This window comes from Aegilops tauschii, chromosome 7 (assembly GCF_002575655.3).
Source record: "Aegilops tauschii subsp. strangulata cultivar AL8/78 chromosome 7, Aet v6.0, whole genome shotgun sequence".
NCBI lineage: Eukaryota > Viridiplantae > Streptophyta > Magnoliopsida > Poales > Poaceae > Aegilops > Aegilops tauschii.
The window spans coordinates 640,317,510-640,389,598 of record NC_053041.3 but is presented as its reverse complement, the minus strand read 5'-3'; the positions used below and the strand labels follow the sequence as shown (position 1 = coordinate 640,389,598).

At 46.5% G+C, this 72,089-nt stretch overlaps 1 protein-coding gene across 1 annotated transcript; it reads right to left on the bottom strand.

Annotated features, from left to right (window-relative positions):
• Nucleotides 1-43,588: 43,588 nt before the first annotated feature.
• Nucleotides 43,589-47,886, bottom strand: LOC109745049 (glycosyltransferase family 92 protein Os08g0121900). Its single transcript, XM_020304188.3, has one exon. It carries the CDS (start codon nt 45,492-45,494, stop codon nt 43,758-43,760), a length of 1,737 nt encoding a protein of 578 aa, XP_020159777.1. The 5' UTR covers nt 45,495-47,886; the 3' UTR covers nt 43,589-43,757.
• Between the last annotated feature and the right edge of the window lie 24,203 nt (nt 47,887-72,089).

Here is a 72,089-nt window from a genome sequence, read left to right as displayed (position 1 = left end):
GGTTAATTTAGGTGTTTCATATATTGTGTTAGCTAGCTAATTAATAGAGAAGTGTCCTCTCTTATCTCCGTGCTTGGTCGACGCTACGTACTATACGTATAGAGAGGACTAGACACGCTAGCTAGTAAGCAAATGAAGGAAACAGAAGATCGTCATGAACATATGCATACAGAGAGAAGTGATATCGAGCACCTCTCCTTCTCTAAGGGATTGGTCGAACAACAAGTTCTCGTATATCTATCCGACGCTACTGGCTACATATATACAATATAATTATCTCTTACAATATAATCTCCTAATTATATATGAACTCAGCGTCCACATGGTATTCTCCGTCTTTATCGATCACGTGGTCAAGAAAGAATGCCGCCAATTCCTCTTCAATTGCTCGCATATGATCTGGTGGTAGGAGTTCATCCCGCATCCGAAACATCTAATTTGAAGAAGGGGGTCAATACATATATATATGAATAAATGAAACTCAAAACAAATGATGGTAATAAAATAAGAATGTGAATTTTATTATTTACGCACTTCATATTGTTTGTCAGAGTAGCCCCGGGCCCGCTCACAGGTCGTGTGGCGGATGGACTCGCAAACGTAGTATCCACAGTAATCATTCCCTTGTTCCTGCCACAACCACTTTACAAGAAATAGAGGTCAATCAAACTGATAAGCAAGCATGCTAAATGGTATTGATGAAACTAGCGCTTGAATCACTAGGAGATGCGTGAAACATGCTACTATAGTACTTACTTTCGGGTGTTTAAATTGCAGCTTCTTCGGCAGTCACGGAGTTTTTGAGGTGAATTTATTCCAAACCCTGCCAGACAAAGAAAACAATTACTTGATATCAGGAAATGAACAAAGTTGCCGATATGGTGCGATAATGATCGATTTAACTTACTTCTCTAGAATTTCAGTCATGTCCGCATACTCCTTGGGATCTTTTCGTCTCGAGTCTAAGACGGTTACTAGTCCCTGCTCAAGCTTAATCTCTAGGAGAATATAGTGGAAGCTGCGCACGCATGCATAACTCATCAATTACATTATTATAACCACGACTAATAAGGGAAACCGAATATGCACAAGACAGTAACACTCACTTGAAGTTGTAAGGAAAGAGTATTATAGCTTTGTTTTGAGTTAATAAAAACGATTGTAGCAACTTGGCCTCGGTATCTTTGGCCTGAAATTCAACCATATATGCATCTATGAGATTTGTGTTAATGAACCCAATATCACCGATTTGTCTTTTCTTCAATTCGGCGATCTTCAATCTGCATAATATAGTGAGGATAATTAAAAATACATTCAATGAAAGATCTGACCTATATATAGAGACTTAATGACAGAAACAGTACTACTTACAGACAGTAGCAAGTGACCGTTAATTTATCGAGGGCCTTTTGATTGAAAAACTGGAAGAACTCCTCAAATGGAACATGCAACAGATCAATTCCAACGAGGTCATGCTCCTCTTTAACTCTCAGCGTCAAACTATTCGTCCCCCTAGACTTTCTGTAGGTTTTCATGTACCAATCATGGAATCTTCGCATCATCGTTGTTAGAGATCTTTCATCTTTGAAGAGAGGCTTCCCGTACTCGTATTTGTGTTCGTCCACCTCCAAGAAATCATAATGTTCATTGTCGGGGAGGTAATCTCCAAGATTGTTATAACCGGGCACCATCCCCGGATCATTAGCGACGATGTCGCTAGACACATTGAGCGGGGGGCACGATTGCTTCGCTTGTTCGCCGAGCTGGGCAATTTTTTCCCCAGATGCTCGTCGTTCTTTTAACCTTTGATCACTTCTAGTACTTCCCGACCGCCCCGCTTCGATAAATGACCTTTCAATAATGCGCTCATAGTTGCCTTTCGGCGGAGACTTTGGTGGTTTCTTCAGGGCAGCCAGAGTGCGCTTCGCTTTCACCCAATCTATCTTCTCCTCCGGAGGTGGATGTTTCTTTGCTTTAACCCCTTCAAAGAAGTTCTTCACTTCGGCTCGCACGATCTTCGCATTTTCCTCCAGGATCCTCTCGTATGGTAACTTCTCTGGAGTCTTCAGAGAAGGACCGAATCTGTATTGCCTCCCGCCTCTGGCTGTACTGCTAGACGCCGGAGCAGACGGAGCGGCTACGGCTGTCTTCTTTCGTGCTTGCTTACGAGGCGGAGGAGAAGGACTACGACGCGCCGGAGCAGCCGGAGCGGCAGCGGGTCTCTTCCGCCCTTGCTGATGAGGCGGAGAAGGAGGAGGCTGGCTGCTCGGGCGCGCCGGCGCAGGCGGAGAAGGAGGCGGAGTGCCGCCACGCACCGGAGAAGGAGGCTGAGTGCCCTGATCACTCGCCGGAGGAGGAGGCGGAGTGCCCTGACTCGCCGGAGGAGGAGGAGGTGGAGGCATCCAGTTCGGAAGGTTGATGAGCTCCTTCCGCCATAGGCATGGAGTCTTCATAGAAGAACCCAGCCGAGTCTCCCCATCACCCATAGGGTGGTCAAGCTCAAGGTCCTCAAATCCGTCCGTTATTTCATCCACCATCACCCTAGCATATCCTTCTGGAATCGGCCGGCAGTTGTAGGTTGCGCCAGGTTCAGTAGGTAAAATAGAGCCAACAGCCGCCTTGACTTTGAATTTCATCCATTGCGTCATAAGGTGGCAATGTTGAGACTCCATGATAGCATCCACGGGGTAGCTAGCAGGAGCCGTGAAGACAGGCTCCTGCTGAAGCAACTCGGTGGAAGCCACGCTGCTTCTGCGCTGAGATGGCGGGGTAGCTTCGGGGGAATCTTCGGCAGGTCATTTGCTGCGATTTGCTTCTCGTTCCTCTATCGCTAGTACCCTTGCGTGCAGCGCCTGCAGTTGGGTATGCTCCACCTTCTTCCTCCTCTCCTGGCATTTGTAACCGCCTGCGTCCGAAAACCCAGCCTTCCACGGAACGGAGCCTGGCGTGCCTCGTGTCCGTCCAGGGTGCTCAGGATTCCCAAGGGCCATTGTGAGCTCGTCGTTCTCTCTGTCTAGAATGAACGTCCCTTGCTGGGCTGCATCGATATACTCCTGAAGCCTCGTGACTGGTATTCTCAGTTGCTCGTCCGTCCAAACGCACTTCCCTGATACAGGGTCCAAGGTTCCGCCAACCCCGAAGAACCAAGTCCAGCCACGGTCTGGCCACTTCAATGTCTCTGGTTCGACCCCTTTATCAAGCAGTTCATTCTCAGCCTTGGCCCACAATGGCCGGGCTTTGAGGTAGCCACCCGACCCCGTGCGATGGTGAAGCTTCTTCTTTGTAGCATTCTTCTTGTTTGTCACTGACATCTTCTTACTCTTGTCCGATGTCTTGTGGGCCACAATTGCCGGCCAGTGTTCTCTGATCTTCTCATACCGGCCGACGAATTCTAGTGTCTCTTCTTTGTCGGCAAATTTTTTCAGCTCATTCTTCCACCTCCTGAATAGTTCTGCCATCTTCTTAAGAGCATGAGACTTGATCAATTGCTCTTTAACTGGCTTCTCCGGATCCTCCTCTGGCGGTAGGGTGAAATTTTCCTTCAGCGCGGTCCAAAGATCATCTTTCTGCATATCGGAGACATAAGACACCTCAGGGTCTTCTTTAGCCGGCTTAAACCATTGGTGGATGCTAATCGGGATCTTGTCCCTCACAAGAACCCCGCACTGAGCAGCAAATGCTTCCTTTGTCCGGATGGGTTCAATCGGTTGGCCATCGCGCGCGATTTCTATGATCTCAAACCTTTCATCCGAGCGCAACTTTTTCTTCGGGCCTCATCTCTTTACCAAAGTTGTGCTCGATCCGGAGGGCTAGAAAAAGAAGAAAGACGAGAGTTCATTAATATATGTGTACATACCAAAAACAATTAATTCATCAATTAGCTAGCTATAGTCAGCACATGCTTAATTAATATATATACCTGGCCGGACTCCGTTCGGTCATCGGAGCCGTCGTCACGGTGTCCTTCTTGCACCGGCATTGGGTCACCGGAGCCATCATGATCATGTCCTTCCTCCTCCATTGTTCGATCACCGTAGTCTGCTTCTTCACCCTCTCCTTCTAGACCATCGGTGTCATTGAGAAACGACAAGACGGCATCACTTCCGTGTGCGATTATGTCCCCCAACATCGCTTCTGTTGCTTCGTCTCGGGGGTCCATAGTTTTTGCAAATTTTTACAACATGGCAATTATTATTCAAACATGACAGATGGATATATTAGTGGCAAACGTAGAACTAGCTAGCTAATCACAATAAGGAATCATATTAGTGGCCTCGACGCTGCCTCTCTAGGGTTTGGGGTGGCCTCGATCGGCAACGCTTCAAGGGTTTGGGGTGGCCTCGACAACGCTTCAAGGGTATGGGGTGGCCTCGACGACAACGCTCTTTTAACTTGGTAATTTTGGGTGGCCTCGAGAGAGTTTGTCGGGTAGAGGCGCGGCGGGAGGGGGTAGGAGACCGACATCGTTTTTTTTTATGATTTGGAAGTCCTCGAGAGTTTTGGTCGAGCGAGAGGGCCGGGGGGTACTCCCGTGGTATAAGTTATCACGGTCGAGAGGGGGTATATATATCGACCTCCCATCATGTCGAAGTTATTTTGGAACGGAGTTCCCGATAAAAATTAAGAAGAGGAAGTAGAAGATAAAAAAAGAGGAGAAGAAGAAAAAAAGGAGAAGAAGAAGGAATAGAGGAGAAGAAGAAAAAATAGACTATATTTTTTCTTCTTCTCCTCTATTCCTTCTTCCTCTCCTCTTTTTTTCTGCTTCTTCCTCGTCTTATTCTTCCTTCTTCCTTCTCCTAGCTACATATATAAAACTTTTCTAAAAAATGTTATCGGGGAGGGGGTATATCGACCTCCCCTCATGTTGAAATTATCGGGGAGGGGGTATATCGACCCCCACCCCCCTCATCATGCATATATAGCTACCACATACATATATACATTGAAAAAAATTACATATATGCAACAAAAACATTAATACACATATGAACAAAAAAATACATATATGAACAAAAACATGCTCTGAACAAAAAAATTAATGTAATAAATCTAATAAGAAATTAATCTAATAAAAAACATGCTCTGAACTTACATATAGCCACATACATACAAATATACATTTTATATATATGAACAAAAAATTAATCTAATACAAAATAAAAACAGAGTCGGACCGGCGCGGCGGCTCACAGCGGGGGCGTCTGGCGATGGCGACGGCAGGGGAGGCGAGGGCGCCGGCGCGCGGGGGCGGGCCGCGGGAAGGGGCTCGGGCGCGGGGCAGGGGCTGGCGCGGCGACGGCGTGGTCGGGGGCAGGGGCGGCGCGGCGACGGTGTCAGAGGCAGGGGCGGCGCGGTGATGGTGTCAGAGGCAGGGCGGCGCGGCGACGGCGTCGAGGCCGGGGCGATGACGGCGACGGTGACGAGGAGCAGCGCTGGGGCGTCGGGCACGAACTGACGATGAACTTGTGAAATTTTCACAAGTCCAGCTTATATACCCAGAGCATTGGTTACCGGTTTGTGACACCAACCGAGACCAATGCCACCTTTAGTCCCGGTTGGTGCCACCAACCATGACCAAAGGTCAGTTTTCGGCAGCCCAAAGGGCGGGAAGCGGCAGCCTTTGGTCCCGGTTGGTGGCACCAACCGGTACTAAAGGGGGGGCATTGGTCCCGGTTGGTGCCACGAACCGGTACCAGTGCACCCATTTAGTCCCGGTTGGTGGCACCAACCGGGACCAAAGGCCCTATGTTGCCCGCGTCGCGGCCAAAACTTTAGTCCCACCTCGCTAGCTGAGAGAGCTCGAGAGTGGTTTATAAGCGCTGCTGCGCCAACCCTCTCGAGCTCCTCTCAACTCCAGGCTTTCGGGCCTAATTTGTAACGATGTGCTTGTGGGCCTAATGGGCCTCCTACGGGCCAGAATCCTGGCCCATGGTTGGGTTTCTAGTTGTTTTTAGGCCGTGGTGGCCCAGTAGGTGGCACTCTTTTCATATATTTTTTTTGCTTTAGTTATTTTTATTTTGTTTCTAATTACAACAAAAAACTTATTGTTCCTATTTTTATTTATTTTATTGAAGTTTATTTATTTTACTTTTATAAAGTTTATTTTGTTTCTACTTCTTTATTTTCTAAAAGTTTATTTTATTTTATTTTATTTTGTTTCTACTTATTTATTGTATTAAATTTTGATTAATTTTATTTTGTTTCTACTTATTTATTTTATTAAAGTTTATTTTGAACAGAAAATACTTTGATAATTTCAGTGGCATGAATTTTATATAATTTTAGTTTAAAAAATACTAGAGGTTTATAAAAGCTTTTTAGTTCATTCCTTTTGCTATTAGAGTTTTATAAAAGTTTTTTAGTTAATTTTCTTTTTGCATGGTATCATCATTTGACCCACATAGCATGTGCAAGAAAGTAGAGAGCGTTATGGCAAAAACTGGATGCACTTCGTGTACAAAACAGACAATCTCTTTCGAAGTATCAGGGTTTCATACGGAAACTCGTCTGTTACCAAGGGATTTCATTTTTTTAACTTATTTGAACTCCAGAGTTTTTCTGTGTTCAAAATGCACCATTCACGGCCACATCATCAATTTTCAACCCTTTCTGACTTCATTTGTTATTTTTCATGCATTTACTGATTATTTTGAGCTATAAGACCCTGAAATTGAAAAGCATTTCAAATGAACTCTGAAAAGGTTGAAAGTTGGCATGGTATCATCATTTGACCCACATAGCATGTGCAAGAAAGTAGAGAGGGTTACGGCAAAAACTGGATGCACTTCATGTACAAAACAGACAATCTCTTTCGAAGTATCAGGGTTTCATACGGAAACTCGTCCGTTACAAAGGGATTTCATTTTTTGAACTTATTTGAACTCCAGAGTTCTTCTGTGTTCAAAATGCACCATTCAAAGCCACATCGTCAAATTTCAACCCTTTCTGACTTCATTTGTTATTTTTCATGCATTTACTGATTATTTTGAGCTATAAGACCCTGAAATTGAAAAGCATTTCAAATGAACTCTGAAAAGGTTGAAAGTTGGCATGGTATCATCATTTGACCCACATAGCATGTGCAAGAAAGTAGAGAGGGTTACGGCAAAAACTGGATGCACTTTATGTACAAAACGAACAATCTCTTTCGAAGTATCAGGGTTTCATACGAAAACTCGTTTGTTACAAAGGGATTTCATTTTTTTGAAGTTATTTCAACTCCGAAGTTTTTCTGTATTCAAAATGCACCATTCAAAGCCACATCATCAATTTTCAACCCTGTCTGACTTCATTTGTTATTTTTCATGCATTTACTGATTATTTTGAGATATAAGACCCTGAAATTGAAAAGCATTTCAAATGAACTCTGAAAAGGTTGAAAGTTGGCATGGTATCATCATTTGACCCACATAGCATGTGCAAGAAAGTAGAGAGGGTTACGGCAAAAACTGGATGCACTTCATGTACAAAACAGACAATCTCTTTCGAAGTATCAGGGTTTCATACGGAAACTCGTCTGTTACAAAGGGATTTCATTTTTTGAACTTATTTGAACTCCAGAGTTTTTCTGTGTTCAAAATGCACCATTCAAAGCCACATCATCAATTTCAACCCTTTATGACTTCATTTGTTATTTTTCATGCATTTACAGATTATTTTGAGCTATAAGACCCTGAAATTGAAAAGCATTTCAAATGAACTCTGAAAAGGTTGAAAGTTGGCATGGTATCATCATTTCACCCACATAGCATGTGCCAGAAAGTAGGGAGGGTTACGGCAAAAACTGATGCACTTCGTGTACAAAACAGACAATCTCTTTCGAAGTATCAGGGTTTCATACGGAAACTCCTCTGCAACATATAGCTCTCATGAATACATAAGTGACCAAATTAATAGAAGTTCATCATCATATTCAAACCAAAGTACATACATAGTTCTCATTGAACAACATATAGCTCTCCAGAGCATCTAATTAAACCATACATTGAAATTATGTAAAACATTTCAATGCAACAACAAATGCGATCATAATCGCAACCAAGGTAACAATTGATCCAACTGCATAATGATACCAAGCCTCAGTATGAATGGCATATTTTCTAATATTTCTAATTTTCAACCGCATTGCATCCATCTTGATCTTGTGATCATCGACAACATCCGCAACATGCAACTCCAATATCATCTTCTCCTCCTCAATTTTTTTATTTTTTCCTTCAAGTAATTGTTTTCTTCTTCAATTAAATTTAACCTCTCGACAATAGGGTCGGTTGGAATTTCTGGTTCAACCACCTCCGAGATAAATAAAATCTTTGTCACGTTGGTCGGCATAATTGTCATAAACAATAAATGAACCAAATAGTTATAAAAAGATAATATATACCACATCCGAATCATAGACAGGACGAGGGCCAACGGGGGCGGATACCAAAACCATCGCACTATATAATAACAAGGAATGAAAAAAGTAAGAAAATTAGACAAGTATCTATCTGAAGTAAGAATTTTTTTTCTTTCAGAAAGAAGATAAGAACAAGAGGCTCACCACGGTGGTGCCGGCGACGAGATCGGCGCGGGCAATCGACGGCGGTGAAGACGGGGACGGGACGTGACGGACCGCTAAACCTAGACAAATCTCGGGGAAAATGGAGCTCCGAGGTCGAGTCTCGAGAGGAGAAAGATTAACTAGTGTGGCTCAGACATTTCATCGAACACCTCATGTGCATAGGAGGTGAGCTAGAGCACCCAAATGCCCTCCCCTCGCTGGCCAGAAAAAACAGAGCATTGTGGATTGCTCCGCCGAGGCGATGGGGTATATATAGGCAACTCATTTGTCCCGGTTAGTGGCTGGAACCGGGACCAATGGTTGTGGGCCAGGAGCGTGGCCCATTGGTCCTGGTTCGTGCCTAGAACCGGGACAAATGGGTCCCCATGAACCGGGACCAATGCCCACGAGGCCACGGTTGGCCCCCTGGGCTAACGAACCGGGACGAATGCCCCCATGGGTCCCGGTTCGTGACTGAACCGGGACTAATGGGCTTGCCCTGCCCGAACCAAAGCCCTGTTTTCTACTAGTGAATATATATAGTCCAAAATCTTACCATGCATTTTCTACAAATGTTGATCTTATTCAAGGTGTGGACTAGTGGCAGGTATGGTGCATCATTTGGCCCAGCTCCATAAGTGCTCTTAAGTGACTCAATATCAGCAAGAAAGGACACAAGGTACCTCTTTTCCTGCCAAGTAAGTGTGCTGCAAGCAATATAATAGGTGTCGTCTACTATGTTCCGTATGTTTCTTGGAGATAGAAAGTAAGCTGTCAATTTTAAATAAACAAGATAAGTTATGGGTGAATAACAAATATTTTTTAGTGTGGTCTAAAGGTTATTTAACAAGTTAGTTTACGAAACTTACATGGAGGAAGAACTGGAATCACATCTAAATCCTCCCATATGTCTTCATCATTTTGAGAATAGGTGCCGATATCAAATGTTATTATCATACCAGGCTCAAATCTGTAAGCTTTGTCCAATCCTCTCCAATTAGGACAACCGAAATATGTGTGATCTATCTCATTCTAGATCTTAGATTTGAAATTGAAACCATGTTTCGTCTTGAGGTAAGTAGTCATCTCAGTCACCTCTTCCATGTCGTGGACAAAAAAATTGTCTATGACAAAAAGGTCTTGCATAGAAAGGGACACACTAGTCAAAATATAAAAAACAGAAATTACACTTTGAAGCAAAAACCATATGTAACACATGCCTAAGGAGTAAATATGTGCCAACAAATACTAAAACTGATTACAGTATAATATTTGTAGTCATATTGAAGCGCGAGGGAAAATCATTTATTATTGTCAAGGTGAGGACTGTCGCACATACCCCCTGTGTCGGAATAGTAGGGCACTCTTCCATTTTGTGTTGCGCTCATATATTAAAAAATCAACGAAAAAACAAGCATGAGCTTTGCTAAAGAAAGGGACATATTGAGTGCCAGAATTTTGATGAAATAGATATGAATTCGCGTTTATCCAAAGCATTGGTAATTTCGTAGACATTCCTTGCAAAAAGAAACATAGTGCGAGACAATTCGCGATCAACACAATGCAATGTTGCATTGGCTAAAACATGCCACACATAGAGTCTGATTTAAAACGTGTTGTCTACTATTATAGGGGCAGTCAATCAATTCACAATTATCACATATATCTAATTCACAATAAACACATGCATACACATATAATGCATTTCATCACAATTATATACACACTTTTACAAATCTACATGGAAAAAAAGTTGGAGAAGGTCTTACCGTCCGGATCGAGAGGAGCACGGGAGGGTGCCGACCGTGAGGAGGGCTCGAGAGGGCGGCCGGACACGGCAACGGAGGGACAGAGTGGCCGGACGGGATGATCTAGGTCACCGGACGGAGGGTTGTGGGGCGGAGGTGTTGTGGTCATGACGGGGGCACGGTGGCTGCACGGCGAGGGATGAGGGCTAAGTGTTCATCTGCGGCGCGAGATGGGGAAGGAGGCTCAAAATGATTTCTCCTTTTCCCAAAATGCTAAGTGTTGGTTAGTTGTTAGTGGTGGCGCCTATTACGTGGCCAACGCCAGCAGTATTTTATTTAATTAGGGTCCGGTCTATACTGATATATGGTGTTTTGAGCGACGACATGCATATTGCAAATAATTATAATGATACAAATCTTATGCTGGTTCGAAGTACATAAATATTGTACGATTAATTAATTCAAAGTACACAATTTAGGAGGCAGACACAAATAAAGTACACAAATCAAGTACGATGTTGTTTGAAAATTCTCTCAACTATGGTTTGGGTCTTTTTAAAATTGCTTGAATACTTATGTCCCGTGCTATGACTCTTTCTCAAGAACGGGCGTCCTTTCGCAAGCAATGTAGTTCTTCTCCTTTTGGTGGTGTAATTTCCGTCGTCATCATAGTTGTTCTCTTCTTTTGGGTCCACGCCAAATTGATCATAGTCATCCTCGTTGGCGACTCTGTCCATCCCGACGGTGTTCTTTTTGCCTCTCCAGACAACAACACGACTCGGCTTTGTTGGGTCAGTTATGTAGAAGCATTGTGACACGTTCTTAGCGAATACCCAAGGCTCATATTTGGCTGTGATTCCTTTCACACCCTTTTCACTAGCAGGTTGTGCTTCGGGCAGAGACATGGTAATGAAACCACGTTCTTCCTTCTCGACGTTCTTCGCCCATCTGACCCGGAACAATGGCACCGTGTAATATTCGTCGTACTCAAGTACCCATATCTCATCCTTTCGTAGTATCTATTATTTTCATTTTCGGTCAAAAAAAATCATTGCCACACCTGAGTTCTGGTAATCACAGGTTTTGTCTTTTGCCTTGGTATAGAATGTGTATCCATTGATATCATATGAAGTGTAAGTGGCGACAGTGCATGCGGGGTGATACTCTCCATCGTATCTATAATTTTTATTGTTTTATGCCAATATTTTACTACATCCACATAGTTTTGGCAATAATTTATATGATTTTCATGGACTAACATATTGATCCGATGCCTAGTGCCAGTTCCTGTTTATTACATGTTTTTTGTTCCGTAGAAAGTTCATATCAAACAAACTCCAAATACAACAAATTTTAAGGAGATTTTTTTGGAATATGTGTGATTTTTTGGAAAAATAATCAACGCAAGATAATGCTCGAGGGGCCCACAAGCTCACACGGCGCGCCCTACCCTGGCATGTGCCAAGCAGTCTTATGGCCACCTCAAAGATCAGTTGGGGGTGTCCTTCTGCCGCAAGGAAGCTAATATCCGAATAAAAAGCCCCTCAAAATTTCAGCCCAATCGGAGTTACGGATCTCCTGGAATATAAGAAACGGTAAAGGGCCAAAAAATAGGAACACGAAACAGAAGAGAAGAGAGAGAGAGAGAGAGAGAGAGAGAGAGAGAGAGAGAGAGAGAGAGAGAGAGAGAGAGATATCCAATCATGGAGGGGCTCCTGCCCTCCGGGAGCCATGGTGGCCAAGGACCAGAGGAGAAAGCCTCCTCCCATTTAGGGTGGAGGCCAAGGAAGAAGAATAAGGAGGGGGGCTTGAGGGAGTCCTGGATTAGGGGGTCCTCGGACAGCCGGACTATATCCTTTCGCCGGACTGTTGGACTATGAAGATACAAGACTCAAGACTTCGACCCGTGTTCGGATGGGACTCTCCTTGGCGTGGAAGGCAAGCTTGGCGATACGGATATGTAGATCTCCTCCCTTGTAACCGACTCTGTGTAACCCTAGCCCCCTCCGGTGTCTATATAAACCGGAGGGTTTAGTCCGTAGGACGACAACGATCATACTATAGGCTAGCTTCTAGGGTTTAGCCTCTACGATCTCGTGGTAGATCAACTCTTGTAATACTCATATCATCAAGATCAATCAAGCAGGAAGTAGGGTATTACCTCCATCGAGAGGGCCCGAACCTGGGTAAACATTGTGTCCCCCGCCTCCTGTTACCATCCGCCTTAGACGCACAGTTCGGGACCCCCTACCCGAGATCCGCCGGTTTTGACACCGACATTGGTGCTTTCATTGAGAGTTCCACTGTGCCCTCACCATAAGGCTTGATGGCTCCTTCGATCATCGGCAACGATGCGATCCAGGGTGAGGTTTTCCTCCCCGGACAAATCTTCGTATGCGGCGGCTTCGTACTGCGGGCCAACTCGCTTGGCCATCTGGAGCAGATCGAGAGCTACGCCCCTGGCCATCAGGTCAGGTTTGGAAACTTGAACTATACTGCCGACATCCGCGGAGACTTGATCTTCGACGGATTCAAGCCCACGTCAGGTGCGCCGCACAATCACGACGAGCATGATTTAGCTCTGCCGTCGGACAGTGTTCGGGAGATCACACCTGCAACTACTCCGGCCCTCACTCCGGAACAAATTGCGCCATCTGAGGACGGGTGGATGGACCCCGCCACGGAGGCCGCACACTCAGCAGCGATAGAGCCGAATACTGACTTCACCTCCTCCGAGACCTGTGTTGCCGAACCGTGGGATTCGTCCCCGGCCATGGACTCCGAGCCGCCTGCGTCCGTGCCTATCGAATCCAATTGGGCACCGATCATGGAGTTTACCTCCGCGGATATCTTTCAGCACTCGCCCTTTGGCGACGTGCTAAACTCGTTGAGGTCTCTCTCCCTGTCACGAGACCCTTGGCCGAACTATGTCCGGCTAGAATGGGATGCGGACGATGAAGAAATTCGCTCCCCACCCACCACCCACTTAGTAGCCACTGTCGACGATTTAACCGACATGCTCGACTTCGGCTCCGAAGACATCGACGGTACGGACGACGATGCAGGAGACGAACGAGAATCACCGCCCACAGGGCGCTGGACCGCCACCTCATCGTATGACATATACATGGTGGACACCCCCAAAGAAGGGGATGGCGACAAGACAACGGAGGATAATCCCTCCAAGAAGCAATCCAAGCACCGACGTCAGCGGCGCCGCTCTACGTCTCGCCATAGCAAAAGCAGCGATACCGGCACAAGAGACAATAACGCTCCGGATAGTGCCGAAGACGACGATAATCCCCTCCAGCCAGACCTCGAGTGGGAGGATGAACAAGCTAGCCCTCCAGAACAGGCAGCAGACGGAGAATCAGAGGATGACAATTACATGCCTCTCTCCTAAGACGGGGTGAGCCTCGGCGAAGAAGAATTTATCGTGCCTGAGGATCCCGTCGAGAAGGAGCGCTTCAAGCGCCGGCTTATAGCCACAGCAAACAGCCTGAAGAAAAAGCAACAACAGCTTCGAGCTGATCAAGATCTGCTAGCGGATAGATGGACTGAAGTCCTGGCAGCCGAGGAATACGAACTCGAGCGCCCAACCAAGAGTTACCCAAAGCGCAGGTTGCTGCCCCAACTTGAGGAGGAAGCATTGAAACCTACATCACCAGCGTATGATGCGGCCGATCGGCCACCTCGTGGCCGAGACAGAGAGGCTTATCAGCCCGAAGTACAGCCCGCACCCCGCCGCCATTCAAACAAAAATACCAAGGCCCGGGGTAACACGCGGAACCTACGAGACGTATTGGAAAACAAAGCAAAACATGCAAGATCGATCTACGGATCACGGGGGCGCGCCCCAACGCGGGACGTTGATCGTCACGCCGGATATGCTAAAAGCAAATCCGGCCGGGCCGAATAGAGCAAACAAGACTCGTATGAACTGCGTCGTGATATAGCCCTGCACAGAGGCGCCGCACACCCCCTATGCTTCACTGATGAAGTAATGGATCACGAATTCCAGAAGGGTTTAAACCCGTAAACATTGAATCATATGATGGTACTACAGACCCCGCGGTATGGATAGAAGACTTCTTCCTCCACATTCACATGGCCCGCGGGGATGATTTACATGCCATCAAGTATCTCCCGCTAAAACTCAAAGGGCCAGCTCGGCATTGGCTTAATAGCTTGCCGGCAAACTCCATCGGAAGCTGGGAGAGCCTGGCAGATGCATTCCTAGACAATTTCCAAGGCACTTATGTGCGACCGCCGAATGCTGACGATTTAAGTCATATAACTCAGCAGCCAGGGGAATCGGCCAGGAAATTTTGGACCCGGTTCCTAACTAAGAAGAACAAAATTGTCGAATGTCTGGATGCAGAGGCCTTAGCGGCATTTAAGCATAACATCCGTGACGAGTGGCTCGCCCGGCACCTCGGCCAAGAGAAGCCAAAATCCATGGCAGCCCTCACGACACTTATGACCCGCTTTTGCGCGGGCGAAGCTAGCTGGTTGGCTCGTAGTAACAATACAGCAAGCAAACCTGGCATATCAGAAGCCAGGGATAGCAACAACAAACCACGACGCAACAAACACAAGCGCCGCAAATATGGTGAAAACGCCGAGAATACGGCAGTTAATGTCGGGTTCAGGGGCTCAAAGTCCGGTTAGCGGAAAGGGCCACCCAAAAATAACAATCCGGGTCCATCCAGTCTAGACCGCATACTCGATCACCAATGCCAAATTCATGGCACCCCAGGAACACCAGCCACCCATACCAACAGAGAATGCTGGGTCTTCAAACAAGCCGGCAGGGCAGGCGCCAAAGACGGAGAAGGGGGGTCTCAAAGCGATGATGGCAACGAGATCACCGAACACAGGAGGGCAAAGGAAATTTCCCCCGCATATTCAATCGGTGAATGTGGTAAATACCACCAAAATTACCAACTCGGACCGGATAGGCACCCTTAGGAATGCCGACTTAACAGAACTAGTCGTCCCACAATATAAACTAGCGCCGGTCACCTTCAACCGCATGGATCGTCCGGTTAACGCCAATCAGGGCAATCCAGCCGCACTAGTCCTCGACCCAATAATTGACGGGTTCCACCTCACTCGAGTCCTTATGGACGGAGGCAGCAGTCTAAATCTGCTTTACCAGGACACAGTGCGCAAGATGGGCATCGGTCATTCGGCGATCAAACCCACTAAATCCACTTTCAGAGGCATTATACCAGGTGTGGAAGCTAGCTGTACAGGCTCCATTGCCCTTGAGGTAGTCTTCGGATCACCAGAAAATTACCGTACCGAAGAGTTAATCTTCGAAATCGTCCCTTTCCGCAGTGATTATCAGGCACTGCTCGGACGAACCGCGTTCGCTTGATTCAACGCGGTGCCACATTATCCCTACCGTAAGCTCAAGATGCCCGGTCCACGCGGCGTCATCACGGTTAATGGCAAGGCCGAACCTTCCCTCGGCACCAACAAATACACCACTGCCTTAGCAGCAGAAGCAACGAGCAGCACCTTGCAGCCGAACCTCGAGTCGACGTCCAGGCTCCCGGACACCGTCAAGGGACTCCGAACTACTTCGCCGAAGGATAGCCCGGCTCGTCCAGAGCTCAACTAAACACTCCGGCGAAGGCCAGGACAGGCCGAACTCAGCGGCTCAACCGCCCTCCGGCACGCAAATATTTCTTACATTTCCTTCGCAGGTTCACCTTTGCGCCGACCAGGATGGGCTATACGGAGGCAACTTGAACTCGTAAGGGAATCCTTAGACATTCCCCGCAATGACCATCTGGCTATACTACGGATCCGCACTCGTCTTCTTCCCCCTGGTCTCAGCAGGTTCCGCAATCATATTCCTTTTTTTATCACATTACTTGTACTCATATGCATAGACGTACTATTCAAATACAACATGTGGATTTATACGACGTTTACCTGCTGTTATTTCTTATCGAAATTCTTTTGTCAAGCGGCATCCGTACACAGCGATATGCCTGAAAATATGCCAGGGGCTTCGTTTTACCCATAACACGGCAGTAAAGTCCGAACACCTTCATGGAAGTTTGGCACCCCGAACCTATAGCATTATATGCATTAGCTCCGAATCATGTCTTGGGTCAAAAGTTGGGTTTGCCCGGCTCCCATGTTTTGGTACCTTACGTTCCGCTATATTGGCTAAGGTAGCACTGGGAGAACTACTGCGATTGTGTCCCGGTTCTTCCGGACGAGCACCTCAGTAGAGAAAGCCGAAAACTGATTGTCATGATACGGTGAGAACTGGTCAGCTGTTCGAGAGGTCACAAAATCTTTAAGGATTTCTCCTGCATAATGCCATAACCAATGCAACGTGCGATGGATCGGTTTTTCCTCCGATCAGGTGCTTATAGAGCCCCTAGTACGGCCTTACGAACACCAGGGGCTGGGCCTACCTTACTAAAGCTCCTATGGCTAAGTGAGAGTGATAAAGCCCTATAGTCCGATTGCTTGGTTCGTTGTGCTGAGCACCTCCTTCGAAGGACCCAAAACTGGGATAAATAGTGCTCAGGTTTATCCCGAACACCCCCGTACTTCTTACGTGGGGGCAGAAGCCGACGACTGGCCAACTCTCAGGTTTAACATATAAAACGGCCGCACAGGAGGGTAAACTTTTATATAACAGGCAACAAATAAATGACCTTGTTCAAACATTACAAAGGACAACATGATTGGCATTCATGGAAATATAATGTCCTTGGTGCATAGCTCCGCTGCAAGGTAGGATCCTTTTAGGACACCCTCATAATATAATCCGGGCTTGTGGTGCTCCTTCCCCTCTGGCGGTCCTTCGGTCATCAGCTCTTTGGCATCCATCTTCCGCCAGTGCACCTTTGCGCGGGCGAAGGCCATTCGCGCACCTTCTATACAGACTGACCACTTGATGACATCAAGTCGAGGGCAAGCGCTTACGAGCCGCTTCATGAGCCCGAAGTAGCTGCTTGGAATCGGCTAGGCAGGCCATAGCCGGATAACCAAATCTTTCATGGCTAGTTCCGCCGCCTTATGCAGTTCGATCAGCTGTTTCAGTTGATCGGTAAAAGGCACCGGATAATTCGGTGCCAAATACTGCGACCAGAAGAGCTTATCTGCAGTGTTCCTTTCTTCATCTCGGTAGAATTGGGCGGCATCTGATATACTACGAGGTAGCTCGGCAAATACCCCTAAGAAATCCGGATTCAAAATTAGAAACATAGTTTTCCCCTCAAATACTTGCTTTACATGGAAAAAGCCTTACCCGCCGCGATCTTTCTCGCCTCTTGGATCCCCTGCAGGGCGCTTTGGGTTTCCCCCGGGGCATCGCTCATGGCCTGATGCGCCTTGGTGAGTTCGGATTCTTTCTCCGTTAAACTCTGCTCCAAGGTCTCGCATTTCCTCACGGCCTCTTGCAGCTCCTGCTCAGCTTTAATAACCCTGGCCTCGTGCTTCTCACGAAGAGCCTGCTCTGTGGCTGCCTTTTTCTCGGCCTCGGCCACGGCCTTCTTAAGGGCCTCGACTTCGATCACAATCCCTAGCACAAATCATGAAGCTTATTTCATACTGAAAATTCATTTGCAATAAACGCGAGCAAGGCTTGTGCGTACCTTGTTTATCTCTCAACTGCATTCTCAATTGGCCAAGTTCTTCTTTGGCCCACTCCAGACTTTGATTCAGTCCAGAGATCTCCGCAGTATGAGAGGCAGTAGCCGCTACAAACGCCTGCTTATAACAGAAGAGAAATCGATGTCATTCAATGAGTCTTCCTGCGATCATAAATTCGATCCTCTGTCCGGTTCTTTCTTTCACCGAACAGTGTACCAGGGGCTACTATCTACACTGTGACACTCTTCAAAAACTCATAAAACATACCTCAAAGCCTCTTATAAGGCTGATACAGGCTTTGTTCAGTCCACTCTCAGCTGACTGAATCTTCTCAATCACCGCACCCATAAGGGCACGGTGTTCATCAACGATGGAGGCGCTTTTCAGCGCCACCAACAAAGCATCCGACACCTCTGGTTGGACAGGGGTAGCCGATGGAACAGGCACTCCCCCTCCAGCCGAGGGAGGTTGCCTGCTTGATTCTGGAGCCGTATAGATCTCCGGAATCGCATCCGGCTGGGAGCCAAACTCAGGATGGCCCCCGCCGTCAGCTCCCATGGGAATCTTTTCCCCCATGTGTCCGGCCCCTGAGATTTGACCTCCAGGCGCCGCCTTCACGGTCTTTTCCTCTCCTCCTTGGCCGGGGTCCTTCTGGGACGAAGCCTCGGTGTTATGCACCTGTTTGGAGGAAGGGGCCTTTGGGAGCGTCCCGCTCTCCATAGCATCTGAGCTCAGCGAATCCTCTGATGAGGATTGTTTGATACAGGACCTCGCCGGACTACAAAAAATATGGCTTAGGTTAAAATACTATGCCATGATGAGTCTGGACGCCTAAAACGTACTCGGATTTTATATACTTACGAGTTCACCAGGGGCTGGGCCCTGGGATCCCATGACGGGCCGCTGTCGGCGGCGGCAGTGGACTCCTCCGGAAGAGGAGCCTTTCCCCTTTTGGGCAGCTCGGCCTCCAAGTGTACGGAGGTCGTCCTATTCTTTCTTCCCCCCGCAGGGGATTCATCTTCCTCCTCCTCCTCCTCCTCTTCGGAGGCAGAATGGGCATCAGAGCCTTCGGACATTGTGTCTGAAGTGCCGCGGCGACGAAGGCCGCCCCGGGTCTTTTTGGCCCCCTTCTCGGCCGTCTTCTTCGGCACCTTGTAAGGCGTCGGGACCAGCATCTTCGTCAGAAGTGGGACGGCCGGTTCTTTGGGCAGCGGGGCCGGACAATGGATCCGCTCCGCCTTCTTCGTCCAGCCCTGGGAGAGTTGTATAAAACATGTTAAGCGCTTCCTTTGGGTTACGCGAATAAAAAGTTTTGATGACCTACCGAACTTGCAGGGCGGGACAGTTGGTACCCGCGGTCCTCGGCGGAGTCCGGCCATGATTTGCTGGACTTGAAAAGCACCTTCCAAATGTCCTTGTGTGAGGAGCCGAAAAGCTCTCGCAAGGTTTGGTGCCTGGCCGGATCGAATTCCCATAGATTGCAAGTCCGGTGTTGACAAGGCAGGATCTGGCGAACTAACATCACCTGGACTACATTGACAAGTTCAATGTTCTTGTCTCCCATATCTTTAATGCACATCTGGAGCACCGACAGTTCGTCGGACAAGGACCAGTCCAGGCCTTTCTTGACCCAGGATGTAAGCCGCAGGGGGGCACCGGATCGGAACTCGGGAGAGGCGGCCCATTCCGTGCCGGGAGGCTCAATGATATAAAACCACTACTGTTGCCACTCCTTGACAGAATCATTAAAGGTTCCCGTTGGCCATATGGCGTTGGGCATCTTGCTCACCATAGCGCCCCCGCACTCGGCGTGCTCGCCGCCCACCACCTTGGGTTTCACATTAAAAATCTTCAGCCATAAACCGAAGTGCGGTGAGATGCGGAGAAAGGCCTCGCACACGATAATGAATGTCAAGATGTTGAGGAAGGAATTGGGGGACAGATCTTGAAGATCGATCCCATAGTAATACATGATGCCACGAACGAACGGGTGGAGGGGAAACCCTAGCCCGCGGACAAAGTGAGGGAGGAATACAACCCTCTCGTGGGGTTCCGGAGTGGGGACGATCTGTCCCGCCGTCGGGAGACGGTGGCTGATTTTCTTGGCCAGGTACTCGGCCTCCCGAAGCTTTTTGATATCCTTCTCTCGGATGGTAGAGGCCATCCATTTGCCTCCTGCTCCGGATCCGGACATCTTCGGAAGGCCTTTTGTGGGCAAAGAAGATGAACGCTTGGGCGCTGGAGCTTGGGCGGAGGGGAATGAATCGGGAAGTAGAATGCGTGGGTGCGAAAGGGAGTCCTTATCCCCTTATAAAGGCAGCAGGGATTCTGCGCCTCCCCACTTGCCTAGTAAAACCGCTTATTCCCCAAGCGCCGTAATTGATGGCGCGGTTGGGTTACCCACACCCGTATTGATGAGAATCCCGTGATAAGGGGACACGATCTCTGCTTCGACAAGACGTGCCAAGGAAACCGCCTCGCGATATGTGCAGTGGCTGGTTGTGAAAAACGGTTCAAACAACGACCGGGCCGTGGTGTGACGTCATACTGCGAAATGTGTCAGCAGATTAGATTGGCGGAAATATTATTCTCTCTACGGTGGTATGTGGAATTTGTTTTGCAGAGTCGGACACTGTCCTTGTGTTCAAAAACTTCTGTGGAGTATTCGGAGGAGGAACCCGCCTTGCAATGCCGAAGACAATCTGCGCGCCAGACTCATCGTCATTGAAGCCTGGTTCAGGGGCTACTGAGGGAGTCCTGGATTAGGGGGTCCTCGGACAGCCGGACTATATCCTTTGGCCGGACTGTTGGACTATGAAGATACAAGACTCAAGACTTCGACCCGTGTTCGGATGGGACTCTCCTTGGCGTGGAAGGCAAGCTTGGCGATGCGGATATGTAGATCTCCTCCCTTGTAACCGACTCTGTGTAACCCTAGCCCCCTCCGGTGTCTATATAAACCGGAGGGTTTAGTCCATAGGACGACAACGATCATACTATAGGCTAGCTTCTAGGGTTTAGCCTCTACGATCTCGTGGTAGATCAACTCTTGTAATACTCATATCATCAAGATGAATCAAGCAGGAAGTAGGGTATTACCTCCATCGAGAGGGCCTGAACTTGGGTAAACATTGTGTCCCCCGCCTCCTGTTACCATCCGCCTTAGACGCACAGTTTGGGGACCCCCTACCCGAGATCCGCCGGTTTTGACACCGACAGGGCTCCCCCCCCCCCTCCCGGTGGTGCCAGAGTGCCGCCATGGGAACCTCTCTCTCCCCACTGTAATCTCTACTTAAACATGGTGCTTTATGTCACATATTATTATCCAATGATGTGTTGCCATCCTATGATGTTTGAGTAGATTCTTTTTGTCCTACGGGTTAATTGTAGTATGGTGTGATCGATATGAGTTGTATGTTGATATGGTGCTGTCCTATGGTGCCCTCCGTGTCGTGCAAGCGTGTGCGATTACTGTTGTAGGGTGTTGCAATGTGTTCATGATTCATTTATAGTTGGTTGCAGGGGTGACGACAGCTGAAACCGGAGTAAGGGGATTGTTGCGTATGGGATTAGAGAGGACTTGTTACTTAATGCTATGGTTGGGCTTTACCTTTATGATCTTTAATAGTTGCGGATGCTTGCTAGAGTTTGTCATAAGTACATATGATCCAAGTACGGAATGTGTGTTAGCTTACTCCTCTCCCTCGTTGCATATGATAAGTATCTATCATGTTACATTCAATTGCCTATGGACAATCTCTCTCATTGTTTTACAAAAAGCTCTCTACTAACTCAAATAACTTTTATTATTCCCGCAGCATACTCTGAGTTTATTCTTGCAAAGTACTTGATTCCTTTTTTCTAGGTAAAGCAAACATTGGTGTGCGTAGAGTTGTATTGGTGGTCGATAGAACTTGAGAAAATATTGATCCTACCTTTAGCTCCTCGTTGGGTTTGACACTCTTACTTATTGGAAAAGGCTACAAACAATCCCCTATAGTTGTGGGTTATCATGGGCCTACTGCTAATGCATAGATGAGATTTACATTGGCAATACCCGTTGGCAGTGGTTTGTCCCGAATTCGCTCTTTGAAACAAGCCACAAATTTGGATTTGTGCACTCTAATGATCTGCGCCTCGGTCCTTTGCATCCCAGACATTGCGTACTCCTTAAGTTGTGTTTGTGAGGATGATGCCAAGGAGTGATTATATCCGCGTGTAGTAATAGTATTGTGTGTGCTTTGTCGAAGTCGTCTTGGGGGTTCTGTATATCCACATTTAAATCACGCTTCAATTGTGAAAGACCTAATCCTTCGAGGCAATCAACATGCTTCCTCAAGGGCAAACCAAGAGATTGATCATCATCTATATAGTTCTTGCAGAATGATATACACTCCTCGGTCAGATAGGTCTGGATGATGCTTCCATCCGGACAGACCTTGTTACGAACGTATCCCTTCACAGTTACATTCATCCATTCAAACGGCAACATGGCATGCAAGAATATCGCTCCAAGGTCTCTAACCTCACGAACAATATGAACTAGCAGATGCACCATAACATCCAAGAATGACAGTGGGAAATATATCTCAAGATCACATAGTATTGAAATGATCTCCTCTTGTAGTCATGTGAGATGTCACACACTGACCGACTTTCGGGACATAACATTGAAAAAGTTGCAGAAGTCAAGAAGTGTGTTGTGAAATGACACCCAACCTAGGGTTTCTTGGTTGTGTTGCGAATTATGATTCTAAATAGTAGTGTTTTCCACTGACAACCATCTGCAAATATGTCTCAGAATGCCATCATTTTTAGACGTCCTAGTATTGTGCCAAGTCATGTTCTTTGCTTCCTTCCGTCAGTGAAATAACGCTACCGCCGAGGAATCAGCAGAAGGTACCATACAACCTTTCGAGGTTCCTTCTTTCCAGGCTTGTATCGGGGTTCGTTGCAAGTTGGACACTCTGTTTTGTGCTCATGCTCATGTCGATATAATATGCAATCATTTTTATGCATGTGTGATATCTTACATGCGACAAATCAAGAGGGCACAAGATCTTCTTCGCCTCATCGACATTACAAGGCAACAAATTTCCCTTGGGCAAAACTTCGTGTAAATATTCCAATGTAGCATCTATACTTGCGTCTGTGCTCTTGAATCTTTCCTTGATGTCTAGAAGTTTGAGGGTGATGTGCAGGTGGGTGTGCTCGGGATCGCAACCTTCATACATTCGAGTTTTCGCGTCTAATTCCAATTGTGCCAACTTTAGAGTATCTTTAATAGCAGCTCTCTCATTTTCCGTCTTCTTACAAAGCAGATATTTAACATGAGAATCTTGCACCATTGCAGCCAATGACATATCCTGCATGACAGTCTCATGATCCTCTTCATGTTTGGGTGGCATTTCATCATTTTCTCCTCCATGCGCATGTTCATTGTTTCCTCCTTCTAGTGGCTCTGCTTCATCGATAGAGTTCTCCGCTTCAATGTTTCCTCATTCATCATTGCTAACATCCTCATTACCATGCTTTGTCCACTATGTATAACTTGTAATGAAACCGCGGTGGAGCAAGTGTACCAGCACGCTGCCATCGAGCGGGTTGTGGAAAACTCCATTTTCGCATGTCTTACATGGACATAATATCTGCACTTCACCCTTTTGTATCATACTTGTCACTGTGAAATTGAGAAAGGCCTTCACACTTCGGTCCATATTGAATCTTTCGATAGATCAAACAACCTACAAAGGGTATAAGTACAAAAATAATTACATATATTACCAATGAGGGCATAAAAAAATTCAGCATGACCTTTGCTAAAAAGAGGGACATATTGGGTGCTGGAAATTTGACGAAATGGAACCGAATCAACGGTTCGCCGAAACATTGGCAACTCTCTAGACATTGCCTGCAAAAAGAAACATACAGTGAGATAATTCTTGGCGTACCTAAATCAGCGAACGCCATTACTAATATGAATATCCCTAGTGTGTCGTTATTTGTGACGCCGGTGTTATGCGGGTCCCAAAGTGGACCCACTAGAGTGGATCCGCAAAATATACTATTGTGTCTGGTAACCGGCCACACCATAGCAATACGAATTAGTGCTGGCGTAGGATACTTTTGCTACGCCAACACTAAGTTAGGCCCGGTCAGAACATTGGGACGCACATATAAGTGACATTCTGTAAAATTCCTACGCCGGCAATAAGCTCGTAACGATGACGTACGAATTATGCCAACTCCAACAAAATAGTGTTGGCTTTGATGGAAAATGGTGTGCCACCAACGAAAGTTGTGGCTAGCCTTTTTCCACTAGTGAGTAGTGAAGATAGTATCTAAATTTTAATTCAGATTGTTGACAAGAACATATCATATGAATGATATCAGCAAGATACAAACTGGAGTTCAACATAGTTTTTAATCCAAAACTAAACCATATTGATCTAGAGAAACTACATTGAAAAAGGAGATGCAAGTATGTTTCAATCTGACCACACCAATACCATTCCTTCTTAATGTGTTTAGAGTATCTAGAAGCTCTTAATCTCGTAGCAATAGCTCTCCTAATGAGCCTTCAAGCAAAAGTTTTCACCCTAGGGGCCATAGTTTTATTTTTCCAAACCTATTTTAGAATAGCAATTTCCTGGTCCAAATTGAGCGAATGTCTTCCCAGAGATCTCTCTTGAATCTCCTGCATCAGTGTTTTGTAGGCCCTCTTTGTACTACAATCTGCATTAGGAGTGTGACTCAAACAAATAGTATCCTCAAGATTAGCATTAACAATAGGAATACTCATAATTTCGTTTTTCAAAGATTCATAAAAAAATATACTAATTTTATCTTCATCCCAAAGCTTAGTATATGGTTCCAAAGATCACTAATAAAAGTAGGACAAGGACCCTCCAAATTAGGTTTAAGATGATCATGAATATTATCCCTAGCTTTTCACCAAGGAGTAGTCCAAATGCAAGAATTACCCTTGAGATCAATTAGGTTTCTAGTCTCTCTGCGATCGACACCCGTATTTAAAACTATGTTAACTAAATATCTTGTTTAGTTTCTTAAATGGGTCTTTATTTGAGAAACTAGTCGAAGCACTTGTAAAGACCGGAATATACCAGACACATTTGTGGTGAGCATACAAAGTAAAGCCTATGTATGCAAAAGTAGCAAAATTGACGTCATTTTTTTGTTATTGAGTGTTATTAATAATTTTGTTACCAAGTATAAAGCGTGCACACATTTTCAACTTATGTTCGAACCCACTATAACTTGCAAGACACATTTGACAATGGAAACAAGTAAAGAATCATGTGAATGGATTATAATTTATACTCTAGAAGTTTCTATATAATTTCTCACCTAATCATTAAATACAAACCATCATTAGGATATTTATTTGACTACATGATTTAGAGATCTCTACCAAGATATTGAAGGATATTAAAATATAAAATCACACATACACACTATACCTTCTCTCAATTGTAAAACCAATTCAATAAACCATGCATTTTCTTCTTGCATTTAATGACATAGATTTTAGAGTCTTGTTAATCAACAATGTTTAGGAAAAGGAGAAAACTAGCCAACTTCATTTACAAAATACTAGTCAAATTTAGTATAATGTAAGTTCATTTATCAATGATACAAATTAGGTCTATATAACAAAGTACAATATAACTATTATTAGCAACATTATATGTTGTTAATGATACTAGCTATGCAATATAAAAATAAAATGATTAAGATCATAGTATAATGAAATAATTAACAAAATATAGAAGTTTTGTATAAATTTTATTCCCTCTGGTCCGGTGTTTAGGGGTCACTAGCAATTTATGTTTGTTCGAAAACACCCAGGAATAAGGCATGCAAGAATTAATTAGTCTAGTTAATGCTCTCTCCGACATGAATAACTCCTAGACAACTCCTGGACGCACAAACTTCATTTTTGTTCGGTGGTGTTGGTTTCACAGGTATTCAGATGGGTGTTGGTTTCACACGCATGCAGATGCATGTTATGCTAGTGTATTGTTCATCAATCAACAACTTGTGTGCGTGCTTGTCTATCTAGCTTTGCTCTACGTGTGTTAGGTCATGGTGCTTTGATTCAAAACCAACATAAACATGAACTGAATCTAAAATTTTAACATGATAAACTACACCATGAATAGCATCTACAAATATAAGAGAAGCACCTAAACCATGAACGACATTTAAAACTAATCAGCAAGAACATGAACTCCATGAGCTAGAACACATTGCTTGAGCAATCACATGGGCGAACATACCATTATTGCCACCCATGCCACTACTCTCATTGTGCTGGAATCGTAAGCTTCCAATGACGTTGTTGCCGCCCAGGCCCTGGAAGAAGCCAGACAAGGTGTCAAAGTGGAAGCTGCTGCCAAGATTCAACGAAGGGGTCGCGGTGATGTCATTTCTTGCGCGAGATGTTGTCTGGCGATAGCTCGGTCCCATTCGCTGCACAGGTCGAACTGGCTCGTTGCCGATTCCATTACTGGCGATCCTCCCGCGCGATGTATCGGCGCGGCTCCCTCTCCATGTACCGGCTCTGCTCCCGCTCCCAGTCCCGGCCGTGAAGCCGCTCGAGAATACAATGCCGATCCCGTCGACGAGGGAGGAACCGTGCGGCCGCATAAGCCCGACCCGACGCACAGGGACAACCTAGGGGCACGAGGGAATGCATCAAAGATTGATCCCCGAGCGCTGACGCAAATGGCGCTGCCCGTAGGCCGGCTAAGCCTAGCGCCAGCGGCTGCCATGGTGCAGTTTGTTGTCATGTCGCCATTCATGCAAAGTGAGAGAGTGGACATGAACTGGATGAAGAGGAAGCGTGAACGGAATTGGCGTTGCCGACGGCGCGGTTGATTTGGAAATCAAAGAAAAAGATTTGGTGCACTCCTTGGGAAGGTTTGGAGGGAGGAAGGCGAAGATTTCACGCCGCACTTGGAAGCTTTGGAGGGAAATCTCAACTGACCAATGCATGCCGCAAATTTAGCGCGGGGATTTCTCTCTACCGCCCGCATGCATAACTGAAATTTTGTTCTGGGCCTCAACAGCGCTTCGGTTGCCATCCTTAATAGCGGGAATTAACTGAAAGGCCAAAGTAATTGCCGATAGCTGGAAACGTACAAGAAGAGGAGATCGGTCATAGTCAATAGAAACCCACCTTGGTCGCGCTGCTATTCTTAGCAAGCCTAGTACACTCTGGAAGGAGTAATAGGCACATATCGGCTCATGCAGGCATTGAGCATATTTTGATAAAAATAATAATACAAAATTAGCACCAAGAGTGGTAAACACCATGATGGAAAGTAAAAAAAAATATCAATTAATGTCTAGACGTCAATGTTTTGGGTTGTAGATATGGAAGTACCAATATTATCTCTAAAAATATGGAGTAACTGTAGATAATTAATGATCAACTGTTTGAAATTAGTTTTACTGTGGATCAGGAAATCATGACACATATCGTATGAGAAAAAATCTACAAATTACACAGTTGAATACTGTTGCAACGCACAGTCATGATAAACATGAAATTTAGAAAGTAAGAATAATGATGATAATAGTGGATGATCTTGTTTATGTCAAAAGTTTGCTTAAGTATTATTTACATTTTGACGAAATTCTAGAATTCAAAATAATTTTTAAGTTTACTTGAACATTGTTTTCTTTGCGGGTAAACATCCGATCTATTCATCTCCAATCATGGCAGTACAACGAACACCAGAAATAATAAAAATTACATCCAAATTGATAGACCACCTAGCGATGACTACAGGCACTGAAGCGAACTGAAGGTATGCCGCCGTCATCGCCCCTTCCTCGCCAGAGCCGGGCAAAAGTTGTTGTGGTCGACAGTCGGGAAGTAATCCTACTAAGGCACCATAGGACCAAACAACTAGAACAACAAACATCACCGATGAAGAGTAGCGTAGATCGGAAGGATCCAGCCTGAAGACACACGAACGTAGATGAACAATGAGCAAATCTGAGTAGACACAGTAAAGCCAGATTCGCCGGAGACACACCTCCAAACGTCCTTTAGCGTCTCTCCTTCTTGAATAGGACACAAACCCTAACAAAACTCGAAGTAGCATCTAAAAATGGAGCCCTCCCATCGACAAGGATCGGGATCCACCGCGTCCCCATGGCCCTAAGACCACCTGACGAGGGGCGGCGGCGCCGGCGAGAGGCAGAGAAACCCTAAGCTTGGGAGAGGAGGCTACTTGAACATTGTTAGTGTTCTGTTTTGGCTTTAGATTAGTTTGGTGGTAGTATTAAACATGTACTTAAGTTTTTATCAAATTGACTCTAGATTAGTTTGATTTTTAAATATTGCAAGTTATCATATGTTAGGCTACTGATTTGAGACCAAATTTGTAGTAATTGACGTCAAAAGGTCAGCAGAAGGCCATGAATCAACCATGCGTGTATATCGTTCATAGTGTACAAAATAGAAGATGATCAAGTGATCAAAAAATAGTTACACAAAATCAAATTGTTAGGTGACCACCATAAAGTACTAATTAGAGTGGGCCCAACAATATATGCCCTTTGTGAAGTGGGCCCCACTCTAAACGACTTGGCGACTACGGGCAAAGCAGGTGCAAACAACGATTTGGCGCATGATGGTCTAGTTTGCACCACAACTGCGTCTAATGATCGAATGTCTGAGCTTATTTGTGGCCTGAAGCTGTTGGTTTCGAGTGGAGTGTAAGTCCCATTATGTTCAGCGTCATAAAGATGGTGACATGGTCTAGTAGTTAGCGTTGAGCCTGTGCATATCTTGTTGTCAAGGATGATGATGTCTATGGCGCTTCCTCGTGTAGAATATCGAGATTGACGCAGCAAGTAAGATCCTCTTGTAAGTGTCCTCGTCTCCACATAGCGTCCCGGGTCTACTCTTCCCATCGCAGTCACATCTTCTTCTTTCTTGAAGTTATGAGAGTCCAGCTAGTTTGGCGTAGTGGGTATCCTGCTACTCTTTGGTTCTGTGTTTGGCATGTTTTGTTGTGTTCACTATGCCATGTGCAAGAGTAGGTTTGTTTTTTATTATTGTGTCTGATCTAGTGTAGGCTTGGCCCTAGCTGTATCATTTTTTGTCTGCCTTTTAGCAAATTAACCTGGGAACCATCTTCTTTTTAATTAATTGGAACATGCATATATTGGTTGAGAAAAGAAAATCACTCAACAATTTCCAATAGATGTACATATCATAATATGAAAAAATGTATATATCAAAATGTGAATACATGTTAAACAATCCAAAACTAGAAACAAAACCAATGAATCTAATGATACCCTCAAGAGTCTCATCTTTCTCTAGCCATAACAGTCAACAACTTCTATTAGTGGTTAATTATCCTCCTGTAAGTTTTTTAAAGAATGCCATCATGCTAGCTTTGTTATTGAATGCTCAAATATCAATTACATCCTACAAAATCTTGGCTAATAAAATGCTAGGGTTTATCTACTTGTAGTCAGTTATGTAAACTAATTCAGTGTTAATGACAATCTGTTGACGAGTTCCTTGTCCACATCGGCAAACCTAGAGTTAAAGGCCTCCAGCTCCTCAAATTGATGTGCTCTTACCTATCAGAAGTGGTACACACAATTAATTTGAAGGTATAGTTGAAAGTACTAGCATAAGTTTAGTGACTTATTATAGAAGCAGGAAAAGACCTTCAAACTCAAGCTAAAGCTACAAATACAACATTATTAAACATAACAATAACCCTCTCCAATATCACATCCATAGATATGTTTATTTCTATGACTAGTACGGATAGCCAGCATATTTTATAGAGACACAAAAATAATATACAATGACTAATATTATGCTTAGAACGTAACCTAAATCAGACTAAAAATAGGAAAATAGGTATTGTTTGAAATATAGCTTAAAATATGGAATCGTTAATCGCTAGCCAATGCCAAAAGGTATACAATGTTCAGTAGAAAATACATCAATTTTTATCATATTTGTCCTCTGAATTTTGAGGACGCCGGTTGGTTCTTGTAAATTTGAACTATATTAATAGGCTCTTATGAACTTCTAGTGTGCCGGTTGTTTCTTCTCTTCACTAGCATAAATAGGTAAATTTGCTGGGAACTCGGTTTTGTTGAGAAAAAAAATAACAGAGTGTAATTCACAATTGTACACTTCAGAATTACGTTGTACAACAATTTCCTCCCATAGTGCATGATGAAATATATGTGGCATATATTTCTTCCATATTGCCATATGCAGAGAACCACGGTAGATAGATAACTCTTTGATTTACATCGCTGATACTGATGTTGACGTTGATAAAATTCTAGAGACTATCTTGTACTACCTCTATACCAAAATACAAGACGCGGAATATCTATAAAATTGAACTGCAAAAAAGGCTTGTATTTTCATAAGGAGATAGTATTGTAAAAAATAAATTGAGTAGTACAAACATATGTTGCTTATACCTATCATGCTGCCATTACCTAGCTCTGGCCTTGAGAAAATAACAAGTTTTCATATAATTTAAAATATTTGTAGGTTTAAAATGAAATATTATTCATCATGCCTAAAAGATGTTAATATACATGAAAAAATGTCATGTATTTTAAAAATTGTATTGAACGTTCGTGCATGTCATTTCCTACATAAAAATAAAAAATCAATAGAATAAAAAAGTAAATAAATAAAAGTAAAAAAAGTATAACAAAAATAAATTAAAATAATATTAAGGACTAGAATATAAGAAAGTAAAAATATTACAACACAAAAAGAAAACATGTACAAAAACTATCAGTCATTATTGGGCCGGCCCATCATTAAAACTTTCAAGCATTTATAGTGCCCGTACAAAATAAAACGGTAGCATATAGAGCCGAATGGAGTGCACACCACCGGTGGAATAGATTTTTATTAGTTGGCCAGCAAGTAGTAACGATCTGCTGAACTCCCTCGGATCTGTGAAGATTTCAGAAGTTCCACGCATAGTTTTTTCCTATTTTTTTTCTTTACGTTATTGTTTTGTGGTTTTTTCTTATTCTCTCGTCTTTCAATTTGTTCTGTTTATTGATTTTAGATTTTATCAGCTATTTAAAATTCTTTAGCATTTTCTGAAATCCATGAAAAATTTCAAATTTGTGATCATTCTACAAATTTATAAGCATTTTGTAAATAATAAAGATTTTTGGAAAATTCACAATCGTTTTTTCAAAATTTTGACATTTTTCTTTTTCTTTGTCGGTTCTTTTTGTTTTTCATCAGCTTTTATTTTTTTTAACTTCAGTTTTGTTTTCTTTTTCACCAGTTCTCTTTGTTTCACTCTAAGTTTTCCCACTTTTTTTCTTCCTTTTTTTCATTGTTTTTGAATTGTTTCATTTGTTTCTTTCACCGGTTTTGGGTGTCTTTGTTTCTTTTTCTTTTGTACACTCTTTTTCACTTGTTTTCTATTTTCCTTTCCTCTTTGGTTTTCTGTCGTTTGTTTCTTTGATATTTTAATTAAATGTCTAAATTTTTGTTACCCATTTTATATTTTTCGTACACGTGATGATCATTTTTTTAATTCACGTTTGACATTTTTTAACACGAGATTAACATTTTTTCAAATAAATGTTGCGATGTCTATTGTTTTCATACACATGATACATTTTTTAAATACATCTAAATCATTTATAATAAACATTTAACCTTTTTCACATATATGATTAATATTTTTCCAAATATATGGTTTGATGTCTAATTTTCTTTGTACACATCATACATTTTTGTTATAGAACCGGTACATTTTTTATACATGTTTAACATTTTATTTATACAAGCTTAACATAATCTGAATAGTATATTTTTAACTTTTTTAAACATCTATTTTGGAATGTCTATTTTTCCATACACATTATATATTTCCTGTATACATCAGTAACATTTTTATATTACATGTTTAACATTCTCTGAATACATTTTTAACATTTTCAAAACTTGTTTTTTGATGTCTACTCTTTTTTATTCACAATGTACATTATTTGTATACTTTTTTATATATATTGGAAATATTTTTATACACATTTAGCATTTCATAAATACATGATTAACATTTTTTGAACATTTTTGTAAATTGGCTTTTGCAACATATGGGGTATATATTTATAATATATGGAAGTATAAAAAAGTAAAGAAAAGAAAGCAAAAATCAAAAACAATTTTTTTAAACGAGCCAATAACCTCCCATGTATTGGGCTGGCTCATTTAGGAAGGCACCTGGTTGCGCGCGCTAGTTGGAGCGGCCCATTCCCGAGCTCCTTCACGCGAGAGCTGACTCTATCTGGATTCTAGGGAGACAATTTTCTTCTTTTTTTGGCAGTGCTACACTGCTACGCGTCGGCCGACGGATCTTTTAAAACAACATCCGCCGCCTCGCCACCCGTTAGATCTAGTTTTATCTAGTGGTCCAGCTTCGTTCGCACCATTGCAACAAAGGCAGTGTTGCAGAACTTCTGTAATATTGCTCATGTTGCAGAAACATTTGTAACTAAGGTTGTGTTGCAACTTTTTTGTCTTTACTTTTTTCCAGCACATTTTTTGCAACACAGACGATGTTGCGTAAGGACTTTTGCAATATGGTTGGTGTTGAAAAAAAATACAAGGAAAGATGATGTCGCAGCAGCATCATCGTTTGTTGCTGCCGTCATTGTTTGCACCTCCATCGTTGTTGCAGAAAACTCGTCTCAGTAGCAGCACCCTGTTGCTGGTCGCGCCCGTTGTCTCTCCTCTTTCTCCACCGCATCGTAATTGCAGCATAGGCCCTGTTGCAGAGCCGCGGCAGACAACCTGCTCGGGCGGAAGGAGTCGCATGGCTGCTCTCTTTGAAGAGCGCTTCACCCAACTGGGACGCCCTTTTATCGCTAGATCGGGGTTGTGCTCCAGCGAGGAGGGAAGGGCGACGACATGTGGGCGCCTTGTGAGTTCGCCCGCGCTGCCGGATCGGAACTCGGAAGCGTCCTCTAGCGGCAACGACGCGCATGGGTTGGGCGGATGCGGAGGGCCGCTGAGCAGCGACCAGGCGCCGGGCTGCAGCAACGCTTGCGGAGGCTTCACATGGTGCTCGCGTTGACGGCTGGGAGAGACGAGCGAGAGACAGAGGATAGGTGAATTCGTGAAGGATGGATGCGATGTCTCGGGATTTCTCTGGAAATGGGTGACGTGACTCGTGGCAAGCCATGGAGGCGACGGATGCTAGCGAGTTATCAGATGCCTGAACGAAAGCGTTTCCCTTTTTTTTTTTTTTTGAGAACTGCTTCAGGGGAGACATAGTCTTGGCTAAAGCAATGGCAAATGAGCCAGCTTTCTCTGCCCCCGAGCGATTTTTTCTAATTATTTCTCTTTGGTTTTTAGTCTGTTTTTCATCAAAAAAACGGCTGTTATTTTTTAGGGTCTGATTATTTAAAAAACGTAATAAAAAGTGCAAATATATTTTAGAAAATTGTTGGCTATGTGTTTATATAAAAATATATATTAAAAACCCACCTTATATTTAAAAAATTCAGTTGTATTAAAAAATGTTCAATGTATACATAAAACATATTCATCATATATTAAAAAATTGTTCAGTATGCGTTTGGAAGATAGGCACAGTATACAAATAAAAGTTCAGTGAATATTTTGAAAAATGTTCACCATTCGTTAAAAAAATATTCAACTTTATTACAAAAAATTAAAATTAAAATATTCAAAAAAAAACAGAAGAAAACCCCAAATCTAAAAAACGACACAGCCGTTTCGTCGTCCGACCGGTCTGAAAGAATATTCAGCAAAGCCTCGACTATATGATGCACGTGCGCACCAACCTGTGATTGGATGGTTAGAGGGACTGTGGTATCCCAGCCCAACAGGGTTCAAGTCCTGGTGCTCGCATTTATTCCTCGATTATTTCAGGATTTCCGGCGATGCGCATTTAGTGGGAGGAGACGTTCCCGTCGACGACGAGGTGCCTACGCTGACTTCGTAAATTTCAAGATGATATGTCGGCTCAGTATTTCCGAGGTGCTTATAGGGGTAGGGTGTGTGTGCGTTCATAGGGGTGAGTGTATGCGCATATATATGAGCGCTTGCGTCTGTACTGTGTTAAAAAAAACTATATGATGCACGTCGGCGTCAATATAGGATTCACCCGACTAGTCTACAAGCAACCCATTACTCCATCCCACTTAAAGCATTTACAACCAGACTTCCCATATCCATCCCAAAAGACCGGACGGGTTGCCCGGTCAGTGCCCGGCCGAAATTTTGCCACCCAACCGGGCTACCCATGGCCGGCCCAAATGCCCGGACTGGCTTGCACTCCCTATAGCCGGCTTAAATATGGGGCGGATATGGGAATGCCTGGACACGCCCACCACGTAGGCCTGGGGATACCACAGTCACTTTAACCATCCAACCACATCCCACTAGGGTTTGCCCGCTATCGCCCGTGCCGCCCCACCACTATCCCCACAGAATCCCACCCTCTCGGACGAACCCTAGTCACTCTCAGTCCGCTCGCCCTCTCTGCTCCCGTTTTGTCTTCTACACTTTTCACCCAAATCTCTCCGCCTCCTCCGCCATGGCCAAGTCCGGCAACGAGACCAATCCCATGGACTAGGACGGCCTCGTGAAGAAGGATGACTCCGGCTCCGGCAGCGATGCACGCGATGACGAGGAACTCGCGCTCCACAACGCCGTCAAGCGGTCGCGGGTGTACACCAGCGGGAACTCCAGCTCAGTGGCGTCCGCTGTCAGCTACTTCAAGTCCCATCGCCACAATGCAGCCCGAGCTCGCCCATCCCGCGGCACCGCTCCAGGTCTAGAGCAGGGCGGCTCCTTCTGCGTCCCCTCCGGCACCAGCACCGCCCGGGCAGCGCTGGGTGCTCGTGCCCACGGCTCTCATGCGCATGTGCATGCCGGAGTCGGAGGAAGCCCAACACGAGCTTCAGCGGACGGCGGCCGCGGCGGAGCCCGGCCCGTCGCAGCAACGCGCACGCTCCGTCCCCGTGGACCCGACGAGGCGCTCCTCCGTGAGGTGATGCGGTGCTCGCTCACCATGACCGAGTCCGACGCGAGGTGCCTTCGGCGCAAGAACGCGAAGGTGCTCTACCTCGGTCTCGAGGCTTCCGAGCACCTCGCGAGGGAGGAGAGCACCATGGTGAAGGTGGCATGCCACGCCCGGGAGTAGAGCCACACCATCCACCAACTCTCGAGCTACATCTCCTCCGCGTCGGAGAGCGGCACCACCAGCTCAGACGGTGACCACAACGATCCTCCCGCCGTGGACGCGTACTCGGAGGGAGATGGACCGCCGCGGAGGTGATGCAAGGGCTAGGGCTCGGCCAAGAAGTGGTGATCTTGCCCTTTCTGCATCGTTTATGTTTATTTTGTTTGTAGTATAATCGGTGAACAATGTCTTTTGGGTCGGATTCAGTCATCTGATGTACTATGCCCTAAATTTCGCATTGGATGTTGTTCTACGTTGTTTTGTTTATGTTGTTGCATGCATTGTAGATGCGGGTATATGAGGACTACCGTTGTGGACAGTGCAAAATGGGCATTGTCTGGTCATTGGTAGCGGGCATGTACGGACGCGTCCACGGGCGTATGGGAACTCATATTAGGCCACTATGGTTGTAGATGTTCTTACGACCCATTAATTACTCTTAGGTGCTCACGCCTCGCGAAAAGTGACCCATTATTTTATTTTGTTCCTTTGTTTACAGATTTTCCATATATATTTACACTTGAAGAAACATAGCATGCCACATGCGTGACATGAATAATGGAGTAATTTTCATTTGCTTGTATAATGCGAATGGGGATATTTTCTATTTTGTAGCTATCCACGAGGATTGGTTGACTTAATACGTACACTCAAGAAATTATGATGATTAGGCCTTATATAATGCTAGGTGCTTAAAAAACAAACAGGATTTTTCTGAAGCATCAGTGCCTATTTCTATAGGAGAGATGCCTAATTAAGTGTCTATCCTCTACGAATAAGCATCGGTACTTAAAAACACTAATTTATTTCTTTAAGCACCTTCCCTAAACGCCTTGCATTGTAAAAGGCCTTAAGCAACAATGCATAACATACTTTTGACATTGTTGTCTTCAAATATTTATTGCGGTACTCGCTCGTACTACATACTTCCTCTCTTTCAAATCAACTGAAACGTTAGCTTTGTCCTAAGCTAATATTTCTAGGTTTGACAGAGTGCACAAAAGAATATATGAACATAACACCAAATGAGCTTCATTAGATTAAAAATAATTTAGTGTTTGCATAAGCGGAGATCAATAAAGGTTGCTTCCTCTCATTCTCATATAGTCGTTATTCGTAGCACCTGGCACCCATTTAAGCTGCAAATGGGCTGTCCCGAATCACAACTTGTTTGTTCTTTTTGTGTATTTCAAGTTACACACCAATACGCACAATTTGGGATCGAATGATCTCTTGAAAGGCTCTCCTTTGCATATCAATGCCTTTTGAAAAGCAGTTTCTTTTTGGAATCGAATTCAGAATTATCGGAGAATTGTCCTTTGGCGGAAAGTTAAGGATGCACTCTCTAGCTAGCTAAATTTCACATAAATATTTACACATCATATAAATGGTGACCACAAATCTTGCCAAGAAAAGAGACAAAAGAAGTCGAGATGAAATCCAGGAAACACTTTGTATCTTGTATAGAATAATATATTCTGTTAACACAGTTGCTTGGTTGTGACGCCCGGATAGATAAGCTACAGTAATACCCTGCTAATGATGCCACATCACCAGATTACTGTCGCTAATTTCGCATTAGCTCGTAACCGATCCAAATTCAAATTTGAAATAAAGGCCAACAACAGAAATTTTGAAACATTAGAACTAAAATGTTCGGATTGTGACAAATAATCCATACTAAATATTGGCGAAGAAACCACACTATTAAAATGTGTTTGAATGCACTAAACTGACTTAAATATTAGCAAACCTGATAATTTAAATGCCCTTTTTTATAATAAAATATTAAATATTTTATCCACTTGCCCAAATTTATGTGGCATTAGTATATTCATCTAGGCTAAATTATGAACTAGTTATGTATTTTACTTAAACTAAAATAAATTGAAAAGGTTATAAAAATAGAAAAGAATAAAAACAGGAAACAAAACAAATAAAAAAAAAGAGAAAAGGAGAAACCCCCCTCCCACTGGGCTTCGGCCCAGCAGGCCACCAGCCAACTGGGCAAAGGCCCAGCCGGCCACCCCCACTCCTCTCCTTATCCCCCTGGACCCAGAAACCCTAACCCGCCGACACCCATCCCCCCCACTCGCTCCCCACGTTCCCCCTCCTCGATCCAGATCTGGATCGGGGGAACGAACAGCGCCGACCGCCCCCGATGCCGCCCGGATCGACCGTCACCGCCGACTAGGACCACCTCGCCGGACTGCCTCCCCTACGTCGTCGTCGTCGTCGCCCTCGTCCTCCCCACGCCCCGCTGCCATTTTCCCTACGGATCCGCGGTGAGACCCCGGCCTCTCCCTCCTCTGCCTCGTTCGGTCACCGCGTCGACCGCTGCCCCACGTCCCGTGCCGCTCGTCGATGTCGCCCGACCCGCGCGTCTGCCGCGCTCGAGATCCACTGGTCGCGTTCCCCTCACCCGCGCCCACGCCGCGACCTCGCCCCGCCTGCGTTGCCTTGCTGCTGCCCCATGCTGCTTGCTCGCCGTCGCCAGCCATCCACCTCGCTGCGCTGCTCCGCCGCAGTCGCCTCTACTGCTAGCGCAGCTGCCGCCGCCCGAGTTCGCGCTCAGCGCCACCGGCCCGCGCTCCCCTGGCCTCGCCCCGGACGCCGCTTGCGCCGGATGCGCCCCTCACCTGCATCGCCCGGCGCCTGCCGCACCCCATCACTGCTGCTGTGCCGCCACTACTGCCGTGTCACGCCGCCAGCCGCAGCCCGGCCTCCCCTTGGCACTGCGCCGCCGCCCCGCCCGCGCGGCCCAGCTCCGCCCGCCGCTGCGCTGCTCGCCGTCAGCCCCTACCCCGCGCGCATCGCCGCCTCTAACCGGGTCTCTGGCGCCCCGCGCACATGCCGCCGCGTCGCCCCGCTCCGGCCACGGTCGCCGGCACTGGTCCACACGCCGGCCCCTTCTCTCCTGGCCGCGCGCTCCGGCGCGCGGCGCACGCGCCTGCACCATCGGGGCGAAGCCCCGGTTAGCCCAGCGCCCGTTTGGCCCCTAGGGCCTATGACAAACGGGCCCAGCCCAGAACGTTTTTTTTTAATAAAAGAAAATAAAATAAAAATGAATTAATAAAATTAATAATTAATTAATTAGTGAATTAATTAAGTTAATTAATCCTGTTTAATTAATCTAATTAACTAGTTAGTTTAATTAAACAGTAATTAGATTAGCTAAATCCTAATTAACCTGAACAGAGTATGACAGGTGGGTCCCACACGTCAGATTGACCTAGTCAACGCCCTGTTGACTGGTGACATCATGATGATGTCAGCATACACTATTCTGGATAATGTTAGAATTAAATAGATAAATAAATTCAAAAAATGATTAAAACTTTAGAAAAACATAAAAAAATAAACCGTAGCTCAGATGAAAATGTTTTTTACATGAAAGTTGCTCAGAACGATGAGACGAATCCGAATATACAGCCCGTTCGTCCGCCATACATCCCTAGCATAGCAAACTCACAACTTTCCCCCTCCGGTTCATCTGTCCGAAAACGCGAAACACTGGGAATACTTTCCCGGATGTTTCCCCCCTTCGCCGGTATCACCTACTACCGCGTTTGGGCACCCCTAGCCACGCTCATTGTCATGTCATGCATCTTCATGCATATGTTTGCATTATATTTATTGTTTCTTCCCCCTCTTCTCTCGCTAAACACTGAGACCGACGCCGCTGCTACCCAGTACGACTACGGTGTTGACGACCCCTCTTTCTCGGCTGAGCTTCCAGGAAAGCCCCCCCTTGATCACCAGATATCGCCTATTCTTCTCTCTATTGCTTGCATTAGAGTAGTGTAGCATGTTACTGCTTTCCGTTAATCCTATTCTGATGCATAGCCTGTCCTTGCTACTATTGTTGTTACCTTTACATGCAATCCTACATGCTTAGTATAGGATGCTAGTATTCCATCTGTGGCCCTACATTCTTGTCCGTATGCCATGCTTACTACCGGGCGGTGATCACTCAGGAGGTGATCACGGGTATATACTTATATACATAATATATAATACCTGTGGTGATTAAAGTCGGGTCGGCTCGTAGAGTACCCGCGAGTGATTCACGGATTGGGATCGAAAGGACGTTTGTCCCACCGGCCCTCTGAGTGGATCTTTGTGGCGGAGCGACAGGACAGGTTGAGACCACCTAAGAGAGAGGTGGGCCTGGCCCTGGTCGGTGTTCGCGGTTACTTCTAAATAACACGCTTAACGAGATCTTGGTATTTGATCTGAGTCTGGCCACTGGCCTATATGCACTAACCAACTACGCGGGAACAGTTATGGGCACTCGACGTCGTGGTATCAGCCGAAGCCTTCGTGACGTCAGCGACTGAGCGGCGCGCCCCGGATTGGATTGGAACACCTGCTCTTGTATTAGGGAGGCTAGGTCTGCTTCCGGCCGCGTACGCAACATGCATGTGTGCAATGGGCGATGGGCCCAGACCCCTGCGCACATAGGATTTAGACCGGCGTGCTGACCTCTCTGTTGTGCCTAGGTGGGGCAGCGACGTGTTGATCTTCCGAGGTCGGGCATGACCCAGGAAAGTGTGTCCGGCCAAAGGGGATCGAGCGTGTTGGGTAATGTGGTGCACCCCTGCAGGTAAGTTTAATCTATTTGAATAGCCGTGATCTTCGGTAACAGGACGACCCGGAGTTGTACCTTGACCTTATGACAACTAGAACCTGATACTTAATGAAACACACCCTTCCAAGTGCCAGATATAACCCGGTGATTGCTCTCACACATGGCGACGAGGAGCGGATCGCCGGGTAGGATTATGCTATGTGATGCTACTTGGTGAACTTACCATCTACTCTCTTCTACATGCTGCAAGATGGAAGCTGCCAGAAGCATAGTCTTCGACAGGACTAGCTATCCCCCTCTTATTCTGGCATTCTGCAGTTCAGTCCACCGATATTGCCCCTTTACACAGATACCCATGCATATGTAGTGTAGATCCTTGCTTGCGAGTACTTTGGATGAGTACTCACGGTTGCTTTTCTCCCTCTTTTCCCCCTTTCCATTCTTCCCGGTTGTCGCAACCAGATGCTGGAGCCCAAGAGTCAGACGCCATCTTCGACGACTCCTACTACACCGAGGGTGCCTACTACTACGTGCAGGCCGCGGCCGACGACCAGGAGTAGTTTAGGAGGACCCCAGGCAGGAGGCCTGCGCCTCTTTCGATCTGTATCCCAGTTTGTGCTAGCCTTCTTAAGGCAAACTTGTTTAACTTATGTCTGTACTCAGATATTGTTGTTTCCGCTGACTCGTCTATAATCGAGCACTTGTATTCGAGGCCCCTGGCTTGTATTATGATGCTTGTATGACTTATTTTACTTTTAGAGTTGTGTTGTGATATCTTCCTGTGAGTCCCTGATCTTGATCGTACACGTTTGCGTGTATGATTAGTGTACGATTAAATCGGGGGCGTCATATTGGTGGAGCAACCTTTTTGTTAGTGTTTTTCGCAATTGCTTGGTGGAGCAACCTATGACCATTAGCTGTTACAAACTGCCCTCTCAAGCAATCCTGCTGGAGAAAAAAGAAGTACCTGCCTTGCCCAGATCATGGCAAGCAAGCACATATCCATCGACAGAATATACTATATATGTTCAAAATCAAGCAACCTTTTATAACCTTTTATAATAGTGAGATTGTTCCCGAACCCAGCGCCAAACCATCTCCGGGTGGCGTCGTGGAGCAGAGTATCGTTCACCTTGCAAAACTTCTGCCTCCAACCAGCCGGTTCGACGGCCTCGAAACCGAGGCCGTGGGTCCGGCCCTTGGACTGGAGGTTCACCGGATCGGTCCAGTCCGCCACGTATGTCAACACCCGGCGCATGAACTTCACCTTGAACTCCTCCCAAGCTTGGTACTTGTAGCGGTTCACGCGGACCCGTTTGCTCCACTCGACCCGGAACCCGGGCCGGAGCGTGAAGTGATGGATCGAGTTGAGCAATGAGTCGTCCACCGCGTCGAGCCGGAGCAATGACTTGTGTCGTTCCTTGGTTCGCCTCCCACCAATTTTGACATCTTCGTCCTCTTCGCCATCGCGGCCGCTACCCTGCTACCGTCCTCTTTGCTACTCCTCAGAAACATTCAGGCGTTTATAACGCCGACAGTAGAAAAACTGTAGTTGGCAAATCCTGTAGCCGGTTTCCTATTCGGCACCTTCAGCACCCGTTACTTTGTTACACGCAAACGGGCTAGGACAGCCCATTTACATTTTTTTGTTAACATGCAAAAAATCGCCCGCCCGAGGTGATTCGAACCACGCAAATAGACTGGGCTAGCCCATTTACCTTTTTTCTGTTAACCTGCAAACAATTACCCGCTCGAGATGATTCGACCTCCATACACAAAATAACTACAATAACAAACCTGGACGACACACCTATTGTGATTATTTACTCCATTTTTCTTCTTCCTTCTATTCACCAAATCCAAATTTCTATTCCTCAACTTTTACTTATTTTTCAATATGCACAAACTTTTTTGAATCAGTGAATTTTTAATCATTGAACTTTTTTTCAAAATTGATGAACTTTATTCAAAACTGATGAATTTTTTATCAATTGATGAACATTTTCTCAAAATTGATGAACTTTTTTACAAAATTGATGAACTTTTTTCCAAGTTGTGAACCTTATTTCAAAATTGTGAACTTTTTTGTGTTTGTGAAATTTTATTAATTTTGCGAATTTTTTTCAAATCCATATTGTTTTTTTGAATTCGTGAAACTTTCAGTGATATCATTTGCAAGTTTACGATTTTCTTACATGTTATGCCCCTACAGTTGTCAACGACGTGGTCGAATCAACTATGAAAAACTGAGTGAGCGAGCACCTGTCGTTGTTGAGCCGGCCCATCTGGACAGTCACGTGAGCGCCGCTTCAGTTAGCAGGCGCAGAACGCGTTGAATAGGAGCAAGGTTTAAGTACTGGGCCGCCCTATCTAGGTGGGTACTGTTGAATTCATTTCTAGAAGATTCCATTTTTCTCATGAATCTTTTCATCTGTATTTTTTTACTTTTGATTAAAATTTTATATTTATTTTTGAATTTCTAAATTTTATGAATTTTCTAAAATTTGTGAACGTTTTCTAAATACATAAAATAATCGTGAAAGTTTTCTCAAATGTTCGCAGTCATTATTTCAAATACATAAATCTTTTGTTTGCAAAATTGTGAACACTTTGAAAAAAGACTTAATTCACCAAAATCAGCACAAATATTGTCAATAGAACGCATCAGACCAGCAGTAGTAAAAGTCAATTGAAAAAAAGTGAGAGTTAAGTGAAAAAATCACATGAGAGCGTGGCCCAGCTAGATATTGGGTCGGCCCATGTCTCTGTATATGTGCGCTATGTCGACAATAGGACGCATCAGACACCGAATACAATAACCAAAGTGCACCTACTAGCCAATTACAACCCAGTCTAGAGCGACCTATTATACTTTTTTTCTTTTTCTTTTAGATTTTCCATATATAATTACACTTGAAGAAACATGGCATGCATGTCATGAATAATGGGAATGATTTCCACTTGCTTGCATATTCTGAATGGAGATATTTTTTATTTTGTACCTGCCCACTACGAGGATTGGTTAACTTGATATGTACATCCAAGAAATTAAAATGATGAAGCAACAATACAAAACCTATTTACAGCTTTTTTCACATAGTTGATATTGTAGATAACTAGATTTTTTACGGTGAAACCTTGGTAAAATATTGACAACAAAACATAAAACGATCAATTGTTCATCGTACAATATTTTTCTATGTTTGATGTTGTAGATGTGGAAGCAAACATGAAAACGACCAATCGTTCATCACACAACATCAGGACCTGGCACCAGTACGACCCTTTTCAGCAGCAAATGGGTTGTCCCGAATCACAACTTGTCTGTTCTTTTTGTGTATTTCAAGTTACATACCAATATGCACAATTTGGAATCGAATGATCTCTTGAAAGGCCCTCCTTTGCATCTCAATGCCTTTTGAAAAGCAGTTTCTTTTGGGAATAGAATTCTGAATTATCGGAGAATTGTCCTTTGCTGGAAAGTTAAGGATGCACTCTCTAACTAGCTAAATTTCACATACAAAATTACACATCATATATATGGTGACCACAACAAATCTTGCCAAGAAAAGAGACAAAACAAGTCGTGATGCGATGAAAACCATGACACACTTTGTATCTTGTATAGAATAATATATGCTGTTAACACAGTTGCTTGGTGGAGTAACCTTTTTGTTTTTGTTTTTGACAATTGCTTGGTGAAGCCACCTATGACCATTAGCTGTTACAAACTGCCCTCTCAAGCAATCCTGCTGGAGAAAAAAGAAGTACCTGCCTTGCCCAGATCATGGCAAGCAAGCACATATCCATCAACAGAATATACTATATATGTTCAAAACCAAGCAACCTTTTGTACAAGAAAGGGACCGTGTCCTATAGTTCCTAACCCAACAATGTTTATACAATTATGTCTTGAAAGAATCAGTGTTGCTGTATCCTAATCTTCTTTGGTTTGTACACTGCAATGAAATCAGCTACGATGAGCTGCTGCTGTGTCCTACAGTAGTGAGATTGTTCCGGAACCCAACGCCGAACCATCTCCGGGTGGCGTCGTGGAGCAGAGTGTCGTTCACCTCGCAAAACTTGTGCGTCCAACCGACCGGCTCGACCGCCTCGAAACCCAGGCCGGGGGTCCGGTCCTTGGACTGAAGGTTCACCGGGTCGGTCCAGTCGGCCACGTACGTCGACACCCGGCGCCTGAACTTGACCTTGAACTCCTCCCAAGCTTGGTACTTGTAGTGGTTCACGCGGACCCGCTTGCTCCACTCGACCCGGAACCCGGGGCGGAGCGTGAAGTGATGGATCGAGTTGAGCAGCGAGTCGTCCGCCGCGTCGAGCCGGAGCAACGACTTGTGCCGCTCCTCGGCTCGCCTCCGGCACGTGTAGCCTTGGGTGACCCCTTCCTTGGGGTTCGAGGTCTGGCCTGAGGGTCCGAAATCGGCGCACCTCATCGACACCCGGCCCACGTCCGGCTCGACCGATGATACGATCGACCGGAGCATGGATTCGGTGGGGGTGTCTGATTGGTTCCATCTTGGGGAGAAGATGAACTCGTCGACGTCGACGAATGCCACCCACTCGCACGAATCTCGGAGCACCGCGGCGCCGTGGGAGAAGCCGGCCTCCTGGGCCTTGGCCCACGGCCATGTCACGGTGGAGATGTTGTACCCGGCTGAGTTGAGCTGGTGGACCTGGTCTGCCAGGTCGTCCTCGCTCCCGTTGTCGTAGAGGTAGAAGCGGTCCACGCCCACGGCCGCGTGGTACACCACCCACTCCGGCAGGAACTTGGCCACGTCGCGGACCATGGTGCAGGCGCAGATCAGCTTCTTCTCCGGCGCCGGCGTTGTTGACGAGCCAGAGCGCGGCGGGGCGTACACGGCCAGGGACGGGAGGGGCTCCTCGCCGGCGACGGCGAGCGTGACGCGGAGCTCCTGCGATGCGGCGGTCGACGGCGGAGGCGGGCACCGGAAGACCTGCTGCGCCGAGGTGGCCGCCGGGAGCGAGGCCACGACAGCGTCATCGCCACCGGTGCCGGCGCGGCGGTAGTACACGCACCGGATGTCGGATGCCGCGCGGTTGACCCCTTGCCGCGGGTTGACTCCCTTGGCGAAGACGAGCACGTCGCCGCCGTGGACCACCGCGGACTCGTACACCAGCCGGCTGCTCCACCTCAGAATCTCGGGGGATTTGCCACCACTGGTGGCGGTACTAACCTTCGACGACGAGGAGGAGGAGATCACGAGCCGCGGCGCGCGGAGCCGCCTCTGCCTGCGCGCCGGCACGGGCACGACGCAGAGGTACGCGCGGCGACCGGACGCCGGCAGCTTCCCGAGCGCGCGTGCCGGGGACGACGCCACGCTGCCGAACGCGCACGTCGCGTTCCCTGCAGCGTCGTCCTGGGCGCCGGGTCGGAGCAGGACGAGCACCTCCCAGTCCGGCAGCAGCACGGCCTCGGTCTCCAACGGCGGCGGCCGCGACTTCCGGCCGGCTGCGGGCGTGGCGGTGGCAGTAGTCCCTTTGACGGCGCCGAGGCGGACGTGCAGCCGGCGAGGCGGCACGAGCTGCAGCGCGCGCGCGGGCGCGGCGAGCAGGCCGGAGGGGTCGACGCGGCTGAAGCAGAGGACCGCGGCGAGCGACATGGCGACGGCCGCGGCGGCGATCAGCAAGCGGCGCCGCGCCACGGCGTGCCGCCGGCGCGCGTGCAGCTGCATGGCCCCCGTCGGCGGCGGCGGCGACGACGGGGATAACGGATGATCGACGGACACGCTAGCTACCGCGGCAGCAACAAAGCAACGGACTCTTCCGGCCGGGTAGTCAGAGGCCGTTCCCCTCGGGTTATATACGTGGCGTTGACTCTTCCGTCCGGCGGCGATAGTTTGAGTTGGAAGCGGTTGATTAGTTTAGGAAAGCTCGACTAAGCCTACGTAATTATAGCAACAAACGCTGCGATGGAAGCGATAAGACGTAGATAAAGGAGGAAACGCAACCAAGTTTTCAGAGTCCTGCGCGACTACACTCTGTTTTAAAATTTGCAGTTGCCTATTTACCTTATTTTATTTATACAAGCTCCCCTAAAAAAAAGTTTATTACAAAGCTTTTCCCCGAAAAAAGAGGTTATTTTCAAGCTGCATACTACTCCCTCCGTTTTTAAATATTTGTCTTTCTAGATATTTCAAACAGACTATCATATACGGATGTATGTAAAAAAAAAAATCATTTGTGTGACACACCATTTAGGGGGAGTGCCTTTTTAAATTTACAAGCTACCTCTTGTATACTCCTTTTCCTCGTTTCAATCATTTCTCAACTGATCTAGATGTTAGATGTTGGCTTTGTCGCCTGGGGATTGGTTCTCGGATCACCCACACCATTTAGAGTATAAAATAGTTTAATAACACATGTCTTTGAGTGACTCCACACAAAAGATATAACATCAAAAGTATGGTAATTGTACATGGCGAACGTTTGATGTAAGAGGGTGTCAAGCGAACCATCTTTGCTGGCAGTTTTACTTGTCAAACAAGATCAAACAACGGCAGTTTTAAACGAAAATTGCCTTCTCGAGAAGAAACCGCCATGTCGCTGGAAGAAACGGCCACATCTCCTCACTCCCTCACAACTAAAACTCTAGGGAATCGTTTGGAAATGCCACCCTCCCAGCCAAACGTTCGCCAGCTAAGGGTGTCCTAAAAGTAACAACAATAAAGTTTCTCACATCACCAATATACTCAGAATGTGTTCAAGTTGCTTAATTAATCAACTATCAGTATAATTTTGACTCAGGTTGAAGTAGTTTGAATCGGAATTTTACTGTATTGTTTTACGACTCTACGACACGGAACTGACTCCTTAGATTCTATCATTCTGCTTAATTGAATATCCATTTACACGATTCCGGCAGTAAAGATTATATGGTTCGCAATCCTACCATCGGGGCTCCAAATCCGACGATTCCGACTATCTTGGTTTTGCTTGATGCAAATATTTTGGTCATCTCACACTCACCCATCCTTCACCGGCATGTCTTCAACTCGGTCGCTGGGTTGTACAAGAGGCCCTGATTTACTGGTGGGAGCTTTTAGTTTACCCCATCTTGGCGCATTGGGTAGACCTTCATTTGTTCCTTGCTTTGGCCCTTTCGACGGTGGTGTTTAATAATAGCTCCCATGGCTTCGATGGTGGGTGCGCCCATAGATCTAGTGGCAAGTGCGGGTAGACATGTAGGACTTCATTGCCCATCACTTTGGTCCTTTCGACATATTAGCGGTGGTGCTCAATATGGTCTCTTCCCACCCATTCTCCGTCATCGGCCGTGTTTGCACCGCTGAACCTACCGACGAGATCAGGTGGGTAGATTTTCCTTTTCATCTGTGGAAGCACGAGGAGTTTGACTATGTGTTCGTTGGGCCGGAGTTCCTTGGGCGCAATGGTGCCAATTTGGTTTTTCCATTGACACGGGCAGATGTCTAGTGTGATTGACCCAACGCCGACATTGCCGTCACTTCGTGTCTGCCTGCATAGATGTTACTTTCTCGTCCGGCGACTATGCAGAACCCTACGACGGCAACATCAGCATGCCATCGGCATGTGGAAGGTCAAGCGTAAATCAAAATCAGATCGGAGCCTCGATGGTAGGATCACAAATCGTAAAATCGCAACTATTAGAATAGTGGAAACCTAGATTCTACTAACCAGAATCGTAGAATCAGTGGGGTTAGTCTGGATCATAGTGTCGTATAGCATCGTATCATAGAATCGCGATTCCGACAACTTACCGAGATGGCGATGCTGGATTACTCCCGGAGGACTAATTGCATTTTTATGTCTCTTTCAGGTATTTTCTTGAAAAGTTGGTGTTCGGTTAATACGGAGGTTCGGCTCTTATATAGAAAAAAACAAAATTTTCTTCCCTCATCTCTCATATGCATAAGCAATTGTACGTCCTACGCCGCGACTAGATCAAGAGCCAGTCTTTGTATACTACACTTTAACGATCCACACGAAGAAGGGGACGAGGACATTACCAGGAATCTTCGTATCCTCCATTTGATCACACAACAAGTAGCTAGTACGACTAGTCGTCGGAACGGCCGGAGTTGTCAGAGTCTGGTACCCATATGCAAAATCCTTTTTGTGGAACGTGTATCTATACGCATGACCGATGCATGATTGCGGCCCCGTGTTGCTTGCCTGTCTACACGGGCACACGGGCAGGCAAATTGAAACGGGCGACGTCGACGGCTCGGTCGAAAGCAACGGTGCACACCCGTCCCGTTCCCGTCCCGTATATATGCGAATTGGTGAGGTGAAAACGATGTCGTTTGTCACATTTCTTCGCGCGACGAGGACGGACGATGGACGGTATTATCTCGAGAGATATGACCTCGCATTAATATTTTTCCTCGGCAGAGAAAAATGGGCGGTCAATTCTTCCTTGTCGGCCGCGGCTGCCGTCCATACGCGTATACTGTGCTGGCAATTGACTTGCCCAAGTATTTTTTTTTAATATTTTGAGGCAAATTGACATGTCCAAGTGGCATGGTTGGGTGTACATATGAGGCGTGAAGAGGCCGAGAAGTTCCGTTAGGATGGATAGATAGATGGATGTTACTTGGCGCCATGTCCGCCGCCCAATCGAGCATGGCCGATCCATGGCCTGAGAGCTACGTGCCGGCCCGTAGATGTTGCTAGGTCGATCGATCGGTTGCCATAGTTGAAGGTTTTGTCCAATCAATCAGACTCGGCGGTGGTCATGACCGGTTGTCGGATAGATCGACGGCCGACGAGCCGGCTCGGATTGATCATGCGGTTCTCGATTGACCACGTTAACGGGTCAGGCACGCTCAGAAGAAGGAAAATATGGTAACAGACTAACAGGTCAGGCACTACGCTGCCGGGTCCCGGACGGTACATAGACCGAGGCTGAGCCACGCACCGAGGTGAGGCAGTTGGAGTTGATTAGAGACGAAGGGTGCGTCGTTACCTTTCTAGCTGGCTGCCTATGGTTGCCGGTGTCTACGTGCTTCAGACCCGCGACGGACGCCGTGTTGACCGATGAGAATCTGGATATTGAAACCCGATGCAGATCTCGCTCGATTTGTCTAGGAAACCATGCGTTTTGCATCACATAGTTAATTAAGAAAGCAAGGAGAGATTAGTAGAGGAAAGGAATGGGAATGTTCCACTGGCCACATAGAGTACTACTCGCGGCTGCTGCTACTACTACTATCCACATTGGTGGCGCGTGTGCGTGCCGTCGGACTCGGACCTCTGCCAAAGCCTCCACAACGTAAAAGCTTGGCACAGACGAAACCTCGCCGCTGCCGCCCCGGCCCCCCTCCTCTCCCTCATCCAACGGAGGAGTGCGGTTCCGTCTGTTTTTAGAGGAAAGGCCAAGAACCGACTTTAAATTAATAAAGCCCAACAGAGCTAAGCAGAGTCACGAAGACAAACCCAAGGTAGCAGAAACACACCAGCACACAGATAATCTGAAGGTACAAGCCACAACCGGCAACCAGGCACGCAGGCCCGAAGCTAACTAAAAAGCAAAGCGCAAAAGTTTTCTTCTTCTTACCTCTCGTTTTCTTGGTGGCATCAACAAGGTAGTGGCTGTGATAGCGTGTTGTAATAAGGTTTCTTTGGCCTCTCCCCAACGCTTGACCCGACGACGATGAAGAGCCTGCGAGGGTGTGTGGCCAGATTCTGTTGTCTCTCTTTGGATCTAGGTTTTTGGTGTGTATAACAAGGACATCAATTGGCTAGCTATTTGTGGGCCGGCTTCGCCATCTTACTCCGTGTTGTTCTACAGTGCAGTATAATGTGGTTTCTACAACTCTCTGCACCGAAGATGGTGGATTGCAAGCCTGTATTTGAGTGGGGTGATGATCCAGTAGATGGTGATGGACTGCAAGTTTGTATTGCGTGCGGTGATGATTCAACCGGTGCCTCTTCATTGATTCCTAGATCTCATTGCAAGCGACGAGTGGCTATCACGGTCTTTAAAACATAGTGTGGCGTGGGCGTTTGCAGACATCCCTTTTCTTTACTGTTGGTTCAGTGCAATTCCCAATCTTCGATGGACGGCATATACTCGTGGAAGAAGACCAGTATAATTTTTAATATAATTTTATTTGGTATTGATCATTCTCCATACCATTGTCTTTTCATTGTAATGACTATAGTTTTCCTTGATATATATTAGATCTAAGATGCCTTTGGCTGTCTTTTTTCAAAAAGAAATTCCTCACAACGTGGAATTTAGCTTCCACCACGTCCAACTATGGTGGTATCAGGTTTGGCTGTCCTTTTTCGGAAAGAAATTCCTCAACAACGTGGAATGTAGCTTCCACCACGTCCATCTATGGTGGTATCAGGTAAATGTTCATCCTAGTTTTCCTCCAACTCACTAGTGTCAATGAGCGCTACATCAACATGACAAGTGGGTCCACCATGTCTGAATGCCACACATGTAGTCCAGAGAGATGAATTATTTGTTTGAAAAATCTAGTTAAAAGTGGCACCGGAAACTTGTTGGTATGCGGCAATATATATCTTGCTGAAACAGGAATTTCAAAACACAAAATAACATTGTCAAATTCACCATCACAATACTTTCACAATTTTATTTTTATGAAAAAATCAGTAGAATATTCATACATAAAGAGAATGCACGTTAGGTCTTAGCAGTGGTGCAATATTATTAAGTTATTTCGTAGATGTGGAACACCTGTCTTTGTCCACTAAGTTATACCAAGCTCTGAGGCGACCGCGAGAAGAATCTGTGCTGTTTTGTGATGGGAGTGAAAGTATCTCTCTCAATGAAGCAAAGTCATTACTAGATAGAAAAGTACTGCAAAATCACTTGGTTAATCCAGTGACAGTGTGGTGAATGCACGCATGAACACATGCATGTGCGTGTGCGTCTGGTCAGCACAAGGCAAGCCTACGTGCAAAAGCAGAGTCCGCCCATTATTTTATAGCGTCGTATAACCACCAAAACATGTATGTTGGCCAAGATAAAATAACCTAAAAAAACAAAGCCGTAAGTAAACGCTTTCTCACCAATATAAGATCAACATATAAAACAATGATGAATGCAATAATGAAACAAATTCGATCAATCAATCATTAGAGTAAATAAAACTAAGCATATCTCCTCCCATCCTTCTCTATTGGTCTCCTGGAGGAAAAGTCACACAACCAGGAGAATTCTTAGTGTCTAGTGATTTATTTTAGTATCTGATTGTGTGCTGTAGCTGGTAGTTAAGTAAACAAATTTAGGGTTGGATGACGATGATTTGGCGCTAGAGCTGGCGAGGTCGTTGCCAGCGCCGACCGTTTTGGAGTCAAAGGCGTGCATGCGCGTCCTTGTATTGTCTCTCACCTACCGGCAGGCACATAAAACGTTCTCATTAAGCGTAACAACGATATAATCAGTCTGCTTGTAAAACATATTCCATTATGCATTCATGCTTAGCTTGATTAGTAGTAGTACTATATTATGTATCAATGTATGTGTAAATTATTGTTGGTTGTTGAACATGTGTACATGTACGTAGGTCTGGGTTCTGTATGCAGTACCTGTAGTATCTGTCTCCCTCTGTATGTACGTGTATCTTAGGAGACAAGATATCGGTCGCACCCCTTGTACCTATATATATGTGCCTAGTGCACGATCAATCAATCATCGATGCACCAAATCATTCTCTACATGCTATCTATCGCAAGTCGATCTTCCAGCTTCCGCTAACCCTAGCCGCCGCCTCGGGCCGCCACCGCCGCCGCGACCTCCCGCCGCCGCCGCCGCCGCCTCAAGCCGCCGCCACCACCCCTCCTCCCCGCGCGCCTCCACGCCGCGCCGCCCCTTCCCGCCGCGCCGTCTGCCTCCCGCCGCTGCGCCGCCTCTTCTTAGCCGCGCCGCCGCCTCCCTCCCCACGATCTCATCGCCATGTCTTCCAACGCCTCCACCTACTCCAACCCCTTCGCCGTCGACCCTGCCGAGATCCGCGACATCAACGTCCATGCACGCGTCCTGTGACCCTCGACGCCTCCAACTCCACGTACTTCGCGTGGAAGACGTACTTCACGCTGCTCTTCCGCGAGAACAATCTCGTGGATCACGTGGATGGCACCGTGGACTCCCGCACCATGGTGGCCGACGCCGAGTGGACCGCGATCGACGCCACAATCATCCGGTGGTTCTTCACCACCATCTTCAAGGACTTGTTCCACACGGTCGTGAGTGCCGGCGACGACGCCCGCGCCCTGTGGGTCAAGCTGAACGGCCTCTTCACCGACAACCAGCTTCAGCGCCGCGTTTTTTTGCAGCAGGAATTTTTTGACTGTCACCAGGATGAACAGTCCATTGATGACTACTACCGCCGTCTGAAGACGTTGGCGGACGTGCTCCGTGACATTGGAGCCAAGGTGGATGACGACCTCCTCCTCAGCACGCTCACCGCCGGCCTCAACGAGGACTTCGGCAACGCCGCCTCTAACCTGACCTTGATGCCGGAGCCCTCCTTCCCCAAGTTTGTGGCGTACTTGAGGTTGGAGGAGCGCCGGATGAAGGGGGTCAAGAAGCGTGTGCAGCACCACGCCCTCGCCGCCGGCACCTCCCGCGGTGCTCCTCCACCGACCCCCCACCCGCGCCGCGCCAGCAGCCGCCGCCACCAGCGCCTCCGGGGTACTTCCCCCTCCCGCTGCCCCCCAGCAGCCGGGTGGCGGGCGCCGCGGCAACCGCCGCGGGGGCGGCCGCAAGCAGCAACAGGCGCCGGGGGGGGGGGGGGGGGGGCGTCAGCAGCAGCATGTGACTTCCCCATGGACGTACGGCACCAACCCGTGGACCGGCGTCGTCCACGCCTACTCCATGCCGGTCCCTCGGGCTCCGGCTCCGGGCATCCTTGGGCCCCGCCCGGCGGGTCACCAGGCCCTCTTCGCCGCGCAGCACGCCGCTCCCTACACTGGCTATGGTACCGCGCCCCCGCCAGCGCCCGCCTACGGGTCCGCGCCGGCCTATGGGACCGCGCCCTCCTACGGCGCCATCGCCGCTCCGGCCTTCGGGGCTGCTCCCACGCCGGCCTACGGCGGGTTCTACGCTCCTCAGGCGCCGCCGCCGTGGGACCTGGCCTTGCTCGCTGCACTGCACTCCGCCCCGTCACCGAGCTCCTATGGTGGCGGTGGTGACTGGTACATGGACTCGGGCGCCACTGCTCACATGACTGCTCATCCTGGTAACCTCACATCTGCCACTCCCGTTCATACTCCCACCTGTATCACCGTTGGTAACGGTTCCTCCCTACCCATTACTCACGTCGGTCATATGTCTTTTCCTTCTACTTCCACTCCTGTGCATATGTCTCATGTTCTTGTGTCTCCTGACTTAGTCACTAATCTTGTTTCCGTTCGTCGCCTTACTCGTGAGAATCCTATAACTGTTGAATTTGACGATATCGGTTTTTCTGTGAAGGACGCCCGTACACGGATGGTGCTCCACCGATGTGATAGCCCGGACGAGCTTTATCCAGTGCATCCCTCCGGCACCACCACCACCCGTCGCCCCGCCGCCTTCGCCGCCAGTGTCGATCTTTGGCATGCCCGTCTCGGTCATCCCAACTCCACCGTTATGCGTCAGATTCTTCAAAGTTTTTCTTTCTCATGTAATAAAGACGATGATCACTCTTGCGAGGCTTGCCGTCTTGGCAAGCACGTTCGTCTTCCCTTTAGCGAGTCTACAAACATTTCCACCTTTCCGTTTCAGTTGTTGCATACTGATGTTTGGACGTCCCCGGTTGCTAGCAACACGGGCTATTTATACTATCTAGTGATATTGGATGATTTTACTCATTATGTGTGGACCTTCCCTCTCCGTCGCAAGTCCGACACTCTTGCCACACTCACCGCTTTTTATTCCTATGCCACCACACAGTTCGGTCGTCCCATTCTCGCCTTGCAAACTGACAACGGCAAGGAGTTTGACAACGTCGCCGTCCGCAATTTACTTGCGTCCCACGGCACCATCTTTCGCCTCACCTGCCCCTACACGTCTCAGCAGAATGGTCGCGCCGAGCGCGTCCTTCGCACGCTTAATGACTGTGTCCGCACGTTGCTCTTCCACTCCTACGTACCTACTCGGTTCTGGCCGGACGCGCTCGCGACCGCCAGCCTCCTCATTAACATTCGCCCTTGTCGTTCCCGCTGGAACTACACCCCTCACCAGCTCCTCTTCGGTGCGGTTCCATCTTATGATGGCCTTTGCATTTTCGGGTGTCTCTGTTATCCTAGCACCGCCTCCACTGCTCCTCACAAACTCGCGCCCCGGTCCCTTCCTTGCATCTTCCTTGGCTATCCTCCCAACACCAAAGGTTACCGGTGCTATGATCCAGTCTCCCACCGCGTTTTCACTTCGCGGCATGTGTACTTTGATGAGCTCGTGTTCCCGTTTCAGCAGGTACCGTCACCTTCGGCGTCTCCTGCGGCGCGGTCCGTCCCTGCCTCCACCTCTGGCGGACCGCCCAGCCGCGCCCCGGGTCCGGCTCTGCCCACGCTCCCCGCGCCGGCAGCCCCTGGCGCTGCGGCCCCTGCCGCGGCCCCCGACGCAGCGGCCTCCTCGGCCGCCCCCGCGGCCCCCGTCGCGGCCCTCGACGCCGCAGCTCCCCTCGCCGTGGCCCCCTCGGCCGGCCCCGCCGTGGCCCCCGTCGCCGTGGCTCCCTTGGCGGCTCCCGTCGCCACGGCCGCACCCCTCACCGGTGTGGTCACTCGGGCTCGGACTGGGACCCTGCGTCCCAGCACGCGCTACTCGTCGGACGAGTACGCATGCGCGGCTTCTACCTCGACGCCGTCACCGCTCCCCACCTCCGCTCACGCAGCCCTTCGGGATCCGAACTGGCTAGCTGCGATGCGTGAGGAGTTTGACGCCCTGCAGCGCAACAGTATGTGGCAGCTTGTCCCGCGGCCACCCCGTGCCAATGTCATCACTGGCAAGTGGGTCTTCCGCCACAAGACTCGCCCCGACGGTTCTCTCGAGCGCTACAAGGCGCGTTGGGTGGTGCGCGGCTTTCGCCAGCGCGCCGGCGTGGACTTCACCGACACCTTCGCCCCAGTTGTTAAACCGGGCACGATTCGCGCTGTTCTCCAGCTTGCTGCTTCTCGCGCTTGGCCTGTCCACCAGCTCGATGTGTCTAATGCTTTCTTGCATGGCCATCTCGACGAGCAGGTGTTCTGTCAGCAGCCGACTGGTTTCGTCGACACCGACTATCCGGACCACGTGTGCTTGCTCTCCCGTTCTCTCTATGGGTTGAAGCAGGCACCTCGGGCCTGGTACCAGCGGATCGCGGCCTTCCTCCAACAACATGGGTTCCGGTCCACACGGTCCGATGCCTCCCTGTTTGTCTACCACCAGGGCCACGCCACCGCGTACCTCCTCCTGTACGTCGACGACATCATCCTGACTGCGTCCTCGCCAGCGCTTCTTCAGCAGATCACAGCTCGCCTCGGCACCGAGTTCGCCCTCAAGGACTTGGGGGCTCTCCACTACTTCCTCGGCATCGAGGTAGTGCGCCGGGCTACTGGCTTCTTTCTGCACCAGCAGAAGTACGCCTACGAGCTTCTGGAGCGAGCGGGCATGCTTAATTGCAAGCCTGCTTCCACGCCTGTCGATACGAAGGCTAAGGTGTCCACCGTCGAGGGCTCTCCGGCGTCCGACGCTCCCTTCTACCGCTCCATCGTCGGTGCGCTTCAGTACCTCACACTGACGCGTCCGGACATTCAGTATGCTGTCCCGCAGGTGTGCCTTCACATGCATGCTCCTCGTGACACCCATTGGGCTCTCGTGAAACGTATACTTCGGTACATACGTGGCACCACAGCCATGGGTCTCACCCTGACGGCCTCGCCAGACACCAGCCTTGTCGCCTACTCCGACGCCGACTGGGCTGGGTGTCCCGACACTCGACGCTCCATTTCCGGCTACTGCGTCTACCTCGGGCCCTCTCTGATTTCGTGGTCGTCTAAACGACAACCCACGGTCTCACGATCGAGCGCCGAGGCCGAGTATCGGGCCGTGGCCAACGCCGTCGCGGAGTGTTCCTGGCTACGACAGCTTCTCCAGGAGTTGCTATGTGAGGTCACCAAGGCGACGCTCGTCTACTGTGATAACGTCTCCGTAGTGTACCTCGCTGCCAACCCTGTCCATCACCGACGGACGAAGCACATCGAGCTCGACATCCACTTCGTCCGGGAGCACGTCGCACTTGGTCGTGTTCGTGTTCTACATGTGCCCACCGATCAGCAGTTCGCCGATGTGATGACGAAGGGACTACCCACCTCGACTTTCGAGGGCTTTCGGTCCAGTCTTTACGTCACCGGCGACGCTTCGACTGCCAGGGGGGGGGGGGGAGGGTGTTGAACATGTGTACATGTACGTAGGTCTGGGTTCTGTATGCAGTACCTGTAGTATCTGTCTCCCTCTGTATGTACGTGTATCTTAGGAGACAAGATACCGGTCGCACCCCTTGTACCTATATATATATATGCCTAGTGCACGATCAATCAATCATCGATGCACCAAATCATTCTCTACATTGGTATTTGCAATATGGAACATATATAATGCTTTCGTGGGAACAAGGGCGTGACAAGTATATATGCTTATACCTGGCCTGTGCGCGTGGGCACTGCATGAGATTAGAAAGAGACACCCGCATCTGATGGCTTCTCTCTTAAACTTGATGCGCCATGTTTCTTCAGGTCATTCTAGATCATGTGGCACGTCATGTGGCACGCGCTCTTTTTTACTTTTCGGGTGACTGCCACACGGATCTCCACGCATCCCTGGAGAAGACTAGTGCCACCGCCTCATGTGTCTTAAAATTTCTTTCGAGAGAACTTTCAATCTATTCATCATCAATCATGATAGTACACCGAATACCCGAAATAATAAAAATTATATTCAGGTTCATAGACCATCTAGCAACGACTACATGCATTGAAGTGAGTCGAAAGCGCGCCGCCGTCATCGTCCCTCCCTCCCTGGAGCCGGACAAAACTTGTTGTAGTCGATAGTCGGGAAGTTATCGTGCTAAGGCCTATAGAACCAGCGCACCAGAACATCAACCGTCGCCATGAAAGAGAAGTTTAGATCGAAAGGAACCAATCTGTAGACATACGAACAAAGAGCGGATCCATGTGGATCCACCGAAGACAAACGCCGACCAAACCCCGCGAAATCCGCCTGACCTGGCGACTCTGCAGCGACGCGTGCCTGTGATCTTAAAGAAGAGGGAATGACATAGCAGCAAGGAGAAAAATGATTGCTGATCTGCCTTTGAGTCGCATCGAGAGCGTATGGGCACAAGTGGACTCCTCTGATCGAAATTGCACTTGGGGACTCGCCCACTCCGGCGGCGTACGGTCGTCGTTCAAAGGAATGGTCAGCACCTAGCAGACGCAGTCTATGGATAAATATCGTTGCCGCCGTGCGTGGGCTTCCTAGTAGCGACCGAGACGGTCATATACGGGCAGGCAGAAATAAGGACCGGGGACGTGGACCGGTCGGTCGAAAGCTACCGCGCGTAATACCTCTCACGTCACGTTCTAATGAAGGAGCAAATGAAAAAAAAATGCACACCTGTCACGTGTACTGTATATCTTTGGATTTTCCGCGCTGAAAACGACGTCCTTGTTATCAGATTCGATCGACCAGCTTGTCAAAATATTCAGCTCGAAGTGAAGAAAAAACTGCCACAAAAATCGACATCGACTGAGCATATGTGGCGGTGTGACGACAGTTACCAAAGAGGCGTCGAGCACCGCACGCGCAGAGTCGATCGATGATGTTGGCACCTATGGTCACAGTGAGCAAATCTATCTGAGCATAGCTAGCTAGATTGGGTACCACCTCTCGGACTCCGCTCGGCCGTGGTCACAAGGAAGAAGGAAAAATGGTTCTTCTCTGTCATGGTCATTGGATGCTCTCCCTGCTTATAAGATGTTATATTATATATATAGACTAAATGAGTGAACAAACACACTAAAATATAAATACATACATTTAATCTTAAAAACAAGCAAATCATTTTATATTTGTGAACGGAGGGAGATAGATGGCCGGGGAGCTGGCTCCGATCTTTATGGTAAAGAAGAAGGAACTAAACATTCACTCGGAGCATTTACAACCGGGCGCCTAACCCGTCCCATACTCTCGGGCGGGCCACCCGGTCACTGTCGGTCGCAAAATTTGAGCCCAGACGGACGCCTCAAGCGACCCGCAAACGCCCGTGCTGACCGGCACCCCTCATATCCAGCCCAAATATGGGATATGAGGGCGCCCGGGCGCGCACGCCACGTCGAACCCGACCCACACTGGCCCATCCGACCCCACATATATTCCTCCCCATCCGCTCGCCGGACCAAACTCTAGTCACTTCACTCCACTCCCCTCCACTCCCCTACACTCCCCTCCACCACCCAAACTCGTCTCCGGCGCCTTTCGAATCTTCGGCATGGCGGGTAGCGGATTCGAGTCCTTCAACTCCAGATCCGTCGACCCTGAGCTCATCCCCCGCGGCTTCGACCCCGAGCTCATCCCCCGCGGCCCCGAGGAGGAGATGGCCCATGCACGGCAGCGTTCAGACTCTTTCCGTCGGGAATCCATTGCGTCCGCCCAAATGGCGCATGGACCCGGCGTTAGGCCAGCCATAGCTGCCTCACCGGAGGCGGTGCGGTCCGTCTTGCGTCCGAACGTGGTGACGGACGCGCAACCCCATCATTGGCGCGCCGAGCATCGGGATGCACCATGAGCGCGGGAGGCGGCGGCAGCCCTCGCGGCGATGGATGTCGGCAAGGCGGAGTCGCATTCTCCGGCGGCCCATATGGCGCATAAGTCCAGGCGCGACAACCGCATCGTGGTGGACGTCGCCGGCTCGTCCCAGGACGGATCCGTCATCGATCTGACGTCCACCAGCACCGTTCTGGTTACGGGCTCCGACGAGGAAGAGTAGGCATGGAAGACGCCGGCACCTTGAGTCCCATGAGCCGGCTCGTGTCCCATGCCCTACTCTATCATGCCGGCAACCGGACCAACACTCCGAGGAGCGCAGCCGGCCGCCGGACATGGCCACGATAGAAACGGGCAAGCTCCAGTTAGATTAGGTTTCACGTTGCATGTAATAATATGGATTTAAGATTTCTAATTTGAGATGTTTGGTTGTAGAGTTAAATATTTAAGGCGTGACCGATCAGTGTCCGCGGAAGCGCCGGGCACGTCCGCGGGCGTTTGAGGGTCCGAATTTGCTCATCACGGTGTAGATGCTCTCACTTGGTTAATCCGGCGCCCGTGTTTCAGCCTGTCATATCAGATCAGGTCAAGGACTCAGGATCATGATCAGGCAGGAACCCCAGGTGAGGTGACCTCGCCAAGTAACGAACGGGTCAGAGACTCTGGGTGTGTGATGGTCCCAACTCCCAACAAACCAACGAATTCCATTCCATCCGGTGCACGCCGCGCTGACCCATGATTAAATATGGGTCTCATCCGCATTGCGAGAACAAATGGACAGAAGAACTTCCCACTGGCCAGCCGAGGGCGCGCGCAGAATGTTCCTTGCCGTGCGCTTCCTGCATAGCTATGCCATCACGAACAGGAACCTAAATCTGGCCCATCAAAAACGATAGACGCACCTGCGCTGCCAAAGATTCGTGAAACAGAAGACTTATTATTTTTCATTCTGATATCTTAATTTTGTGTTAGCTTAACTAACCTGTGACGTATGCGAAAACGTCCACGCTCGGTATATTAGGCTAAGAATAGAGTGTGAATTTCACTTTGAACCAGCCCAAAACAATGTTTTTGACCCTTTGTAGTAGCTTAAAAAGGCAGGAGTGCCTAGAACTCATCTAGATGAGATATAATTTGGTCTCATTCACTTTGAAACAAGAACAAATACAACCCACATCAGTACACACGCATCTTATAGCATCACATTCAATGGCTAAAGGCTGTACTGCTTTGAATGAAACAAGTCTGTGCTGCATTTTATTTTTATATTTTGCATGACCAATGGGCCGGAGGCTGCCAGAGGCCCCGCAAGGAAGTGACCACATAAGCGAAGGCTCATTTCTCAGCTCGAGGTCAAATGCTCTTGCTATTAATTGTTAAAATAAAAAGAAACCAACTCAAAACATTCTGACTTTTTTGTGGCAAATAGTAAGATATGTTTGGAGTGCTTATGCAGTAACATCATTTCTCGCAAAAAAAGGCAGTAACATCATGAAGTCACATTCGTGAAAGTCGTCGCTAAAAAATTGATGCTCTAAAATGTGTTTGAAAGTAAGTATCATTTTTGGAGCATCAATATGCTTTTTTTGTGACTTCCACGAATGTGATTTCATGATGAAACTTCACATCCACCCAAAACATTCCTTAATGTTTGCTACAAAAAAAGTATATGAGCTCGAGAGCAGATAATCCTTGTCCAACTTTTTTTTTTGACTATGTACACCGTGTCCAGTTTTTTTTTTTGGACTATGTACACCGTGTCCAACTTTCTTTCTCCTTTCTCAGCAAACTTAGTTACGCCAAGCTCTGATGTCTGATCCGATCGGCGGAGGAACCTATGCTGTTTTGTGACGTGAGTGAAAGTATCTCTCCCAGTGAAGCAAAGTCTTTAGATAAAGTACTCCAGTAAAATGCACTTAATTAATCCAGTGACAGTGCGGTGAATGTGCTCGCGCCTGAACACATGCACACCTGTGTAGCTCGTGTATGCCTATGGGGCATGAAAATGTCGTTCCTTGCAGATTTTTGTGCAATGAAAATGACAGTATTATCAGAATAATTTGCCATAAACGAGACTGGAAACATGGGACTAAAAGATAAGATAGGTCAATTCGGCGTTGTCGGCTTTGCTCCTATCGACGCACAATGCTGGCGATCGACATGGCCAAGTGGCTGTGCACCAGAGGCAGGCGATTGGCAAGAGGCAGAAGATTCTTTTGTACTAGTACTCAAGAAGAAAATTAACAGCGATAATCGTGTGGTTGCTTGGCGTCATGTCTGCCGCCCAGTTGTGTATGGCTCTCATCTACTGATGAAGCCAAGTCGCTCTCTTGAAGGAGACATAAGAAGTAGAGTGGAAATACTACTCCCTCCGTTTCAAAATATAGCGCCCCGCGCTTTTCGAGGTTCAATTTTGGCCATAAATCTAACCAACAAGACCGAGTGCTGCGGGAGCGAAAATTATACCAGTGAATTCGTATTCAAAAGAAGTTTTCAATCATATAATTTTTTCTCCCGCCGTAGTCGGTCTTATTGATTAAATATATGATCAAAATTGAAGCGTGAAAACGAATGACGCACTATATTTTAGACCAGAGGGAGTACTTGATTAATACGGTGACATTGTGGCGAATGTCTGCGGTGCGTGTGTGTCGGTTAGGGTCCGGTACGTAGCGGGTCAGAGACGAAGGTGATGGAGTCCGAGTTGGAAAAAGCGGTCACATCAAGTAACTATATAGTACTAATCGTTGGGACAGTCAGGGATGGAGGGCTTAAAGTTTATAATACTACCTTAATCTGGATGATGCGTGTGGCTTCGCTAAAGGAGACCCATCCCCGAAAACCCAAAACCCAAAACCGTGCACGGATAGATCCGCCTCAGATCCGTGATCGAGAGATCATACTTTTTTTTAGTTGGTGGGATCATACTTTCGTGGCTTCACTCGTGATGCGTGTGGGGGTGTTTAAGCTTGCCCTGCTCAATCAATTAGTAACAGAGTAAGTTATCAAAAAAAGTAACATTATTGTAAACTTCACTTTCATCAAGTCATGCATCGATAATTTCGCAGGTTGAACTTACACTTCTTTCTCTACTTCTTAGGGAGCTCCCTACCGTTTCAGATCTTTCCTCTAGGCTGTAGTTAGGTGATCTGAAGAAAAGGAACATGAACAATCCTGAAGATTTCAATACTGTCACTTTTGAACTTACATTTCTTCATAGCAGATTAGTGCAACTGCAGTTCAATTTGGTCAAGAATCTAGTGTAAAATGTCACGTGAAATTTGTTATTATGCCGGATTTTATATCTTGCAAAAATTGGAGTTTACTCAAAGTAATATTACTGGATTAGCCATCATAACATTTTGTACTTAAATTTCAGTTGAATATTCATACGTATATAAGCACGTTAATTGGTAGACTAATAGTTGTGCAATATAATTAAGCTACTTGTTGGGTTCAGTCCTACATTGCTTGTTGAAGAAGACAAAGTAAGCATGACTTATACGGGTGAGGGTGTTCGCTCCTATCAGGTTAGCCTTTTGGGGCAAGAGGGCCCAAGCCTGGTATAGGTCTATGTTGCTCTCATGTTGGGTCTGGTTGGTGGGCCAAGACACTTGTGGAGCATGTGGCCCAAAACGCTAGTTAGCGGACCTATGGCGCATGTGGCACAAAACGCTAGTTAGCGGACCTATGGTTATGTAACAATTGGTATCATAGCCCAGGTGCCCGGAATAAATACCGGTGAACTAACGGATGGTCAACCATGGTTGGTGGGTTGAAAACAATGGTGTTAGCGGGGCCATGATGACCGATATGTGTGAGGGAGAGATTTGTTGGTTTTAGTAAAGCCTTGGTATAGGTCTATGTTGCTCTTTGATTGGGCCTGGTTGGTGGGCCAAGATGTTCGTGGAGCAAGCCCATGACGCATGTGGAGCAAGCCCTGCCGATCGAGATAGGGACATATGCAAATTAAGCTTTCGTGGGTAGGAGGGCAGGCATGCAATTGAGGTTACATGTATATATGCTTATCTGACCAATGAGCATGGGCACTGTACTGCATGATGGACCACGTATTGTGCCCACAGCGTGCTCATGAGGACATTCCTGGCCGTTCAAAAGAGACACATCTGATGCCGATCGGTGCCGTATATGTGTAGATCATTAGACTATTATGCTTGGATGAGTTACGTGGACGCATGTCCAGAGATGGAATACAAGTGGAGGACGCGATCCACGAGTCATATCATTCTGGATCGTGTGTCGCACGCATTTTTTATTTTTGGTCTTACTGTGCCACGCGTACCCCCGGGCATCCTTGGAGAAGATCGGCGCCATCGATCAGCTCCACTAATTAAGCTCAATTAAATTCCACGAAGAACGACGTGAAGGAACATCTTGGCGGACAATCGTGAAAATTTTAGCAATGAACTTATCAAAAATAAAATTGGAATCATGATAAAAATATCGCATGCCGCATAAGCAAGTCATAAATTGCATTTGCATACTTACACAAGATCGATGGATATGCTGTCAACCTATTAGTCAGAGAACAATCTCTGCATGCGATTCATAGCATGGCATCACACGGTCCACCTGACCTAGCGACTCTGCATCGGCGCATGCCTGTGATCCCGAGGAACAGGGTGTGGTGGAGTAGCAGGGAGGAAAACATCGGTGATCTGCCGCATTCAGAGCGTATGGGCACAATTTGACTCCCCTGATCGAAAGTGTAGTTGTGGACTCTGGGGGACCTCCTGTATGGCAGTTCCTAAACGGTGCCTCTAGCGCCCTTTCCTTCTATTTCCGCATTCAGACGCACACCCTCTTCTGCGCGCTGGGCTAGCCCATTTTCATTTCGTTTCTGTTTTAAAACGCAAAATCTGAGAGCGAGGGCGTGATTCAAACCGACGATCTTGATTCTATGTACGCGCTTCACTAACAACCCGGCCACCTCACCTTGTTGTGTTTCGTTAGAGATTTTTCCTTCTTTTCTTCTTTCTTCTTTCTTTTTTATTTTTCTTTGTTCTTAGTTATTTGAACATTTTTTCTTTTTCTTTATTCTTGAAACGTTTTTGCTTGGTTATTCTTTTTTTTCTTTCTGTTTTCCGAAATGCATGATTTTTTTTCATATTCGCATTATTTTTAAAATCATCGAATTGTTTTCCCAAATGATATCTTTTTTCAAAATTGTGAACATTTTAAAAAAATTGATGAATTAATTTTCTAGATTGTGGAATTTATTTGCAAAAATGATGAACTTTTCTCGATTTTGTGAACTTGTTTCTCAAATTTATGATCTCTTTTCAAATTGATGATTTTTAAAAATCTGCCTAACTTTTTGCAATTGTCTGAAATATTATTCAAAATCGTTATTTTTTGTACAGTTTTTGAACTTTCTTTCAAAATTCGTGAACATTTTTTAATTCACAAAGTTCGTGAATTAAAAAAGTTTTGTGAACTTAAAAAATGCACAATTTTTTAATACATTCTTCAGTTTGAAAATAGTCACGACTTGAATTCCTGATTTTTAAAAATACTTATGTACTGAGAAAAGTTCATGAATTTGGAATATGTTAGTGGATTTAAAAATAGTTAACTTACTAAAAATTTCAAGAATTTGAAAGAGAAATAGTTAACTTACTAAAAATTAGAATGGAAATTTTGGAAAAAGAAAGAAAGAAAAAATAGAGGGGAAAAACGAAAAAGGTAAAAAGTAAAAACAAAAATTAATAGATAAACAAAAAAAAGGGAAAAACCAAGTATAGCCGTCCTGGAAAAAACCTAGGGTAAACCACGGGAGGAACTTTTAGAACCTTTCCCAAAACGATGAGAGAGAAAAATGCTATATGGGCCGGCGCATATGGAACGAAATGGAAGCTGTTTTGTGCGATGGATACCGATAATATTGGCGCGTTAAGCGCCAAATAGGAAGTGGTGTGCCTTCCTGTATACTGCACGAGCGCTATATTTGGGAGCAACTAGTTAACGAGCGCTCCTTCGGGAGCCTCGCAACGATCAGCGCCACTTGGCGCGCTCTCAGCCATTCGCCACGTGTCGCGCTCTAGACGCTCCCTCCAGATTTTATTTATTTTTTATTTTTCCGCACGCATTTTCGGCTTTTTAAACGGTTTTTCCCGGGTTTTTTCGACGTTTTGGTTTTTCCCCGGTCTTCCTTAGCGTTTCGACCAAATTTTTTTTGGGCAAAAAAACACGTTTACTTTTTTTTTTCCTTCGTGAAGAGTGACGTTTTTTTTCGCGAGAGGCACGGTTGTGCTTTAGCGAGAGTCACGGCCGTGCCTTTCGAAAACGAAAAAAACGCGTTTTCTGTTTTTTTTCTTTCGCGAGAGTCACAGTTTTACTTCCGCGAGAGGCACGGTTGTGCTTTCGTGAGAGTCACGGCCGTGCCTCTCGGAAAGGGAAAAACAAAACGCGTTTTCTGTTTTTTTTCTTTCGCGAGAGTCACGGTTTTGCTTCCGCGAGAGGCACGGTTGTGCTTTTGCGAGAGTCACGGCCGTGCCTCTCGGAATGGGAAAAAATACGCGTTTTCTGTTTTTTTTTTCTTTCGCGAGAGTTACAGTTTTGCTTTTGCCAGAGGCACGATTGTGCTTTCGCGAGAGTCACGGGTGTGCCTCTTTCGGAAAGGGAAAAAAACGTGTTTTCTGTTTTTTTTCTTTCCACAAGAGTCACGGTTTTGCTTTCACGAGACGCACAGTTGTGATTTCGCGAGAGGCACGGGGGTGCCTCTTTCGGAAAGGGAAAAAACCGTGTTCCCGGTTTGGTTTTTTCGTCCGGTTTTTTCGTCCGGTTTTTTTCATGCAAAAAAAGTTCGTCAAAACCTATCAACATGGGATCTAGTTTTGAAGATCTCGACGCGAGGAATCCAATGGTAAAAACGGTTTGAGATTTGGACGCACGGTTTAAGAGATAAAACATTTTGAATAAACGAATCTACGAAAAAAGGGAAAACTCCCAGGTTGCGATAAGTGGCGCGCTGCATGTGCGCCACTTGTCGTGACCTGGGAAGATGGAGTGTCCTTTGCAACGAGTACTTCTTAATTAGTGATTTCGGCTATATTTCGCATTAAACGAGTGCTCCTTTCATTTTCCTGAAGCTTTTTGCCCCGCGCTGTAACGACTGGGCCCAGTTCTATCTGTTTTTTTCCTTTTGCTGGTTTGTTCGCCATGCTTGGTAGGTTGGTTAGCTTTGTTTCTCTTTTTTTTTTCTTTCTTTTTTCTGTGTTTCTTCACTGTTTTTTTAACTGTTTTCTTTACTTTTACATTCGTTTTCTTCCTTTCTTACTGGTTTTCATCGGTTTTGTTGTTTTCTCTTTGTTCTTATTTGTTTCTTTTCTAGGTTTTCGTAGGTTTTTTTGCTTTTATTCTTGATTTTTTTGTTTTTTCATTTTTTTTGCATTTGTTTCTTCTATTTTTTATTTCCTTTTTTTGATTTCTATTGTTTCTTTTTCGGTATTCATCTTTTTGGTTTTCTTTATTTCTTTTGCTTTTCATTCTACATTTTTTGTATATGTCAATAACATTTTCCAAATACATGTTTAACATTTTTCCGATACAAATTTAATATTTCTTTAATACATAGTCAACATTTTTTCTAATACACAAATTTAATATTTTTAAAATGTTTGATTTTTTTTCAAAAACAAGTTTAACATTTCTTGAATACTTGGTCAATATATTTCCTATATACACTTTTAATTTTCTTTCAAATAGCTGATTAATAGTTTTCAAATAAAAATACTAACATTGCTTTAATACATGGTGAATATTTTTTCTATCCACATTTAATATTTTCCAAACGCTTGCTTAACATTATTCAAACACCTGTTGCACATTTGAAATGCTTGATTCACATTTTTATATAAATGATCAAAAAAATTCATCATTTTGTTAATGCATGGTCAATACTTTTTTAATGCACATTTAACATTTCCCAAATGTTTGGTTACCATTTCTCAAATACTTGTTCAACATATTTGTTTTCCCAATTATTGATTAAATTTTTTATATACATGATAAAATAAATTCATCAGCTTTTTTAATACATGATCACCAATGTTTCTAGACACGTTTAACTTTTTCTGAATGCTTGATTAATATTTCCAAATACTTGCTCAAGATTTTCCAAATGCTTGATTAACATTTTTAAAATGCTTGATTAACATTTTTCAAATACTCATTCAACATTTTCCAAATATTTGTTTAATATTTTTGAAATACTTTTTTAATTTTTTTAAGTGAACTGTTTTCGAACAGGAACTTTGTTTTGATATACTAAACATTTTTTGGAATACATGAACATTTTTTGAAAATTCCTGAACGCTCTGAAAAACAGCAAGCATTGTTTTAAATTGTGAACAAATTTTGAAACATGATTTGTTTTCGAAATTTTGAGCAATTTATGAATATTGCGAACTTTCATTTCATTTTCCAAATAGTTTGCGAAGAAGGGGGACATTTCTTTGAAAATCAAACAGAAAGGTTAAGAAAAGGAATCGTGATCCTTTTCATTCTACTTTTGATTTTCTTTATTTAGTTATCTAACATTGGTGCAGCCTGTGCTCGTAGGACTCATACATTCATTCACAAAAGGTTTCCTTGTACTTCTTATATCATGTTAAGATTGACATACTGATTGCCTGATTGGTATGGAGCTGATGAATTTTTTACTCCCCATTTTTATATCGGAAATAATATTGACATATCGCCATTACACTTCAATTTTCTTCTACAAAAGAGTAGAAGGGCCATTCTCATACACCATCACTGTTAGTGAAGAAAGATATGTCTTCCATATTATTGGGTCTAAGCATACTATGAAATTGACTACCATGGCTATAATCCTCAACTAGTCATATCTTAACCTAAAATGACAGTTTTGTGGTATGATAATTTGGGAATAATTTATTTGTTGGCAAACACAATACTTCACGGAAGAATAAACCATATTTAAATGGACTGTCACTTTTTAAGAGAACATAATCCATTTAAAGGGTGTTCATGTATTTGAGGTCTTCAAGAGCAATCTCTACTTTATATATACGTTTGATTAAAGGGTGTTAGGGCATCTCCAAAGCGGACCCTCAAACTGCACGCAACCGTTTGGACTGCATGGCCCAGACGTGTTTAGCCATACAACGAGGGCCTGTATCGGTCCGCCGAGCGGTCCGAACATATTTTTCCGGGAAACCCGAGACAAAACTGGGGGAGGGGGGAGGGGGGCTTTGCGGGAGTCTGGACAACAGTCACGTAGGACTCCGACACCCCCGGCCCACTCAAAACCCCTCCCCGACCCACCGCCTACACCCTCCCATTTTCTCTCCTTCAGTTTTTCTGTCTTGCCTTCGCCGCTGCTCCACCACCCCGACGTGCCGCGCCACACCCCTGCTGGAACTTGACGAGTCCGTCACCTCCAACGATACACCCAGGCTCCACGCCGCTTCTCCTCCGCCGCTGTTCCACATCTCTCCTCCGACCACCGCGTAGGTACCATCCGCTCTTATGATGCTCACCATACCCTGCACCTGTTCGGTGAATTGCCAGATCTAAATTTTCTTGTCCCTTCTTCTTTCAAGCACTGGATTTGATATGGAGTACATATATGAGCACTATGTTGAGTCATTCGGCTCGTTAGACGAGGAGGACTGCATGGATGAGACGGCGATGATGCAAGCAGTGCTTGCAGATGCGGAGCGTGCGGAGGAGCATGTTCTCATTTCTAGGGATCGATCAAGGCTCATCGAGTGCTCAACCGCAACCAGGCACGCGACCATTTGACGCTGATGGATGACTACTTTTCCCCCGATGCCCTCTTCACTGACAATTTTCGCCGACGCTTTCGGATAGGCGATTTTTTTACGATCATATCTACCATGGCCTCCGGTCATTTTGATGACTACTTCATCTTGAACAAGGACACCATGGGAAGGATTGGTTTATCTGGTTACCAGAAGTGCGTGGCCGCTGATTCGTGGGATGAGTACCTACGGATATACAAGAGCATATGCGGAGATGCCATGGTCAGGTTTGCAACTGTCATGGTCAAGGTGTTTGGGCCTCAGTACCTGAGAGAGCCAACTGTGGTAGACACCGAGAGGTTCTTGGGAAGCTAGTGGGTGGCCAGGTTTGCTCGGATCACTTGACTGCATGCATTGGAAATGGAAGAACTACCCAAAAGCTTTGCAAGGGCAATATCAGGGTCATGTTAAGAAGCCCACCATCATTCGTGAAGCAGTTGCGTCACATGATTATTGGATTTGGCACGCTTTCTTTGGCATGCCCGGATCTCACAATGAGATCAATGTGCTACAGCGATCACCATTGTTTGCTAGGTCGATGATACGTCTCCAACGTATCTACTTTTCCTAACACTTTTCCTCTTGTTTTGGACTCTAATTTGCATGATTTGAATGAAACTAACCCCGGACTGACGCGGTTTTCAGCAGAACTACCATGGTGTTGTTTTTGTGCAGAAATAAAAGTTCTCGGAATGGAACGAAACTTTGCGAGGATTTTTTATACAATAAAAGAGAATTTTTGGAGCCAAGAGCCACCAGAGGGGGGCACCTGGGTGGGCACAACCCACCAGGGCGCGCCTGCCCTCCCAGGCGCGCCCAGGTGGGTTGTCCCCACCTGGTGGCCCCGTAGACCCTGGAATCGACGCTATAAAATCCTATTTTTCCAGAAAAAAAATGAGGGGGAAAGAATTATTGCGATCCACGAGACGGAGCCGCCGTCACCTCCTGTTCTTCATTGGGAGGCCAGATCTGGAGTCAATTTGTGGCTCCGGAGAGGGGGATCTTCGTTCTTCATCGTAACCAACCCTTCTCCCTCTCCAATTCCATGATGCTCCCCACCGGGAGTGAGTAATTCCTTCGTAGGCTCGCTAGTCGGTGAGGAGTTGGATGGGATTCATCATGTAATCGAGTTAGTTTTGTTAGGGCTTGATCCCTAGCATCCACTATGTTCTGAGATTGATGTTGCTATGACTTTGCCATGCATAATGCTTGTCACTTTGGGCCCGGGTGCCATGAATTCAGATCTGAACCGTTTATGTTATCACAATTATATCCATGTTCTAGATCTGATCTTGCAAGTTATAGTCACCTACTACGTGTTATGATCCGGCAACCCCGGAGTGACAATAGTCGGGACCACTCCCGGTGATGACCGTAGTTTGAGGAGTTCATGTATTCACCGTGTGTTAATGCTTTGTTCTGGTTCTCTATTAAAAGGAGGCCTTAATATCCCTTAGTTTCTGATATGGACCCCACTGCCACGGGAGGGTAGGACGAAAGATGTCATGCACGTTCTTTTCATAAGCACGTATGACTATTTACGGAATACATGTCTACATTATATTTATGAACTAGAGCTTGTGTCGTATCGCCCTAGGTTATGACCGTCACATGATGAATATCATCCAACAAATTACCGATCCAATGCCTACGAATTTATCTCATATTGTTCTTGCTAAGTTACTATTGCTATCGTTACCGTTGCACTTGCTATAAAATTACTGCTATCAGTGTTACCGTTACCATTACTGCTGTCACTATTATCAAAACTATCATACTACTTTGCTACTGATCACTTCGCTGTAGATAATTAATCTCCAGGTGTGGTTGAATTGACAACTCAACTGCTAATATCTTCAAATATTCTTTGGCTCCCCTTGTGTCGAATCTATAAATTTGGGTTGAATACTCTACCCTAAAAAACTGTTGCGATCCCCTATACTTGTGGGTTATCAAGACCTTTTTCTGCAACCGTTGCCGGGGAGCATAGCTATATTTGGTGAGTCACTTGGGATTATTATCAATTTATCACTATGAAGAATCTGAAGGATGCTAAGACTAAGATTTATCCCTCTAAGACGAGGGGAGGTAAGGAACTGCCATCCAGTTCTGCTTTAGATTCACCTTCTGTTATAAGTAAACTTGCAACACCACCACATGCTATTAATCCTGATATGTCGCAAGTTATTGATGCTGCTACTGTTGGGGAACGTAGTATTTCAAAAAATTTCCTACGATCACGCAAGATCTATCTAGGAGAAGCATAGCAACGAGCGGGGAGAGTGTGTCCACGTACCCTCATAGTCCAAAAGCAGAATCGTTAAGTAACGCGGTTGATGTAGTCGAACGTCTTCACGATCCAACTGATCAAGTACCGAACACACGACACCTCCGCGATCTGCACACGTTCAACTCTGTGACGTCCCTCGAACTCTAGATCCAGCTGAGGCCGAGGGAGAGTTCCGTCAGCACGACGGCGTGGTGACGGTGATGATGAAGTTACCGGCGCAGGGCTTCGCCTAAGACCTACGACGATATGATCGAGGTGTAAAACTGTGGAGGGGGGCACCACACACGGCTAAAGATCAACTTGTGTGTCTATGGGGTGCCCCCATCCCCCGTATATAAAGGAGGGGAGGAGGAGGAGGGCCGGCCAAAAGGGGCGCGCCCAAGGGGGGGATTTCTACTCCTAGTAGGAGTAGGTTTCCCCCTTTCCTAGTCCAAGTAGGAGAAGAAGGAAGGAGAGGAAAAAGAGAAGGAAAGGGGGGCCGGCCCCCCTAGCCCTAGTCCAATTCGGTTTGGGCTAGTGGGGTGCGCGCCACATCTTGGCCTGCCTCCTCTCTTCCACCACTAGGCCCATGAGGCCCAGTAACTTCCCGGGGGGGGGGGGGGTTCCTGTAACCCCCGGTACTCCGAAACTTATCCGAAACGACCAGAGCCATTCCGGTGTCCGAATGTAGCCTTCCAATATATGAATCTTTATGCTCGACCATTTTGAGACTCCTCGTCATGTCCGTGATCTCATCCGGGACTCCGAACAACCTTCGGTACATCAAATCACATAAACTCATAATACCAATCGTCATCGAACGTTAAGCGTGCGGACCCTACAGGTTCGAGAACTATGTAGACATGTCCGAGACACATCTCCGGTCAATAACCAATAGCGGAACCTGGATGCTCATATTGGTTCCTACATATTCTACGAAGATCTTTATCGGTCAAACCGCATAACAACATACGTTGTTCCCTTTGTCATCGGTATGTTACTTGCCCGAGATTCGATCGTCGGTATCACCATACCTAGTTCAATCTCGTTACCGGAAAGTCTCTTTACTCGTTCCGTAATGCATCATCCCGCAACTAACTCATTAGTCACATTGCTTGCAAGGCTTATTGTGATGTGCATTACTGAGAGGGCCCAGAGATACCTCTCCGACAATCAGAGTGACAAATCCTAATCCCGATCTATGCCAACTCAACAAACACCATCGGAGACACCTGTAGAGCATCTTTATAATCACCCAGTTACGTTGCGACGTTTGATAGCACACTAAGTGTTCCTCCGGTATTCGGGAGTTGCATAATCTCATAGTCAGAGGAACATGTATAAGTCATGATGAAAGCAATATCAACAAACTAAACGATCATAGTGCTAAGCTAATGGATGAGTCTTGTCCATCACATCATTCTCTAATGATGTGATCAAGTTCATCAAA

Coding starts and splice junctions, on each gene's coding strand:
- LOC109745049 (XM_020304188.3), bottom strand. CDS start 45,494: ATGCAGCTGCACGCGCGCCGGCGGCACGCCGTGGCGCGGCGCCGCTTG.